The sequence below is a fragment of the Ovis canadensis genome, chromosome 5 (genome assembly GCF_042477335.2).
Source record: "Ovis canadensis isolate MfBH-ARS-UI-01 breed Bighorn chromosome 5, ARS-UI_OviCan_v2, whole genome shotgun sequence".
NCBI classification, from domain to species: Eukaryota; Metazoa; Chordata; class Mammalia; order Artiodactyla; family Bovidae; genus Ovis; species Ovis canadensis.
In genome coordinates this window covers 72202622-72274710 of record NC_091249.1, presented here as the reverse complement: position 1 = coordinate 72274710, position 72089 = coordinate 72202622, and the positions used below count along the sequence as shown (strand labels likewise).

Genomic DNA, 72089 nt, shown 5'->3' with positions numbered 1-72089 from the left:
TCTTTTTCAAACATTTTCTTTTGCAAAAACAATTTCTGATTTGAAAAGTGTATGTGTGTATGCTCAGTGGCTCGCTTGTGTCCAACTCTTTGTGGCCCCATGGACTGTAGCCCTCTAGGCCCCTCCTTCCATGGGATTTTCTAGGCAAGAATACTGGAATGTGTTGTGATTTCCTCTTCCAGGGGATCTTCCTGACCCAGGGAGCAAACTCATGTCTCCTGCATTGGCAGGCAGATTCTTTACCACTGAGCCACCTGGGAAGCCCCAGAAAGTTTATTTTGGTGTGAAAGAGGGTATGCTCTACCAGAAGTTAATTTCTAAAGATAGTGCATTCTCTTCTGTATTTTCTCTTGTTCAGCATGATTTAATTTTCATATTTAATTTTTTCCCTTTTTTGTTGCTTCAGTTCAGTTCAGTCACTCAGTCTGACTCTTTGCGACCCCATGAATCGCAGCACGCTAGGCCTCCCTGTCCATCACCAACTCCCGGAGTTCACTCAGACTCACATCCATCGAGTTGGTGATGCCATCCAGCCATCTCATCCTCTGTTGTCCCCTTCTCCTCCTGCCCCCAATCCCTCCCAGCATCAGAGTCTTTTCCAAAGAGTCAGCTCTTTGCATGAAGTGGCCAAAGTACTGGAATTTCAACTTCAGCATCATTCCTTCCAAAGAAAACCCAGGGCTGATCTCCTTTAGAATGCTTCCTTTATAATTCTCTTTTGTATGGTCCCATGAAGAAATCAATTTTATTTCTTTACTTTTTACTTGACAAATATTGAATACCTACTTTGTGCCAGTAACTTGAAATTCCAAAGTAGTCTTATCAAATTTCTAATTAAAATCTTACAACTGAATTTTGCTTCAAGAAAGTAGCTGTTGCTTAGAAAGAGTTGAAGAGAGACTGAGCAGACAAAAAACTATATGTGGTCTCAGATTAGATCCTACAACAAGAGAATGAGATATTTCTGAGACAGCTAGTGAAATTTGAACAGGATTTCAGGTTAACAAGTTAGGTAACATTTCTGTATCAGTGTTCATTTCCTGATTTTGATGACTGTACCGAAGTTATGTATTGTGAGCTGGATGAAAGATACATAGTATATAATATTTCTTTGGGCTACTTTTCAAAATGAAAATATTTTTTAAACATAAAAAAATGCAAAAGTTAATTTAGACCTCCATCTTCAACTAAATTTTTAGGTAAGATGTATAGATTATAAAGCCTTACCTCAAAATTCTTGTAGATGGCTAGTTTTCAGAAAGTAGAAATACTGTATATCACATCTGATATTATCTCGTACATTCTAACATTTGTTGAATCTTTCACTCATTCATAAATCCATCTCTTCAGCTATCGATCCATTGATTTATCCATTCAACCATCTATTCATTTATTAGGTGAGATTTTTATTGAAGCTGTGCCACATTTAAAGACCTAAGATCCGAACAAGAGAGAAAACACTTCCTCTGGCCTTAAGGAGCTTACTTCCTAAGAGAGAAGGCTATCTGTGATGGGTAGCATAATATGATAAATGTTGAATTTAGTATATCAGTAAAATCCAGGAAAAATACAGATGAGATCTTAGTAAATCATTCATAGGGGATGACAGAGCAAAATTGATTTTGTTCTTAGGAGATTTCTGCATGAGGGAGGATATGAAGGTCCTTCTAAATGAGAGCCTGAGCACACTTTTCACAATGGTGTGACTGGTAATTGTCTTTCAAAATTTAAGAACAGCCTTAACCAAGGCATAAGAGAGGCCTTGGTATGCTAGAAACAATAGGCTATTTAGTGTGGTCGAAGAATTGGGTCACAGGCTGGTAGAGAATGAATGAGGCTGAACAAGGAGACAGCCAATAGATTGATAAGGGACTTGAAAGCCAGGCTAAAGAATTTGGATATTATCTTCTTGGCATTTGAAAATTATCTATGACTTTGAATTAAGAGTGTCATGTGAATAAAGTTAAAATGTTAGAATTTTTTGGAATTAGCATGGAGGATGTTTGTGGAATGAATTAATTTTTTAATTCTAGAGTTTCTCTTTATATCTCTTTATAAATATTTCATTTAAAATATTTACTCTTTAGAAAACTGAAATTGGATAAATGTGACTGTTATTAGGATTAAATCATTAAAATAAAAATTTAATAATAGTTAATTTTTATTTAGTATTTACTCTGCACTGAACAGTTTTATGGACTGTATATAAATTAGCTCATGTAGTATTGAACTGAGTACTTTATTAGCTGAATTTTATAGATAAAGAAACTGGCACAGAAAGGTGAAGTAACTTACCAATAATCAGACATTTATTGAGTAATAGGGCTGGATTATAAACCTGAATATTCTTTCTCAGAATGCATATTTCAGAAAGGAAACTCTTGACTACATTTTTAACAATTTTAAGGTATACAATTATTTCTTTTTTTTTATTATGATTATAGACCCTATTATTACAAATTACTCTCTAGGCAGTATAGATTCTGTGATTACGAGTTGCCAGCCAAGCTACCTGTCCATATGTCCACAAAGAAGAGAAGGAAATGGAGAAGGAAATGGCAACCCACTCCAGTATTCTCGCCTGGAGAATCCCATGGATGGAGGAGCCTGGCAGGCTACAGTCCATGGAGTCACAAAGAGTGGGACACGACTGAGTGACTAACACACACACCAAGATACCAAAGGATTTAGTATCTGTGAGTCTGGCAAGTACTCTCTCTCTATAACCTTTTATTGAAACAAGTCTTAGAGCACAGAAGGGTCATAACTCTATTTTCATATGATGAGCAGTAGCCAGAGAAAAGGAGTAGGTTGCTCAATATTAAAGAAAAAGATAGCAGCACAATGAAGATTAGAGGCCAACTATCAAACCCTACTCCTGGGCTCTTCCACTCATCTCTATACCTCTTTTCTTTGCTTACCTAGAGGCTAATTAAGAATGCCTCAGTTTCCAGTAAAGTGGATGCATCTCAGGAACATTTCAGCAGCTGAAGCTCTTTGGATAAGAATTTCTTGAAGGTGACTTTATGTGAGAATTTCTATTATAATTTCAATATAAGCTGTTTCATTGAAGAATGAAACTTATTTATAATCTTATGCTCTTAATTATGATTTGCTAGTTTGTAACTGGCCTGGAACTTCTATTTTTTCCTTTTTTACCCCTTGACCTCACTGCTTGGCTTGTGGGATATTAGTTCCCTGACCAGGGATTATACCCAGGCCCTTGGCAGTGAGAGCACAGAGCCCTAACCACTGGCCTTCCAGGGAATTCCTGGACTGGAACTTTTAGATTAAGCATTTGAGGTGCATTTGATCTAGGACAGGCCATCTCATCCTATGAATTATGACATTGTTTTTGCAAGTAGATGACACTATCTCTTACATAGTATTATAGTGATAGTTCAAGTTGCTAATTTTGTAAGTTTCCTCTAAATACTATTATGGGCAGTCACCATTATTAACCATCCTTATCACCATCATCATCATCATAAACAATGACATCACATCTGACTGCTAACATTGACCAGAATTCCATTTTGTGTGTGTATATATATATATATATATATATATATATATATAGTACTAACCTGCCAAGATGAACAAATAGGCCACACAGAAGCAGAAGGGTGCTTGATTACTTCATGATTAATCAATCTGCCAAGTCTGCAGGTACTGTGTTAACAAGAGTTCACCACTGTGGATGTTCTACAGGCTGTATTTATAAGTAGACCCGTATGCATGCTTCTGTGTACCTACACATTTGGCAGCCAGCCAGATTCTCCACCCTGATTATATAATCTATGTCCCTAGTGATTAGAGACATCAGAAACCAAAGAAGCTTATTTCCTGCCTTTTTCAGACAGGAACAATGGTCTGAAATGTTGTTTAGGCAGAATAAAAATGAATTATATGTATTACACCCAGAATTTGCTCTCATCGGCATTCAGTAATAGTTGTGATCAAGTAATTTTCTAGCAATTTGCATATTTGAACCTGCTCCCAGCAGATCCTTGGGACAAGAAAGCTTCCATCAGGCAGTAACCTGTGTAATTTGTGCACAATGTTAATAATGCTTGGTGTCACAACTACTAGGAAAATAAAAATGCTAATGTGAGGGGTTTTAAGGTCGAGGAATTTATTGAACTAAGAGAGCATACTCCTAATGGTCATTGAATTAAAAACCCTTGATATTCCCTATGAATGTGAATTAGGGGCTATTTTCTTCAACCCCTTGCTTTTAGTCAAAACATACATGATGATTCTTACTTAACATTTTTATTTTAACAAGCATTTCACAGATGAATTTTAGTAATTGGGCATAAATACAATTCACACTTCTCTTGCTTCTCTCAAATACACCAAGTACTCTTCACCTTATGGCTCCTGCTCTTATTACTCATTATTTCCTCCAAATGGAAGACTCCTGGCCAAGAGCCTTAAATAGCTAGTTTCTTTCTTTTTTTAAGAAATATCAGTTCAAATACTACCTGCTCAGTGAAGATTTCCCTGTCAATTCAAAATATCTCCACCCAAACTCAGATCAGTGTGCTTTATTGCGTTCATAATGCTTTTCAACATCTAAAATTATCTTTCTTACATAATTATTTACTTGTATATTCCCAACTACCAAATACATACAGTCATATAGACAAATACACACACTAGGATATAAGCTCATGGATCTTTTTTCTCTCTAGTGTCTCCACACATAGAACAATGGCTTGCACACAGAAGCATATAAACATCTTTCTGATTTTACAAGTGCTAATTAGTAAAAATTGCTTCTTTCACTCTAACATAATAACTGAACACCAATTATTGCAAGTATTACTAAATGCTGAAAACAAAGTAACAACAAAGAGTCATACAGCTACATTCATCATTCTTTTCTCAGACACTTGCTGGGTGAAACCTATTGGTTCCAGGAACTTTGGTCCTAGAAATTTAAAGATGAGTTTGAGCAACTGAACTGAACTGAAGTTCACAACCAAAACAAGAAGAAAGCAACGTGACTAAAGTTACAGACAAATATGAGGGGAGCTCAGAAGAGAGCACATTCCACTGAGTAGGGCGAAGAAGGCATGGCAGAGAGGAGGTGGTCATGACCAGGCTTCCTAGAGTTATTAGAAAATCAGAGACACATAAAGTGATAGCCATTATTTCAAGAATAAGAAATCATATGGAAAAAAGAAAATAAGAGCTAAGGTATATGTTTAGAAATGAGAGCAATGGTTAGACTTAATGCAGGTCTTAAAATAACAGATTTCACAGACTATTCTAAGGATTGTCACACTTCTTGGAGTCTTTTAAGCTCTCTGGATCTGTGAGCTTCTTGTGTCATCAAATTTAGAAGTTATGTATTCAAATACACATTTTTATTCCCTCATCACCCTTCTCCCAAGCTTCTTGAAGAAGTTGTTCCCAAACTCATTAATCCTCTCTTCAGTACTTCTTTTTCTTTTTCCCTCTCTGTATTTTGTTTTTGTTCATTTCCAATGCTATATCCATTGTGGAAACAACAGAAGCAGTGAGAGACTTTATTTTGGGGGGCTCCAAAATCACTGCAAATGGTGACTGCAGCCATGAAATTAAGACACTTACTCTTTGGAGGAAAAGCTATGACCAACCTAGACAGCATATTAAAAAGCAGAGACATTACTTTGCCAACAAAGGTCTGTCTAGTCAAGGCTATGGTTTTTCCAGTAGTCATGTATGGATGTGAGAGTTGGACTATAAAGAAAGCTGAGCACTGAAGAATTGATGGCTTTTGAACTGTGGTGTTGGAGAAGGCTCTTGAGAGTCCCTCGGACTGCAAGGAGATCCAACCAGTCCATCTTAAAGGAGATCAGTCCTGAATATTCATTGGAAGGATTGATGCTAAAGCTGAAACTCCAATACTCTGGCCACATGATGTGAAAAACTGACTCATTGAAAAGACCCTGATGCTGGGAAAGATTGAAGGCAGGAGGAGAAGAGGATGACAGAGGATGAAATGGTTGGATGGTATCACTGACTTGGTGTACATGAGTTTGAGTAAGCTCTGGGAGTTGGTGATGGACAGGGAGGCCTGGTGTGCTGCAGTCCATGGGGTCACAAAGAGTTGGGCATGACTGAGTGACTGAACTAAACTGATCAAGTTCAGTTTACTAATCTCTTCTTCTGTACTAGCTAACCTGCTGTTAATATCACATGGTGTTATTTTTCTTCTCAAACATTGCACTTTTTCAATACACTGTTTCTTTATATCTATTTATTTATATATCCAGATACACCTTCTATCTGTTTACTTCACGTGCTCTATTTTTCTCCTACCTTCTTGAACATAAGGGATAACTAATTTAATGATCTCATCTATCAGTTATATAATTTGTGTCATTGCTGAATCTCTTTATTATGATTGATACTTTTCCAGAAAATGTACTGACAAACCAATGAAAGCACATATGTACCAAAAGCACAGACAGAGTGATTCCTGAAACAGATAGGGTTGATGGTGAAGTCTGTGGTTGCCAAGGCCCCTAGTGAAAAGATAACCTTTGAGCTCGGAAACCAAAGATAGAAATTCATGAAAAAGAATGTTTATTCCCTTATGCCATCGTTTTGTAGTACATGGTCTACTGGCTTACACATTTCTATCAAACAGAACTTCCCTTGTAGTGTGTCTCTGCAGTATTATATTTCTCACCCGGGGAAGCATGGTTCTACAGTTTCCTTCATACCAGGCATATAAAGAGCTAATTAGCAGGTAGACACAATCTCTTCCCAGATTTTAGAATTTGGGGAACAAAAAACTTGGGTTCCTGAGAATGATGGAGATGAAATGGTACAAGGGGACATGTTTATGAGATTGTGCCAGTTTCAGTTACGTAGAAGAGAATGATGGTTTTCAGGAAGTCCCACAAATTAGCTTATAGTTATGACATCTGTAGGAGGGACTCAATGCCTCTTTAAAGACTCAGGAAGAAAGTATTTAATGATGTCTGTTTACACTGTCTATAAAACAGTTTTCAAAGCATTGAACATCTAGCAAGATTATTACCACAACATGAGTGAGATTTTATTGGATGAGCAAATAGTTTTTTGTGTAATGGGAACTTAAGGATATTTATTAAGTAAAATTATTCTTATGAGAATTAATATAATTCAGGTAACTGCCATTGTTGCTCTGACCTGACAATGGCCTAGTTCCCTTCTCCCACTACTGCTTTCCTTTCTCAGGAGATCATTTTACACACTTCTTTCTTACATACTTTTTCAATACTGTATTATTAACTTTAGTCACCATGCTATACAATAGGGCTCCACCACTGATTCATCTTATAATTGAAAGCTTGTACCCATTCTCCACCTGCCCAACCCTAGGCAACCACCACTCTTCTCTCTGGTTCTGTGAGTTTGACCTTTTAGATTCCTTGAGTTTAAATGAGATTGTGCAATATTTATTATCCTGTGTCTGGGCACCATCAGTTCAGTTCAGTCGTTCAGTTGTGTCTGACTCTTTGTGACCCCATGAATCGCAGCACGCCAGGCCTCCCTGTCCATCACCAACACCCGGAGTTCACTCAGACTCACGTCCATCGAGTCAGTGATGCCATCCAGCCATCTCATCCTCTGTTGTCCCCTTCTCCTCCTGCCCCCAATCCCTCCCAGCATCAGAGTCTTTTCCAGTGAGTCAACTCTTCGCATGAGGTGGCCAAAGTACTGGAGTTTCAGCTTTAGCATCATTCCTTCCAAAGAACACCCAGGGCTGATCTCCTTCAGAATGGACTGGTTGGATCTCCTTGCAGTCCAAGGGACTCTCAAGAGTCTTCTCCAACACCACAGTTCAAAAGCATCAATTCTTCGGCACTCAGCCTTCTTCACAGGCCAACTCTCACATCCATACATGACCACTGGAAAAACCATAGCCTTAGTCAGCAAAGTAATGTCTCTGCTTTTGAATATGCTATCTAGGTTGGTCATAACTTTTCTTCCAAGGAGTAAGTGTCTTTTAATTTCATGGCTGCAGTCACCATCTGCAGTGATTTTGGAGCCCCCCAAAAATAAAGTCTGACACTGTTTCCACTGTTCCCCCATCTATTTCCCATCAAGTGCTGAGACCAGATGCCATGATCTTTGTTTTCTGAATGTTGAGCTTTAAGCTAACTTTTTCACTATCCACTTTCACCTTCATCAAGAGGCTTTTGAGTTCCTCTTCACTTTCTTCCATAAGGGTGGTGTTATCTGCATATCTGAGGTTATTGACATTTCTCCCAGCAATCTTGATTCCAGCTTGTGTTTCTTCCAGTCTAGCGTTTCTCATGATGTACTCTACATATAAGTTAAATAAGCAGGGTGACAGTATACAGCCTTGACGTACTCCTTTTCCTATTTGGAACCAGTCTGTTGTTTCATGGGTACTATAGTTGAGCAGAATGTTCATTCATTCTTCTTGTCACAAATGGCAGAATTTTTTTCTTTATTTTTTTTGGATGAATAATATTCAATTGTATATATTGTTGGGAGTAATTAAACAAGGAAGCCATTAGACTGAGGTGGCTCTAATGTCTTGGTAGCTACCTAGTAAGCAAACCCAAATTAAGCCAGAATCGATGCACTTGAATCCAAGAAAACAAAACTTAAGAATAACTAATCACTAATTGTCAACTTGGCTTTCTCAAATAAGATAACCACTTAATCCATGGCAAATCAAATAACTTCTTTGCTTTACTTCCACATCTTCTCTTTACCTTTTCCCTAGCTTGTCAGCAGAGCACTCCTAAACACTTTCAGTTTGGTATCTGCTGAGTTGAATGGATGTTTGCCCAAATAAACTCTTGTAGATTTTAATGTGTCAGTTTATTTTTTGACAGTATATACCAGCATTTCTTTATCTGGTTGTCTATCTATGGCCACTTAGATTGCTTCCGTATCTTGGCTATTGTGAAAAGCTGCAGTGAACATGGGAATACAGATAACTCCTGAGATCCGAATTCATTTCCTTAGAATATATACACAGAAGTGGGGTGGCTGAACAACATGGTAGTTCAGCCACCCCAACATTCTATTTTTAATTTTTTGATGAATTTCCTTGCTATTTTCCATAATGGTTGTACCAATTTATAATCTCATTGACGACGTATGAGAGTTTCTCTTTTTGCCAGTACTTGTTTCTTTATTAAATTTTTAAATTTTATATTAGACTATGGTTGATTTACAGTTTGTGTTAGTTTCGGATGTATAGCAAAGTTATTCAGTTATACATATAGTCTTTTTCAAATTCTTTTTCCATTTAGGTTATTACAGAATATTGAGCATAGTTCCCTGTGCTATATGCAGTAGGTCTTTGTTGATTATCTGTTTTAAATATAGATATGTATTTATATGCATATGTATCAATCCCAAATTCCCAATTTATTCAATATATATATATACACACACACACACATACACACACATATGTATATATGTGTGTGTATATGTATGTATATATATGTCAACCTTAAATTCCCAATTTATTGCTTCCCCCCTACCTTTCCCCTTTGGTAACCATATATTTGTCTAAGGCTGTGATTCTATTTCTGTCTTGTAAATAAGTTCATTTGTATCTTTTTTCTTTAGATTTGCCATATGAATGATACTATATGATATTTATCTTACTCTCTCTAATTTACTTCACTTATTATGATAATCTCCAGGTCCATCCATGTTGCTGTAAATGGGATTATTTCATTGTTTTTAATGGCTGAGTAATATTCTACTGTGTATATGTATACCACATCTCCACATCTCTATCCATTCATCAGTTTGTGGACATTTAAGTTGTTTCTATGGTTTGGCTATTGTGATTTTCATTTCTCTAATAATTGCAATATTGAACATGTTTTCCCGTGCTTCATTGCCATCTGTATGTCTTCTGTGGAGAAATGTTGATTTAGGTCTTTTGTCCATTTTTTTTTTTAATATTGAGCCATGTGACCTGTTTCTAAATTTTGGAGATTAATCCCTTTTGGTGGAATCATTTGTTAATATTTTCTCCCATTATGTGGGTTATCTTTTTGTTTTGTTTATGGTTTCCTTTGTTGTGCAAAAGTGTCAGAGTTTAATTAGGTTCCCTTTGCTTCAGTTCAGTTCAGTAGCTCAGTCGTGTCCAACTCTTTGCGACCCCATAAACCACAGCACAACGGGCTTCCTTGTCCAACACCAACTCCCAGAGTTTACTCAAACTAATGTCCATTGAGTCGGTGATGCCATCCAACCATCTCATCCTGTGTCATCCCCTTCTCTGCCCTCAATCTTTCCCGGCATCAGGGTCTTTTCCAGTGAGTCAGCTCTTCGCATCAGGTGGCCAAAGTATTGGAGTTTCAGCCTCAACATCAGTCCTTTCAGTGAACACCCAGGACTGATCTTTGTTGGCAAAGTAATGTCTCTGCTTTTTAATATGCTGTCTAGGTTGCTCATAACTTTTCTTGCAAGGAGTAAGTATCTTTTAATTTCACGGCTGCAATCACAATCTGCAGTGATTTTGGAAAAATCAAACAAAAAACAAAGTCAGCCACTATATTTTAACAGTTTCCACTGTTTCCCCATCTATTTTCCATGAAGTGATGGGACCAGATGCCATGATCTTAGTTTTCTGAATGTTGAGCTTTAAGCCAACTTTGTCACTCTTCTCTTTCACTTTCATCAGGAGGCTTTTTAGTTCTTCACTTTCTGGCATAGGGGTGGTGTCCTCTGCATATCTGAGGTTATTGATTTCTTCCAGAAATCTTGATTGCACCTGTGCTTCCTCCAGCCCAGTATTTCTCATGATGTACTCTGTATATAAGTTAAATAAGCAGGGTGACAATATACAGCCTTGACATACTCCTTTTCCTATTTGGAACTAGTCTGTTGTTCCATGTCCAGTTCTAACTGCTGCTTCCTGACCTGCATATAGGTTCCTCAAGAGGCAAGTAATGTGGTCTGGTATTCCCATCTCTTTCAGAATTTTCCACAGTTGATTGTGATCCACACAGTCAAAGGCTTTGGCATAGTAAATAAAGCAGAAATAGATGTTTTTCTGGAACTCTCTTGCTTTTTCCATGATCCAACAGATGTTGGCAATTTGATCTCTGGTTCCTCTGCCTTTCCTAAAACCAGCTTGAACATCTGGAAGTTCACGGTTCACGTATTGCTGAAGCCTGGCTTGGAGAATTTTGAGCATTACTTTACTAGTGTGTGAGATGAGTGCAATTATATGGTAGTCTGAGCATTCTTTGGCATTGCCTTTCTTAGGGATTGGAATGAAAACTGACCTTTTCCAGTCCTGTGGCCACTGCTGAGTTTTCCAAATTTGCTGGCATATTGAGTGCAGCACTTTCACAGCATCATCTTTCAGGATTTGAAGTAGCTCAACTGGAATTCCATCACCTCCACTAGCTTTGTTCCTAGTGATGCTTCCTAAGGCCCACTTGACTTCACATTCCAGGATGTCTGGCTCTAGGTGAGTGATCACACCATCATGATTCTCTGGGTCTTGAAGCTCTTTTTTGTATAGTTCTTCTGGGTATTCTTGCCACCTCTTAATATCTTCTGCTTCTGTTAGGTCCATACCATTTCTTTCCTTTATCAAGCCCATGTTTGCATGAAATGTTCCCTTGGTATCTCTAATTTTCTTGAAGAGATCTCTAGTCTTTCCCATTTTGTTGTTTTACTCTATTGCTTTGCACTGATTGCTGAGAAAGGCTTTATCTCTCCTTGCTATTCTTTGGAACTCTGCATTCAAATGGGGATATCTTTCCTTTTCTCCCTTGGTTTTCACTTCTCTTCTAGTCACAGCTATTTGTAAGGCCTCCCCAGACAGCCATTTTTATTTTTTGCATTTATTTTCTTGGAGATGGTCTTGATACATGTCTCCTGTACAATGTCACAAACCTCCATCCATAGTTCATCAGGCACTCTGTCTATCAGATCTAGTCCCTTAAATCTATTTTGTCACTTCCACTTTATAGTCATAAGGGATTGGACTTAGGTCGTACCTGAATGGTCCAATGGTTTTCCCAATTTCTTCAGTTTAAGTCTGAATTTGGCAATAAGGAGTTCATGATCTGAGCCACAGTCAGCTCCCGGTCTTGTTTTTGCTGACTGTATAGAGTTTCTTCATCTTTGGCTGCAAAGAATATAATCAATCTGATTTCGGTGTTGGCCATCTGGTGATATCCATGTGTAGAGTCTTCTCTTGTGTTGTTGGACGAGGGTGTTTGCTATGACCAGTGCATTCTCTTGGCAAAACTCTATTAGCCTTTGCCCTGCTTCATTCTGCACTCTATTTGCTTATTTTTGTTTTATTTCCATTGCTTTAGGAGATGGGTCAAAAAAGATATTGCTGTGATTTATGTCAAAGAGTGTTATTCCCTGTTGATTTTTTCATAATGGCCTCCCTAAAGATGTGAAGTGATAGCTTACTGTGGTTTCGATTTGCATTTTTCAAGATAGTTAGTTGAGCACCTTTTTGTGTATCTGTTGGCCATTTGTATGTCTTCCTTGGTGAAATTTCTGTTCATTTCCTTAACCCATTATTTTTAAAATTTATTTTAAATGGAGACTAATTGCTTTACAATATTGTATTGATTTCTGCCATGTATCAGTATGAATCAATCATAGATATACATGTGTCTCTTCCCTCTTCCCTCTTGCCACTCTAATTTGTCACAGAGCACCAGGATGAGCCTCCTGCATCTTAAAGCAAATTTCCACTGGGTCTTTATTTTACATATGCTCACCCATTATTTAATCTGATTTGTTTTAAGCTATATGAGTTCCTTATGTATTTTAGATATTAACCTCATATCAGATACAAAGTTTACAAATATTTTCTTCCATTCTATAGATTGCTTTTTCACTTTTGTTAACCTTTTTCTTTTTTTCTGTAATGTAGTCCTACTTGTTTAGTTTTTCTTTTGTTGCTTGTGCTTATGGTGTCATATCCAAAATATCGTTCTCAAGGCCAGTGTCAAAGATATTTCTCTCTCTTTCTTTTTTTTAAGGAGTTTTAAAACTTTGGGTACTGTTTTTAAATCTTTAATTCATGTCAGCTTGATTTTGTTTATGGTATTAGAATGGTGTCCAATTTCATTTTTTTGCGTGAATTATATACAGTTTTTTCAGTAACTTTTATTGAAGAGACTATTCTTTATCATTGTATATCTTGGTGTCTTTGTTGAAGGTCAGTTTACTGTATACATGTGAGTTCTGTTCCATTGGTCTGACTACTATAGCTTAATAAAACTTGAAATCAAGTAGTGTGTTGTCTATAGCTTTATTTTTCCTAAAGATTGATTTAACCCTTCAGGGTCTTTTGTGGGTCCATATAAATCTAAGGATTTTTCTATTTCTGTAAAAAGTGTCATTGGAATTTTTATAGAGATTGCATTGAATCTGTAGAATAGTTTGGGTAGTATGGACATTTTACAATATTAATTCTTCCAATCTGTGAATACAGGATATCTTTCCAGTTATTTGTGTCTTCTTCAGTTTCTTTCATTAAGGTTTTAATAAGAGGTAAAGATGGTTATTATTCAGTGATAAAGGTGTCAATTCATCAACAAGATATGGCAATTATAAACATATATGCACTCAACATGGGAACATCTAAATATATAAAGCAAATATTAACAGAACTGTAAGGAGAAATAGTGCAGTAATAGAGGACTTCATTATCCTATTTTCAGCAAAATGTCATCCAGATAGAAAATCAATAAGGAAACATTTAATTAGAATTACACTGTAGATCAGATTGACCGAAGAGATAGAGCAGATGAAACAGAACGTTCCATCCAGTAGCAGAAGCATATGAATTCTTCTCAAGTCACAGAGAACATTCTCCAGCATAGATCATAGGCCACAGGACAAGTTAACAAACTTAGAAAAGATGAAATCATATCAACCATCTTTTCTAATCACAATAGCACTGAACTGGAAATCAGTAGGAAAAAGACTGGAAAATTCACAAACGTGGAAGTTAAACAACGCTGTTCCAAAAACAAAACCAGTGGGTCAAAGGAAAGATCGAAAGAAGGCTAAAGCCTGAGTCAAATGGAAACAGAAACAATATACCCAAACTTATGGAGTTGATTTACTATGTACATTCCTTTAGTATGCATGTCTTATCAAGTCTAAACTATAGCTGTGGTGAGACAAACTGGCCCTACCTTATTTTTGTTCAGTTTAGTCCAGTCACTCAGTCACATCCGACTCTTTGAGACCCCATGGATGCAAAGTTAAAAAAGCAGGGTGACAGTCTTTTCAAACTAAAGAAAGAAAAACTTTTTTTCAGCTTATTTTCCTTTACGTCAAACTGCCAAACTGTAATGAACGAAAATTCTGTAAAGTCACAGATACCAGCACTGAGAAAGTAAAAACGAAAGTTATAGAAACAGAGGAAATATTTCACCAAATGCCTGTTTCATGGTTAGTAGCTTCTTTAACCGGTACTTCTCAGGCAAGTCTGTGCTGCTGCTGCTACTAAGTCGCTTCAGTCATATCTGACTCTTACAATCACAAAATTAACATAACTGTTCACATACTGGGCTTTCCTGGTGGCTCAGTTCAGTTGCTCAGTCGTATCCGACTCTTTGCGACCCTATGAATCGCAACGCGCCAGGACCCCCTGTCCATCACCAACTCCCGGAATTCACCCAAACTCATGTCCATCATGTTGGTGATGCCATCCATCCATCTCATCCTCCATCATCCCCTCCTCCTGCCCCCAATCCCTCCCAGCATCAGAGTCTTTTCCAATGAGTCAACTCTTCGCATGAGGTGGCCAAAGTATTGGAGTTTCAGCTTCAGCATCAGTCCATCCAGTGAACACCCAGGACTGATCTCTTTTAGGATGGACTGGTTGGATCTCCTTGCAGTCCAAGGGACTCTCAAGAGTCTTCTCCAACACCACAGTTCAAAAGCATCAATTCTTCGGCACTCAGCTTTCTACACAGTCCAACTCTTACATCGATACGTGACCACTGGAGAAACCATAGCCTTGACTAGACAGACCTTTGTTGGCAAAGAAATATCTCTGCTTTTCAATATGCTATCTAGGTTGGTCATAACTCTCCTTCCAAGGAGTAAGCATCTTTTAATTTCATGGCTGAAATCAACATCTGCAGTGATTTTGGAGCCCCAAAACATAAAGTCTGACACTGTTTCCACTGTTTTCCCATCTATTTCCCATGAAGTAATGGGACTAGATGCTATGATCTTCGTTTTCTAAATGTTGAGCTTTAAGCCAACTTTTTCACTCTCCACTTTCACTTTCATCAAAGGCTTTTTAGTTCCCCTTCACTTTCTGCCATAAGGGTGGTATCATCTGCATATCTGAGGTTATTGATATTTCTCCCGGCAATCTTGATTCCAGCTTGTGTTTCTTCCAGTCCAGCGTTTCTCATGATGTACTCTGCATATAAGTTAAATATACAGAATGACAATATACAGCCTTGACGTACTCCTTTCCCTATTTGGAACCAGTCTGTTGTTCCATGTCCAGTTTGAACTGTTGCTTCCTGACCTGCATATAGGTTTCTCAAGAGGCAGGTCAGGTGGTCCGGTATTCCCATCTCTTTCAGAATTTTCCACAGTTTACTGTGATCCACACAGTCTAAGACTTTGGCATAGCCAATAAAGCAGAAATAGATGTTTTTCTGGAACTCTCTTGCTGTTTCGATGATCCAGCGGATGTTGGCAGTTTGATCTCTGGTTCCTCTGCCTTTGCTAAAACCAGCTTGAACATCTGGAAGTTCACAGTTCATGTACTGGTGAAGCCTGGCTTGGAGAATTTTGAGCATTACTTTACTAGCATGTGAGATGAGTGCAACTGTGCAGTAATTTGAGCATTCTTTGGCATTACCTTCCTTTGGGATTGGAATGAAAACTGACCTTTTCCAGTCCTGTGGCCACTGCTGAGTTTTCCAAATTTGCTGACATATTGAGTGCAGCACTTTCACAGCATCACCTTCCAAGATTTGATATAACTCAACTGGAATTCCATTACCTCCACTAGCTTTGTTTATAGTGATGATTTCTAAGGCTCACTTGACTTCACATTCCAGGATGTCTGGCTCTAGGTGAGTGATCACACCATCATGATTATCAGGGTCATAAAGATCTTTTTTGTACAGTTCTTCTGTGTATTCTTGCCACCTCTTCTTAATATCTTCTGCTCCTGTTAGGTCCATACCATTTCTGTCCTTTAACAAGCCCATCTTTGCATGAAATGTTCCCTTGGTATCTCTAATTTCCTTGAAGAGATTCTAGTCTTTCCCATTTTGTTGTTTTCCTCTATTTCTTTGCATTCATACCTGAGGAAGGCTTTCTTATCTCTCCTTGCTATTCTTTGGAACTCTGCATTCAGATGCTTATATCTGTCCTTTTCTCCTTTGATTTTCACTTCTCTTCTTTTCACAGCTATTTGTAAGGCCTCCCCAGACAGCCATTTTGATTTTTTTCATTTCTTTTCCATGGGGATGGTCTTGATCCCTGTCTCTTGTACAATGTCATGAACCTCCATCCATAGTTCATCAGGCACTCTATCTATCAGATCTAGTCCCTTAAATCTATTTTTCATTTCCACTGTACAATCATAAGGGATTTGATTTAGGTCATACCTGAATGGTCTAGTGGTTTTCCCCACCTTCTTGAAGTTAAGTCTGAATTTGGCAATAAGGAGTTCATGATCTGAGCCACAGTCAGCTCCCAGTCTTGTTTTTGCTGACTGTATAGAGCTTCTCCATGTTTGGCTGCAAAGAATATAGTCAATCTGATTGCGGTGTTGACCATCTACTGATGTCCATGTGTAAAATCTCTTCTTGTGTTGTTGGGAGAGTGTTTGCCAGTGTGTTCTGTTGGCAAAACTCTATTAGCCTTTGCCCTGCTTCATTCCGCATTCCAAGGCCAAGTTTGCCTGTTACTCCAGGTGTTTCTTGACTTCCTACTTTTGCATTCCAGTCCCCTATAATGAAAAGGACATCTTTTTTGGGTGTTAGTTGTAACAGGTCTTGTAGGTCTTCATAGACCGTTCAACTTCAGCTTCTTCAGCGTTACTGGTTGGGGCATAGACTTGGATTACCATGTTATTGAATGGTTTGCCTTGGAAATGAACAGAGATCATTCTGTTGTTTTTGAGATTAAATCCAAGTACTGCTTTTTGGATTCTTTTGTTGACCATGATGGCTACTCCATTTCTTCTAATGGATTCCTGCCCACAGTAGTAGACATAATGGTCATCTAAGTTAAATTCACCCATTTCAATCCATTTTAGTTCACTGATTCCTAGAATGTCAACGTTCATTTTTGCCATCTCCTGTTTGACCAATTCCAATTTGCCTTGATTCATGGACCTAACATTCCAGGTTCCTATGCAATATTGCTGTTACAGCATCGGACCTTGCTTCTATCACCAGTCACATCCACAACTGGGTATTATTTTTGCTTTGGCTCCGTCACTTCATTCTTTCTGGAGTTATTTCTCCACTGATCTCCAGTAGCATATTGGGCACATACCGATCCAGGGAGTTCCCCTTTCAGTATTCTATCATTTTGCTTTTCATACTGTTCATGGGGTTCTCAAAGTGTTCCCTGGTGGCTCAGATGTTTAAAAATCTGCCAGCAATGTGGGAGACCCAGGTTCAATCCCTGGGTTGGGAAGATGCCCTGGAGAAGGATGGGAACCCACTCCAGTATTCTTCCCTAGAGAATCTCATGGACAGAGGAGACTGGAGGGCCACAGTCCATGGGGTCACAAAGAGTCAGACACATTCACATATTACGAGTTATGGTAGATGTATTTCACCCTGTTTACTTAAGCCTTTTGAATTATGAATATTTCTATTTCTGATGTCTCCAAGTACATTTGACAACCCCTCTAATTTAACACATATATCCAAGTCACTCAAATTGCTATGCTTACATGAAAGGTAGTTTATGAACATGAGGCTGGCGCAACCTTATTGAGTAAAGCCGGATTTTGAAACTCACTGGCTGTATGATCATGCCCTAATCATCTCTCTGTACGAAAGGCTTCTCTCTTATAAAATGGGACTATAACTTCACAGCTGTTACTAACTTTAAATGCGATAATGATTGTGTGCTTATTGCGGTGAACATGGGTAATAGTAAGTAGTTGATTAACCTTATTAGTGGTGAATTATTTCAGTCTTAGTTACTTTTTTCTCTGGCCTTTTCTTCCCTTTTGTTCCTCTTTTTATCTTAGAGTTCATGTGTCTGAGTTTGTGTGTCTACTTCAAGAAACCTTTACATTGGCACAGAAAAACCCCTATACCTGCCTCCTTCATTTAAGCCTAATTGTTGACAAAGAATGTCATATTTGCAAGGAATTTCACTTCAAAAGACCAGAAAAAAGAGAAAAGCTGAGGACATGACCTGGCAACAGTTGGCACGGAAAAAGAAAAAAAAAGAAACTTGCCTGAGGACAGTTAGTGGTTATGTTTATTATGACCCAGTTTTGACAAAGTTCCCATTTTTATGTGAAAGCATAATGATAGATATGGTTGTTCAGATCAAATGAATTGGTTTTTAATGCTTTGAAGAGTACAAACTATACTTGAAACATTGTGTTCTTTCCTGGATCACAACAAGGAGGAACATAAACAGAATTGTTATGAGTATCTACTCCTGTTGGCAGAGTGTCTGTGTTTTAAAAGATCACTAAAAACAAAACAAAAAACAAAACACCTTACAGAATAGTTTTAAACATAACAGCAATGTTAAAATAATTTTATGATGAACCCACCTTCTAGATTGAACCATCAGTATTCACTGCACTTGTTTCATCCTATATGGATCCATTTATTCATTAATCCACCTTTAATGCAATTCAAGGTAAATTGCAGATATCCATAGCCTTTGCTCTAAGAACTTCACTATGTATATTATAGCTTGCAGTGCATGTTTATACTTTTTGTTTTGATATAAAATTTGCAAACTGTAAATTTTATGTAATTTTAAGATATACGATATGCATAAAACTTTAGTGTGTATTCACTAGGCTTTAAAAAATGTATGCATCAACCAAACCCAGACTCCTATATTTTGAGTGTTTATTTTTATCTACATGGCTTGCTTCTTCTAAGAAACATTATTGACTGGTCTCCTCTGGTTTGCTTTTTACATGCTTCCCTTTCATACCCAAAGAATAGCTCAGAACTAGATGAGAGATGGTATTTTGCTCACTTATTCACTTATGGCACTGGAAATAAGCCTGGAAATAAATAATAGCCTTAAGATGTAGATAAGAATTTTGTATGAGGAATAAAGGGCAGGCAGAGTGACAGAAGAAGGCATAAGAAGTTTTTTAGGCAGGAGAAAGTGAAGTGGTGGAAATGTAATTTTTACGTGGACAGCCAACAGGAGTCTCAGCTGGCCGGAGGGGACAGTTCTAACAGGGGAAAGAAGGAGTGAGCTATATGGAAAGGTAGTACTTCGAAAAATGTGCAGTGATTCAGTTATCAAAATACACATAGCACTCTACATGTTGACATTAGAATAGCTAAATAACTTCAGGGATTAGAAACCAAAGAGGGCTTAATTTCTGTAATGAGCAGGGAATTTAGTATATGGATAAAAGTGACAGAAAAGAAAACCATGTGTATTTTCAAAAATGGTAAATGAATAGAAGATAGGCATTTTAAACTATTATTTATTTTAATTTGAGGATAATTACTTTATTGTGATGGTTTTTGCCATGCATCAATATGAATCAGCCACAGGAATTCATGTGTCCCCTGCATCCTGAACCTCCCTCCCACCTTCCACCCCACCCTATCCTTCCAGGTTGTCACAGAGCATGGGCTTTGGGTGCCCTACTTCGTACATCAAACTTGCAGTGTTTCTCTGTTTTACATATGTCATGTATATGTTTCAGTGCTGTCCTCTCAAATCATCCCACCCTCTCCTTCCACTGAGTCCAAGTCTGTTCTTTACGTCCATGTCTCCTTTGTGGTCCTGCACATAGGATCATTTGTACCATCTTTCTAGATTCCATATGTGTGTGTTAATATATGGTATTTTCTTGCTCTTTCTGACTTACTTCACTCTGTATAATAGGCCCTAGGTTCATTCACCTCATTAGAACTGCCTCAAATGTGTTCCTTTTTATAGCTGAGTAATATTCGCTTGTGGATATACACCACAACTTCCTTATCCATTCGTCTGTCAATGGACATCTAGGTTGCTTCCATGTCCTAGCTATTGTAAATAGTGCGGCAGTGAACACTGAGGTACATGTGTGTTTTTCAGTTATGAATTCCTCAGAGTATATGCCCAGGAGTGGGATTGCTGGGTCGTATGATAGTTTTCTTCCTAGTGTTTTTTAAGGAACCTCTATAGGCATTTTTAAAACTGTGTAAATACTGAGGAAAAGAGCAAAGATGCCCTGACCATGGTTTATAAAGTTAGTATAATGCTGAAATTGATGACAGAACATCAAAGTAGAAGCTACTGCGTCAGTCTTCACAGTACATTTGGGAGGTAAGGACTAGTATCATCGTTTTACAGATGAGTAAACCACAATCTCATTTGTAAAGACCCTGATGCTGGGAAAGATTGAAGGCAGGAGGAGAAAGGGATGACAGAGCATGAGATGGTTGGATGGCATCACCAACTCAATGGGCATGAGTTTGAGTAAACACTGGGAGTTGGTGATAGACAAGGAGGCCTAGCATTCTGTGGTCCATGGGGTCACAAAGAGTTGGACACGACTGAGCGACTGAACTGCACTGGACTGAAACCATGGTGCAAATAAGCCAGATGACTTGTTCAAAAGCACATAGCTTATGTCAGAGTCATGACTCATACTGTGGTCAGTATGATTCAAAGATCCCCCCTCTTACAATGGCCTTACTCTAATTTTGTATTATGTGGGTTTTTCCCCTTCCTCAAGAGGAATAATCTTTACCCATTGTTGTTTAGTCCCTAAGTTGTGTCCAACTCTTTGCAACTCCATGGACTACAGCACACCAGCCTCCCCTATCCTCCACTGTCTCCCAGAGTTTATCAAACTCATGTCCACTGAGTAGATGATGCCTTCTCATCTTTTGCCGTCCCCTTTTCCCGCCTTCAATCTTTCCTAGCATCAGGGTCTTTTCTAATGAGTTGGCTCATCGCATCAGCTGGCCAAAGTGTTGGAGCTTCAGCATCTGTCTTTCCAATGAATTTTCAGTGTTGATTTCCTTTAGAATTGACTGGTTTGATCTCCTCAGTCGCAGAAACTCTCAAGAATCTTCCCGAGCATCACAACTCAAAAGCACGAATTCTTCAGCACTCAGCCTTCTTTAAGGTCCAACTCTCACATCCATACGTGACTACTGGAAAAACCATAGCTTTGGTTGTAGTGACCTTTGTCAGGACAGTAATGTCTCTGCTTTTGAATATGCTCTCTAGGTTTGTCATAGTCTTTCTTCCAAAGAGAAAACATCTTTTATTTTCATGGCTATAGTCCACAATGATTTTGGAGCCCAAGAAAATAAAATTTGTCACTGTTTCCACTTTTTCCCTTTCTCTTTGCTGTGAAGTGATGGAACTGGATGCCATGGCCATAGCTTTTTGAATATTGAGTTTCAAGCTAGATTTTTCCTCTCTAACCCTCATCAAGAGGTCCTTTAAATCTTCTTCACTTCCTGCCATTAGAGTAGTATCATCTGAGATTGTTGATACTTCTCCTGGCAATCTTGATTCCAGCTTGTGATTCGTCCAACCTGGTATTTCACATAACGGACTCTGCATAGAAGTTAAATAAGCTGGGTGACAATATACAGCCTTGTCATACCCCTTTCCCAATTTTGAGCCAGTCGGTTGTTCAATTGTTGCTTCCTGACATACTTGCAGGTTTCTCAGGAAACAGGTAAGGTGGTCTGATGCTCCCATCTCTTCAAGAATTTTCCACAGTTTGTTGTGATCCACACAGTCAAAGGTTTTACTGTAGTCAGTGAAACAAAAGTAGATATTTTTTATGCAATTGCCTTGCTTTCCCCATGATCCAACAAATGTTGGCAATTTGATCTCTGGTTCCTCTGGCTCTTCTAAACCCAGTTTGTACATCTGAAAGTTCTTGGTTCATGTACTGTTGAAGACTAGCTTGAAAGTTTTGAACATAACCTTACTAACATGGGAGATATGCACAATTCTACAGTAGTTTGAACATTCTTTGGCATTGCCCTTTCTTTGGGATTGGAATGAAGACTGACTTTTTCTATTCCTGTGGCCACTGCTGAATTTTCCAAATTTGCTAACATATTTAGTGCAGCACTTAATAACATCATTTTTAAAGATTTTAAATAGCTCTCCACTAGCTTTGTTCATTATAATGCTTCCTAAGGCCCACTTGGCCTCACACTCCAGGGTGTCCAGCTCTAGGTGAGTGACCATACCACCATGGTTATCCAGATCTTTAAGACCTATTTTGTATAGTTCTTCTGTGTATTCTTGCCACCTCTTCTTAATCTCTTCTGTTTCTTTTAGGTCCTTACCATTTCTGTTCTTCATCATGCCCATCCTTGCATGACATGTTCCCTTGATAACTCTAATTTTCTTGAAGAGACTTGTAGTCTTTCCTATTTTATTGTTTTCCTCTGTTTCTCTGCATTGTTCTTTTAAGAAGACCTTCTTATTTCTTCTTGCTATTCTCTGGAATTCTGCATTCAGTTGAGTATATCTTTCCCTTTCTCCCTTGTCTTTTGCTCTCTTCTTTACTCAGCTGTTTGTAAAGCCCTCAGACAATCACTTTGCCTTCTTGCATTTCTTTTTCTTTGGGATAGTTTTGGTGACTGCCTGAGTTGGGAAGATCTCCTGGAGTAGGAAATGGAAACCCACTCCTGTATTCTTGCCTGGAAAATTCCATGGACAGAGGAGTCTGGTGGGCTATAGTCCATGGAGTCGCAAAGCATCTGACACCACTGAGCCACTAAGCACACAGCACAGCATCTTTATTCATGGAAGAGTGCAAATCCCACAGTATAAGGTGTTTCTTTTTCCTAATTTTTCCTCAACCTAATTCACCACCCTCCCCCTTAACCAGGCCTTTACCTAAATATCAGATGCATCCCCCATTTTGGTTAGACCCTCTTCAATTATATACATGAAGAGTAACATCTATGTGCATAAGATATAATTGAGATTTTACAAATAGAAAAAAAATGGTCTTAATGTTTTTAGTTAACATACTTTTATACATAAGAATAAAAGAAAAACATCCCTCTGCCCGCAAACATTTCCTGGGTACCTACTGTGACTCAGGCTCTGTTCTCCATGCTTGGAATACAGTTATAAATGGGGATGACAAAGGAAGAAAAAAATCTTGATTACAAAACTACATAGAGAAAACATTGACTATAAAGTCATGATTTAGGCTTATACCTCTCTGACCTTATCACCAGAAATTTGCCCTCTCACTCACCCCTCTTCCATCACTGTTGCTTCCTTGCTGAACCCCGAACAAATCAGGTGTCCTTCAGACTAAAGGACTGTGTTCTAGCTTTTCCTTTTGCTGTTCCACAAGATACTTGTTTGGCCAACTCCCTCATCTCCATTTCTTCTAGTTAGAACTCTTCTAATCATCTGACTTAGTATTGCAATTGGCTACTGTCTCTCCTTAAGTACTATTATGTTATTTATTTACTTATTATGATTATTTTTTGTCTGTTACCTCTTCCTGTGATATAAGCTTCATCAAGATAGGGGATTTTTGTTTGTTTGTTTGTATGTTTTCTCCTTTCTCATCCCTGTCCATAACTGTATTTTAAGCATGGAGACCAGAGCATCCTTCAAAGTAGGCACCCAGTAAATATTTGCTGGCAGAGGGATGACCATCTAGTAAATATATCTGGAGCGGTCTTCTGTGTGAGTTCACCAGGAAGATGTTATCTGTAAATACATGCGATATTGAATTGGAGTACTCAAAGGGTAGTTTTTCAGTACTTCCAACTGGATGGCTCAGAATGAGATATTTGTATATCTTGCTTGTCTTCCTAGGATTGAGCCAGCTACGTGGAGATGGAACTGGTTATCAAAAGAGCTATGTTTTAACCTTGGCTTTTCTACTAATTGGAGCTTTTTTCCTTTGGCAGTATAAGTAATCTTTCTCTGAGCTTTTAGATTTCTCACATTTCATCCAACCCTCTCATTCCATGATTAACATCAGTTACTTTCATTCCTTAATGTACAGTTTTAGAGACTTTGCATCTATTCATTATTTATTGAACATATATTCACTTCTTTCTTCTAGATCCTTTGATGTTGCTGGGAAGCCAAATAAAGTTGGTCTTTACGAAGTATCTATTATGTAGTAATACAATCCATCATTCCCTAGAGATGAGAAAACTATGGTCCAGAGAGGATAAATGTTTTATATAAAATATTTTTCCTGAAATTAGGAAGAAACTGTAATTTGTAATCTAAGACTTAAATCATAGATACTGTAAAATAATTATAGACATATGATCATCTCAGTAAAAGTTCCTTCATTATTTATACTGAAATTCCAAGAATAAAGAGAAAGAAGGACATGAATGTACCTATGGCTGATTCTTGTTGGTGTTTGACAGAAAACAACAAAATTCTGTAAAGCAATTATCCTTCAATTAAAAAATAAAGTGGAAAAAAAAAAGAGGAGGGAGGGGGTTTTCCTAGGTTCCCATGGTGACCACTGCATGGTTGATTTCCATCAGAAAAACAGGTCTTTTTATCCAAGTTTATGCCAGGTCAGTATCCTATATTGTATCTGTAGGTTTTGTTTTGTTTTGTTGATGACAAATTATAAAAAGAAAAAAAAACTGATTTTACAGAATTTACTTTATTGTCAAGCGAATCAAGGGAAATATATATGGAATACCCTAAGCTCAAGGTAGAGTAGAAGGTGTATCTTTATAAATTGAAGGGATTCGCTAGAGAAAAGTAAAGTAAAAGCAGAGGCAAGTAAAGAAATACGAGAGAGCTGGCAAGTCAGCTCTCTGATTCAGCATTTTCAGCATACTGGTTCTGATTCAGCATTTTCCACGGTGCTTTAGGTTGATTTTCCCACCACTTTTCCTACAAAAAAGGAAGACAAATATATGCTCAGTGCAATTGCATTACTATCCATCACATAGGTTGGAAAAAGGTTTAACTGTCATAGAAACAATTGATTCACAGGTATCCATGTCTATGATTAGGTATTAGTTAAATACACTTGGAGGTAACATCTGGCCTAATTGCAGAAAGTATGAATCTTAAACTTCAGAGTTTTACTAAGGTTTAGACCTTTTGGTTTTAACTGTTCATTATCTGAGAGTAAATATGTATACAGATGTAAAAGTGAATGGAGATATAATTGCAAAGAGACTATATGTCATAGTTCTAACCTGATAGAAGATGTAAGAAGTTGAACCAAATATTAAGGCCTTTGGCATTTTTTAGCAGACATGTTTTCAGGCCCTCTCAGAAATATGGGCCCATTAAATCAAATCTCATCTTACCCTACTGCCCTTTTCCTGGGAAAATTTTCATATTGATTTGTCAGATATATAGAAATATAGGCACATGTGTATTATTTATAGATTTAATATTTATTAATATCATTCTACATGCTTAGCCCTGTTATTGATAGGGGTTTATATATTCCCTGTGCCTAGGAATTTTATGGGTTAATTAAGGAAAGTTAAGGTATTCATAGAAGAAACTCTAATACAAGAAAATGATGACAGTGGTAGAAGACACTAGGAAGTGTGATCATTTTTATCTTGCTTAAATTCCCTGGCTTTTAGAGCAGTCAGACCAAAAGACTGATTAATTGATGGAGTAAATATTTATTAAATATAAATTACATTTCATCAGGAATCTAATAGTCAACTAAAATAATATAGACTAAAATCTATAGCACTTGTTCTGTTTCTTACAAACATGTAAACTCAATAAATATTTTTCTTTGGTAGAATCTTCCTAATATAATTGGTAAAATTTGTATAGTCTGGATAATAAAGGATAATCCTCTCTGTTGTTTATTGAAAGGCTATTTTCATCAGAATGAATGGAACTTATTGCCTTCAAAACGTATTATTTTTTATAAAATATCAGAAAATAATTTGGATAATATTTTTATTGATTAATTTTCTCCTAAGTTTTTCGTGTTTCTGATTTTGAGGAATTTTTTAACTTGACTACAATTCTAAAACTTTCTTTCATCTTTTCCAAAATTATAATAACAACAAACATAATTGTATGAAAATGATTGAAATTTTAATTAGAAATAAATGAAAAAATAACAAAATGTATCAAAATGCTTAAAGACATATAAAAATTTTTTTTAAAAATTACCTGAGTCAAACATACTAACAAATTGAAATACCTGAGATTATGTTTTTAGATAATTTAGAAACCTTCAGATAACTTTGGCGATGGTGGGGAGGGGTTGTTTTTGTTTCATTTGTTTTCAGCTCGTCTGCCTGAAGCTTATTACTTCAGTTCCTATGGATGGGTATGAGTAGAACTTTCTAGAATATCTCAAGGAAAGTGTCATAATCTTATTCTGGAAGTTTGTGTTTGCAAGGTAGATTTGATGAATATGATACTTACACCACTGCCTTACAGAAGGCACATTTATTGCCATATGTCTGGCCATCAGAACCACAGTGGGGATTAGATTCCCGAGTACAGAAGACCTTGGGGTCCTTGAACTCATCACAGTCAACCTAGCAAAGCAAACGCAGTGACATTGATATTAGTGCATTCTGTCTAAGGGACTGTCCCTCAGAACATAAGTTTTGGACAGTAAACTTAAAATTATACATATTATTGTATATAGTTGTGGTGTAAAGTTTTCTAAGTAAAAATAACTTTCTAACTAGAATATATTAAACATAATTAAGATTTTTTCTTTAAAGAACATATGTCTATAGTCACTGTATTCAGGGGTATGTTAATAATATAAGGCAGATGCTTATTTCTTACAGGATGAGTGAGACAAAGGCTATGGGTATGATTTTATCCTCCAATGCTAATTTGCACCAATTGAGAGTAGTTTTGGGTCTTTAAATGGGGAGAGGGGCGGGGAAACAACTGTATTGGGATTCCCTGGTTGTCCAGTGGTTAGGGCTCCACATTTCCCCTCCAGCAGACACAGGTTCGATTCCTGGTCTGGGAACTAAGATCCCACATGCTGTATGCTGCAGACAAAAAAATAAGAAAATTTTTATTAGTGTAACTCCAAAAGCACTCCTCCTGAATTGCTTTAAAGTTATGGATGGTCACTGCAAGATGCTCCCAGGTGTTATTTGATAACTGGTCAGTTTTCCTGTGGCTGCTAAATCGGTTTATTATCTCTTGAAAACAAAATTCTAATATCTTTACATTAACTTACTCTGTCCCAGAATCTGTAGAATTTGAACTTTTGTGCCTACTACAATAACTGAGTAATGACTGCCCTAAACTGTTCTGTTTTGAAGGACTCTGAGGTTGCATCTAGCTTTGGTGAGAAGACACGCTGTGACCAATTAATAATTATCATCATGGGCTCTATAGAAGGAATGATTATGCTACTAATGTATCTCCTTAGTTACAGTGATATCTTGGAATTAGTCTGGAGTTTTAAGATTTTTTTCAATTCACTGTCAACTGAGTCAGTATTTGGTGTGCAGATAACATATGAGCCATTTTATTCCAGAGAACAGGCAATGTGCAGTAGGTAAAACTGAACTCCTTCAGATGGGAGCTGTGTGGAATGAAGTGATATTTAAACATGAATAGAAGGACCATACTTTACCCCATCATAGTTTTATTAAAATAATACTCTTATGTTTATCAGTTGCTTCATAATCTCCAAACTCTTCTCACATGGATCAACTCCATTGTCTCACAGTAACGCTGAGATTCACATTGAACAATATAAAACATATTAGCCAATTTACAGACATGAATATCAATCCTTAGGAGATTAAGTGGCTTACCAGTGCCATACAACCAGAAGCACTGAGACCAGTGCTTGAACATACTTTGCATGGCTGACCCAGAATTTCTGGCAATATACAATTGTTGATTTCCAACAAATCTTCATTGAGAGAAATAAAGACCAACTGTCATGATATACCTTGACCTTGCTTATAGTCAGGCCATGTAGACTTTATTAAAGTAACTTATTAGGGGACTGTATGGGCACAGGTAAGATGAATCATTTGTTTAAAGTATTAGCAAACCATTATATACTGAGAAAGCCCCCTGAAACTTTGCACAAGGAGATGCCCAGCAAAAACGCCATACAACTGAGTTTTAAAAATATTATCACATATATCAGGTTTAACGTATCCAAAACTCTCAAATATAACTTTTTGTTGAAATTTGGCGTCTTGTACTATTAAGATTGGGTAGTGTGATACTAACCAGTGATTTTCTTAGGGCTGGGTCAGATAGAAGATACCCAGGCTTCTTATCGTCCTACATATAGGCCCACTTTCTCCTCTGCTCTTACAGATAACTCCATCTTCTCATACCACTTTCAGGAGAGTAATCTTTTCTTTAGGTCTCCAAATAGAAAGTAAAAGCTGGAAAATCTTTAGGATATTATAAACCACAGAATGTGTGTGTGTGTTACTCATTCAGTCATGTCTGACTCTGTGACTACATGGACTGTAGCCCGCTAGGCTTTTCTGTCCATGGGGTTTTCCAAGCAAGAATACTGGAGTGGTTGCCATTTCCTTCTCCAGGGGACCTTCCTGACCCAGGGATCGAACCTGCCACATTGCAGGGTGATTCTTTACTATCTGAGCCACCAGGGAAACCATAGAATATTAAACAAACAAAACAATGCATTTGTATTTATGTTACTAAAGTACACATTTGCAGTTGCGTGCGTGAGTCAAGAAAATTCTTTAAACCGCAGAATCATGTTTTCTTTTATTTCACATAGAGCTAATGGGTAACTAGTATTTAGAGAACACAGTGCTTGGTGCTGGTGATATAAGAAGGAAGCAGTTATAAATATATCAATAAGCTCACCATCTTATCTGCATTAGGGAATCAGAAAAGGGCAGATAATGACAGCACTGTGTGTCATAAAGGCCAAAATGGGACAAATACAGGCAATGTGGAAACTGAGAAAAAGGGCATCTCAGTCAGAGATATGTGTCTCCCTACAGGTTCTAAATATTTTCGTTGTCAACTTCTTTGCTGTAAACATCTTTGCCACAGACACTTTCATGGATAGCTAATCGACCATAAAGCAATTTTTCCATAAAAGATAAAATTACTAAAAATAAAAGAGAGACATTAATGACAATATAATGAAATTTATTTTCATAGCAAAGTTAAAAAGACTTTATTGCAAAATATAGCATATTTGACGGCACTTAAAATGTGTGCAGATTCATGGCCATATTGCACAAATACCTAATTTAATTTTATGGGTTGTTCCTAAGCACCTGCCTTCAACATCTTTAGTTCATAGTATTACACCTTTTTCTGCTAATTTGTTTCCTCATTTGGCATCACACTTTTTTACTAAAATTTCTGCCTTCATTAAGAGTGGTATTGTTTTCTAAATACTAGGATACATATTTGTAACTATTTGTTTTACTTTGTAAAGCTTTTACACTGTTGTTTGTTCCTGGTGTAGTGCCAAATAAGTATTACCACCATATTTTGTGCCAAGCCCATATGTGAAGTTTTTATTAGCCATCATTTTAAAACTGCCAGGGTGCTCCTCACTATCCAGGCCATTATATGGGCCAAGATTTATATAATATAAAAATGGGAATACTGTATCAATGGAGAAATGAAACCTAACTGCCAACCACTGAAAGCTGAAATAACAACCCAAGCCATCAACCGGTTTATCTTTTGTGGCAAAATTGCCTTACAGCTAATTAGTTACACAAGGACTGAAACACCTGTGGCAAAGATGTTTACAACAAAGCAGCATATGGGGAATATGCCGAACGTGGCCTCTCAGATCAGGTAAAGAGAAGAAAAAAGTCTCTTACTTGAAAGAGACGCCTCCTTAAGCCACCTTTTCTTGGCATCCAGCCCTCTGATCTTGTGTTGCAGCCTCTTTTGTCCTTCAGAAAGCAACATGGAAGTGGCACTTGGGGAGGTTCTTTGCTTTGAGAATTTCTAGATCCCTCCTCCCACCCTAAACCCACCTGACCCTTCCATCACCCCTGGGAATAGGAGTAGGAAAAGCAAAGGATTTCAGTGAATAAAACCAAATCAACTAACTGGTATATTACCAAGCCTCCTTAAATTAACATAGGTACACGAATCTACATACTTGTAAATTGCAGTGGCTTCCCATGATCCCTGAAGTAAGCTCAGGAATCACGTTATAGAGCTTTTTCTGCCACTTGCCATTGGGCAGTTGTGTTATCTTGGACAAAGTACTCAACATCTGTGCCTCAATTTTTTTAACCAAAATTTTAAAAACAAAACCCCAAAATACAGTTGCCATGCCTCATTCCCAGGGTTTTTATAACAATCAAATGTAGTCACCTTAAGAGTTGTAGAAAGTCAGTGTGGAATATTTGAAATAGTCCTGAAGGAGTAGTGTAGAAAATAAGCCTCTCATTGTGGGCCTGCACTAACTGTATCTCTCATCACATTCCGAAAGGCTCTGTAACTCATAAAGAATGCTAAGTGTCATGAGACTAGAAAGCCCCGAAGGATGCTCCAGCTTTGATAATCCAAATTGTAGCTGTGACTTCTTATGGTGGAATAGCATAGTAAAGCTGGGTCCTTAGTTCTTCAGTTTGATGGGAGAAATAACAACTATTGTTCAAATGCTTCCTCCTTCATGTCTAAAGGATACTCTTCACTCACTTGTAAAAATTGTAGCATGGTGACTAGGGACAGAAAAGAACCACCCTCAGAGAATTCCAGAGATTTGTTTTTTTTCAGTCACTCAGTTGTGTCTGACTCTTTGCGACCCCATGGACTGCAACACACCAGGCTTCCCTATCCTTCACCATCTCCTGGGGCTTGCTCAAATTCATGTCCATTGAGTCGGTGATGCCATCCAACCATCTCGTCCTCTGTTGTCCCCTTCTCCTCCTGCCTTCAATCTTTCCCAGCATCAATGTCTTTTCCAGTGAGCCAGCTGTTCACATCAGGTGGCCAACGGCTCAGAATGTGGCCTTACAGAGCCAGCCAGAAATCCCTGCTCTGAGGCAGAGAGCCAGGCTGGTTGCTGTTATTGTTCACTCACTGTCATGTCTGACTCTGCAACCCCATGGACTGTAGCATGCCAGGCTCCCCTGTCTTCCACTATCTCCTGGAGTTGGCTAGAATTCATCTCCATTGAGTCAATGATGCTATGTAACCATCTCATCCTCTGCTTTCCCATTTTCCTTTTGCCTTCAATCTTTCCCAGCTTCAGGGTCTTTTCAAGTGAGTCGGTTCTTTGCATCAGTATTGGAGCTTCAGAAACAGTTCTTCCAATGAGTATTCAGGGTTTATTTCCTTTCAGATTGACTGTTGTGATCTCCTTCCAGTCCAAAAGACTCTGAAGAGCCTTCTCCAGCACCATAACTTGAAATTGTCAGTTTTTCAGCACTCTGCCTTCTTTATGGTCTAACTCTCACATCCATACATGACTATTGGAAAAACCATAGTTTTGACTATATGGACCTTTGTCAGCAATGTGATGCCTCTGCTTTTTAACATGCTGTCTAGGTTTGTCATAGCTTTCTTTCCAAGGAGCAAGCATCTTTTAACTTCATGGGTGTAGTCACCATCTACAGTGATTTTGGAGCCCAAGAAAATAAAATCTGTCACTGCCTTCCCCTGTTTTCCCTTCTATTTGCCATGAAGTTGATGGAACTGGATGCCATGATCTTAGTTTTTGGAATGTTGAGTTTCAATATTTTAATTCTAAAAAAAATCCAGTGAAAATTTGCAGACGCACACACTCCCCTAGGATGTAAGACTTCATTTCTTCTCTTTACTGAAAAATACTACCTTTGTGGGTAAATTAGCCCCTTTCTTTCCCAGCCCCCTTAATACCAGTTTTCCTAACCCCTCTCCAACTTGACTTCTATTTCCCCTGTTTTAATAGTGCTTCCATATAACCAAAACTGCTCTACAAATGACATCTTTCAGGATCCATTGGATATTTATAAAATGCTCATGATTTCTTTATGATATGTGCTATTCTTGACTACCCCCACCTTTTCAAAACTCCTTTCTGATTCATATATGTCAGTACCCCCAGTTTTACAGCTATTTCTTCTCTTTTTTATTATCTTTTCTAGCTTCCTTCTGAATATTAATTATATACATTTTCAAGAAAACTTTATATACTTGATTTTCTCTGAGAACATGTTATTTCCTCAGATGATACTAATGAGTCCTAGACTTTTTTCTTGTCTTCAAAATTTCAGTGTCTAGTTTCCACTTGTCAGAAATATACAAGATACCTTTAGTCAACAGTTTGAGTCATACTTAATATTCATTTATGTCCAAAATAGAACTCTGTATTTTTCCGTCTAAATTAGTTTTGCATTCTAATTTTTCCACTCTCCATCACAGCTGCTGCTGCTGCTAAGTCACTTCAGTTGTGTCCAACTCTGTGCGACCCCATAGACGGCAGCCCGCCAGGCTCCCCCATCTCTGGGATTCTCCAGGCAAGGACACTGGAGTGGGTTGCCATTTCCTTCTCCAATACATGAAAGTGAAAAGTGAAAGTGAAGTCACTCAGTTGTGTCCGACCTTCAGCAACCCCATGGACTGCAGCCTTCCAGGCAGGAGTACTGGAGTCGGGTGCCATTGCCTTCTCCACTCCATCAGAGCACCATTCTTCAAATCCCTCAACCTACCCTCAGATTATAACATCATCATTTCTATCTCGCAGGGATAGGAAGGGAACAAGTGTCCCTTTCATGTATTTCTTTATCTTAAGATACCTCTTCACCAATTTCAGATTTACTATCTATACCCATCCTCAGCATTTCTGACCTGAAGCTTGTATAATGAATTTTTCTCTCTTTGCCTCCATTTGCTTCAAGTTTCCAAATCCCTTCAACACACAGAGACAAGTCGTCTTACTTGAAATACTGTTTCCATTACTTCTTTAGGACATGAGGCTAGTGAACACTATTCTGTATTTGTTAGATAATTACACTGCTCGAAGCACTTTCCCATGAACTGCGTAATTGCTTTCTGTTGCTGGTTAGAGGTAGCATGGAGCTATGGAAATATCCTGAGATGATGACTGCACAGCTTTACTGCTATTGGTAAACTTGACTCAGTGAGGTCCTCTTTCTGAGGCCTTGGTTTTCCTCTGTAGCTAAGTTGTTGAGGCTGACTAACATCTCCAAATTGTATTAATGTTTAAGTATTCTGTCAGTATAATAGTTATAAGTGAGTTCAAGGTTATTAGGAAGCATGAACAACACCATTTTCTAGTCAAGAGCATTGTTTTACTAACTGTATTAAAATTTGCCATGTGTTTATCTTGAAGTACAACAAAACTAAATTTAGATATTCCTAAGACTATTATAAAAGAAAACATTTGCCTATTGTTTTTGAGGGATTTGTTAATCCCAGTCATAAATATTCATTTAAACATGTCTTTAAGTATATGGTCCCAAATACACAGCCTGATAGAGAAAATAAGAAAAATAAAGATAGTGTAGGAAGTGATTCTAATAAAAATTTATCCAGGTTAAATGGACTATCTGTATTCTGAGATTATGACTTTCAAGCATTTGTTATTACACTACAATTTCTGAAATGAAGGGTGGTGATGGTAAATAATAGCTTTATCCTTAAGTTATTTTTATTTTACTATTTATGTTTTTTAATGTTCTTACTTGGCAGATTAAAGATTTGGTAGCATATTAGTCATTTACATTTACGGGGAAATTTTTACAGGACCATGAATTTCAAGCCTTAGAACATACTTTTTGTTTAGCTCAAATAATATTTTTGAAAGAATGAGAAACTTTTACAGATCTATAATTAAGACTGCTAGCTATAATCTCCCATCAGATGCTTCATAATGAAAAGACTTCTTCGCATGAAAAGAATGACTTGGGTGTTGGAAAAAAATTTTTCTTCCTTTGTCTTGGCTGGATCAAAGTTAGGCAGGCAACCTCCTAAGGTTAGCTTCAACTTCTTCTGCCTGGCTTTGGGACTGTCACCCTCTTTCCAGACTTGCAGAAGAGAAAGTGTAGCCTTGATACCATCTAAAAGGTGACAACTTCTTTGCCATTTATATTTGAATGGAAGAGAGATAGCAGTCTTGGCAAGGCATATTTAGTTCACACTGATTCAGATATCTCAGGCCAGAAGGGCTTTAGCGATCATTGAATCCAAGTCTTCATTTTAGAGATGTGGAAACAAAGGCAATGAGAAGGGAAAGAGACATCCTTCAAATTACACAGGCAGTAAATATTCAAACTGGGACTCATCTGTATTGTCTCCAGCATACTGGAGCACTCCAAAATCAGTGCATTCCGGTGCTAGATTCCTAGAATATAGATCCAAAGCCTCTTATCTGGGATTATTATTCAGTAAGTCTGGCCTGGTCTCTGAGGATCTACATGTTGAGTGAGCATCTGCAGGGATCCTAAAGCAAGCAGAATATAAGACGTAGACTCATCTAGAGGAATAGAATCAGTAGAATATTTTAAATGAACTTTAGAAACCACTAAAAATCTGTGAAACATTGAAGATCTGGGAAATAAGAGCCCAAAGAAGGGAAGTAACTTTTGTGTTAATGAGAAAACCAGGATTAAAGTCTATATTGTAAAATCCTATGTGTAATGGTCTTAATCATATACTACCTAATAAGGTATAAAATATATTGGCTGGATCTTATGTCTTATTCTTGTGTGCTTCTTTTGATATATAACATAGACAGTACTGACATAACTATTTAAATATAAGAAGAAATAAATTTTAAGATGTACAGTTATGTATATCAGTATAAACACACATATGCACACACAAGTGTGCATGCACACACATACACACACACAGGCAGTTAGTTATAAGGTGTCATTCATTTTAAGACACATCCCAATTTCTGAGATACTAAAATTTGGGAGGAAAATGTCTTATGCAATGTAGTAGATATATTAAGGTTGGAAAATATTTTTCAGCTTCTCTGCCAACTCCCGATTAGTTGGCAGTAGTGTCTGGAAACTTTTGATGCCAAGGGTTCTTGGGCACAGCAAGGCAAACAACAACCAATGCCAAGGTCAAGTGTTACTGTTCAGTATGGACATATGGGTGTGATTGGCAGGGCAAATACCTCTTGTTTGTGTTGTCTATTTGATAGCTAGGACAAAAAAAAACTGGTAAAAAGTTGGTGGATTAATTTGAAACATGCCAGTCCAAACAATAAAGATAATTTGTGCCTTTTCCACTTTTTAACCCAAACTGTATTTAAATTTGATTGAACCAGTCTGTGTCTACTCAATACAGAACACTAAACAAATTGTCTGCTCTTGGTTGCCTTACTTCTAAAAAGAAAATAGTAATCTCTGTTCTAGCTCTTTCAAAAGATCGTTATTAATCAATAACTAATCCTTTCATAGTTTATGTAACTACACATAGTTTACCAAATGATCCCACATAGTTTATGTAATTTAAATCTGATTCTGTGAGGTAAATGATAATATCCCTTTTCAATAGGTGCGGAAATTGTAGCTCAGAAAAGCTGAGTAACTTGCCCAAGATTACACAATGAAATCAGTGAAAGAGCATGAATGTTACCACAGATTCATTCTCTTTTTATTTGTATTCATTTAATTTTAACAAAATCTGAGAGTGGGTGTCTAGGCCCTTTTAAACTGAAACCAGTATTCTCATAACGAGATTATAGTGAGAAAAGTAAGAACTTCTGCTGTTTTCTGCATCTGTCCTACTTGTCCATTTCTTTGCTCTTTTACCCATAGACAGACCTCATTGGTCAGGGAGTACCAGCTAAGAGCCACCGAGGTCGGAAGAATAAATAAAATTATGTACACTGACCTGAGCTCCTTGACTGAAGACACCTGAAAAAAGAGAAAAAACGCATAAAATCCAAACACTGTAATTTTTGTGGGGATGGGATTTGCAATATTAGGTAATCCCAAAGCCTAAAATGTTACTTGTACTTGGTTCTTGGTCATCTCAACGAGTCATGGCTTGGTTACTTTACATTTTTATACCTGCTCTCCTCTTAGGGAGCAGTAGAAACTTGGAAAGTGATGTGTGGAGATGGACCATGATGGTGTAATATTTCTGGGAGGGTGGGGTGGAGTGAGAAAAATAGTTTAAGGATCTGGAGATTGATCTTGCTGTCCTGGCCCTGTCACTCACTCACTGTGGAAAGGATGTATCATCTCTGGCCTCGCTTTGGAGAAGTTGGGTTGGAAAGTTGACTCTAACTCTGCCATTCCCAAGTTTCCCAATGCTTCTGGTCCCTCCCCAAAGCACTTGTCTCGGGAAGTTGAAGGTAGGGATTGGGTTTGTTGTCTGTTCTTTGAGCCTGAAATTGTTCCTCTGCCTTCTGTGTTCAGCTGTAAAGACTCGGCTCAAATTTAGACTGACAAGAACAAACTCATTTTCTATGACTCATTTTTCCTGCTACATCTCTCTATATTCCTGAAAGATTGTATTTCAGAAATGCAATCTTGCTTCTCTCTCTTTCCTTCCATCTTTACAATTTAATATGTAATTTTAGGTTGTGACTAATTAGCACAGTGGTTTAAAAACACTGTAATAATAAAAGTCTTAAGTTCAGTCCTGGTATGAGCTGCTGAATTTTGATCTCTGGCCTTTTCTGTAGAACTCCTAATACTAGCAGTACCCCCTTACATGTAAGTCCACAGCCACCTCAAAGACAGGAAGTGTGGCCAGTGTTTATGGGAAGACAACTGGAAATACTTCAAAGTATATTCTCTGTTAAGAGAGAGAAGGAGAGAGTAAAGCTTTTAAATTTGAAAGAAAGTTAGTGATGAACTACTGTAGTGATTACCAACCACGCTGAAATGATATGACTGATTATTAAATATATAGACTCTCAGGACAACCACTTGAAAAATTCCATTATATGAGACCAAATAGGGTCTGGAAGTCAATAGTTTTTGTTAACTACTCACAAATAATTGTTTTGACCAGGGAAGACTCACTGTTAAAATTTTCAGCCATTTTCCCACTGTACAAATCACCATCTTACATGTAGGAAATGTCAAAGTGGAAGCTAGGTTAATATAAACAATGACTGAGCCAAACTAGTACTTGTATTTTTAAAATTTAGTGATGGCAATATTAATAGACATTTTTCAAGCACTTACTATGTTCTACTATGTTAAATGTTTTATATGCATTTTCTCATTTAACTCCGCAGGGCTAGTCCTTTTATATCCATATTTTACAGATGAGGAAAGTGAGACTCAGAAAGGTCACACAGCTATAAAATGGAAATGCCAGGACTGAAATTTATTCCTCTTGGTCTCAACATTAAAGCTCCTGGGCACTGTGCCTTCCCAAATGTCCTCATGTCTATCAGGGACCTTGTTCTAGTATTAGTATTTGTTTGTATTAGTCAACCAGATCCAATTAGCCTTTGTAAAAAACAAAGCAATAAGAAGTTATTAATTATTTAGACAGTCTTTGCAAGTAGATTTTAATATAGTCAAATCTGTTTGTACACCATCTCAGCAGTTAACTGATCCACTTACTTGAGTTACTTGGCTTTACTAGTCACAATTACTTCATAATATTACAGAAACCCTTTTTTCATTTTTTTATAATTCTGAATATATTTGCTTATGAACATATGATCAGTTCCCTGTGAACAACGACTTCTTCATCTGCTCAATTTCATTGAAAAACTGTTGTTTTTACACGTTTGGGCATCTACAATCTCTGATAGCAGGCAAATTCAACTACTTTTATCATAGAAAATGATACACCAGATCTGCAAATTCCTAGGACTCAGTCTCAAGTCCAGCATTCTAAGAATGAAAGATTCTCTCAGTGAATTGACCTATTTCTTTAGTTGACACAGGCTGTTGGTGGATGTAACGAACCTAGGTTTTGGGTCCAAAGACTCTAGTATGTATTTTGTCCACTACAAAGGCACAGAGTAGAATAATAAAGAAAGAAAAAAAATAGATACAGTGGCCTTGTTCGTTCACATGGATGATGATATGATGAAAGGCATCAGATTGAAGTACAGTTGTCCTTTGAATAATCAGAATTGATAGAATATATGACTGCGGCTCATTAATGTGGCCAAAGATACTCCCCTACTTCAAGAGTTGTTTAGTTCACCAATAACATATGTTTATGAATTCTAAGGTTCAGTGATTTTTTTTTTCTGAAGGATTCTCTGAGTTTCCTGTTTTCTGCTTGTTTCAGTTTCAATTATTTGAGTCCTAATTATAAGAATAATGAGGACTGAAAAGCTTAGCTTTGTCTTGGAAAGCCAAGCTAATATTTAAAATAGTTATCAATTCTCCATACTATTCCTTTGGAACACACACCTGTGATGTCTAGAAGACCTAGATTCAAATTCCAAATTCTGCTTACTAGTTCAGTTCAGTCACTCAGTTGTGTCTGACTCTTTGGGATGCCATGAACCACGGTATGACAGGCTTCCCTGTCCATTACTGACTCCGGGACCTTGCTCAAACTCAGTTACAAGTCCTTAAAATTTTCTTAACTGTTTTGTGCTACAGTTTTCTCATATACAGAATGTGTCTATGAATACCTTGTTATGTGTGTTGCAGATAATGCATAAAAGCCCTGAGTACCTGCCTAGAATATAGTGTATGCTCAACAGATGAAAGTTATTTCATTATTACCATCACCCATTTTCATTATTGCAGTCATTATGATAATCTCTCAGAATTGATCTTTTGTATTAAAATTATTAGGATTTTGAAATATGGTGGACAAATACACTTGTCGTTTCCAGTTCAATGTAAGTATTGGATTTTAACTTTAAGGAAAAAAAAAAACAAACAACTCACCTGAGAAAAAGCAGAAAAGAGCCAGGAAGAGGAGCAGAAAGACACCTGATGTTTTCATGGTGCCAGTTAGCTCTCTCAGATCAAGGCTGCTTTGTCCAGCTCAGGTTCTCTGTCAAGACACTTCCCAGAGCTCTGAAACACACACTAAGACATATATATAGACATGATAAAGGGAGCTGGGATCTCCACCTTCTTTATAAACTCACATTCTGAAACCATCTGCAGTCCTGTATAGGCATTTATTGGAACCTGTCACCAATTTAGAGAAATGCTTCATGCTCCCCATCAATCTTAAAAATTAGAACAATTATATGAGTCGTACCTTAGATCTTACCTTAGATCTTATTAATAGAGGATGTCATTTTCCACCAGTAATCTGTGTTTTCCTAACCGTCAATACATCCTCCCTACCCTTCCCTTTAAGGTTTCACTGTATGAAAGGGATGACTCACTGGTGGAGCCCCACTTGATGCTGTGTCTCTTTCAGACAGGTCCTGCATGTCTGTGATCCCAATGAGTCACCACCAGGGAATGGAATCTCGGGTGTAACTTGGATTTTCAGACTCCGCATCATCCAAGATGTACCTAAAAGAGGTGGGTCGTCTACATAGTCACCAGAGCTGCAAGAGAAAAATTATTTTCCAGGCTGAAATACAACTGTTATTTGAAAAAATCTTTATTTTAGTCCAATGCCAGTGATTTTCAGTTGTTGATTCAGAATGAGCAGGAAGTAACGTGTGTGTGTGTGTTTTATTTGTAAAGGATATTTTAAACAGTTACTATATCGAGGAATATTTGAAATTAGAAATATTTAATATTTCTCCTTTTTCTTAAAAGTAAACTGGTGCAGGCATCTTTTAATTTCATGGCTGCAGTCACTGTCCTCAGTGATTTTGGAGCCCGAGAAAATAGTCAGTCTCTGTCTCCATTGTTTCCCCTCTATGTGCCATGACGTGATGGGACCAGATACCAAGATCTTAGTTTTCTGAATATTGAGTTTTAAGCGAGCTTTTTCACTCTTCTCTTTCACCTTGATCAAGAGGATCTTTAATTCTTCTTTGCTTTCTGCCATTAAAATGGTATCATCTGTGTGTGTAAAGTTATTGATATTTCTCCTGGTAATCTTCATTCAGCCCGGCATTTTTGCATGATGTACTCTGTATAAATTAAATAAATAGGGTGACAGTATAGAGTCTTGATGTACTCCTTTCCCAATTTTAAAGCAGTCCATTATTACATGTCTGGTTCTAACTGTTGCTTCTTGACCAGCAAACAAGTTTCTGAGAAGGCAGGTAAGGTGGTTTGTTATTCTTGTCTCTTTCAGAATTTTCTAGTTTGTTATGATCCACACAGTCAAAGGCTTTAGTGTCATCAATGAAGCAGAAGTAGATTTTTTTTTTAAATTCCCTTGCTTTTTCTGTGATCCAGTGGATGTTGGCAATTTGATCTCTGGTTCCTCTCTCTTTTCTAAATCAATCTTGTACATCTGGAAGTTCTCAGATCACATACTGTTAAAGCCTAGCTTGAAGGATTTTGAGCATTACTTTGCTAGCATGTTAAATTAATGTAAATGTGTGGTAGTTTGAGCATTCTTTGGCATTGCCCTTCTTTGGGATTGGAATGAAAATGACCAGTGACCACTGTTGAGTTTTCCAAATTTTCTGGCATACTGAGTACAGCACTTTAACATTATCATCTTTTAGGATTTGAAACAGCTCAGCTAGAATTCCATCACTTCTACTGGCTTTGTCCATAGTAAGGCTTTCTAAGGCCCACTTGACTTCACACTCCAGGCTGTCTGGCTCTAGGTGAGTGGTCACACCATTGTGGTTATCCAGATCATTAAGACTTTTTTTTATATAATTCTTCTGTGTATTCCTGCCATGTCTTCTTAATATCTTCTGCGTCTGTTAGGTCCATACCGTTTCTGTCCTTTATTAAGCCTATCTTTGCATGAAATGTTCCCTTGGTATCTCTTAATTTTCTTAAAGAGATCTCTAGTCTTTCCCATTCTACTGTTTTCCTCTATTTCTTTGCATTGATCACTGAGAAAGGCTTTCTTATCTTTCCTTGCTATTCTTTGGAACTCTGCATTCAGGTGGGTATATATTTCCTTTTCTCTTTTGCCTTTCACTTCCCTTTTTTTTCTTAGCTGTTTGTAAGACCTCCTCAGACAACCACTCTGCCTTTTTGCATTTCCTTTTCTTGGTGCTAATTTTAATCACTGCCTCCTGTACAATGTTACAAACCTCTATCCATAGTTCTTCAGGAACTCTATCAGATCTAATTCCTTGAATCTATTTGTCACTTCCACTGTATAATCATAAGGGATTTGATTTAGGTCATATCTGAATGGCCTAGTGGTTTTCCCTACTTTCTTCAATTTAAGTCTGATTTTGTAATGAGTTCATGATCTATCTGAGACACATTCAGCTCCCAGTCTTGTTTTTGTTCTCTGTCTTCAGCTGCAAAGAATATAAACTATCTGATTTTGATATTGACCATTGGTGATGTCCATGTGTAGGGTCGTCTCTTTTGTTGTTGGAAGCTGGTGTTTGCTATGACCAGTGTGGTGTCTTGACAGAACTCTGTTAGCCTTTTCCCTGCTTCATTTTGTACTCCAAGGCCAAACTTCGCTCTTACTCCCTGTATCTCTTGACTTCCTACTTTTGCATTCCAGTCCACTATGATGAAAAAGACATCTATTTTGGATGTTAGTTCTAGAAGGTTTTGTAGGTCTCCAGAGAATCGTGCAACTTCAGTTTCTTCAGCATTAGTGGTAGGGGCATAGACTTGGATTGCTGTGATGTTGAATAGTTTACCTTGGATACAAAGGGAGATCATTCTGTGTTTTCTGAGATGGCACCCAAGTACTGCATGTTGGACTCTTTTGTTAACTATGAGGGCTATTCCATTTCTTTTAAGGTGTTCTTGCCCATAGTAGTATGTATAATGATCATCTGAATTAAATTGTCCCATTCCCATCCACTTTAGTTCCCTGATTCCTAAAATGTTGATGTTCACTCTTGCCATCTCCTGTTTGATCACATCCAGTTTACCTTGATTCATGGACCTAACTTTCCATTTTCCTATGCAATATATACCTCCTCCCAAATAAGCTCTCTATAGTTTCTCATTTATTTCCATCACATTCCTATTTTCCTGCCTTAACTCATGATATTGCCTTCACCTGGGATTTATTTTCTTTAATCACATGTCTAAATTCTAAAGATCAGACAATGGCAAGTCCAGATTACTGTATTCTTCACAGAACATTTCTTAGTCTTCTAAGGAATGTATCCTAAACTAGTCCATGAAGATCAATTCTGGCTTGTTGATGTGTTTTATTTGACCCACACAATGTTTTTTAAAATTTCTTAATAATAGTCCACAGTGGTAAAGAATCCGTCTGTCAAGCAGGAGACATGAGAGATGCTAATTCAGTATTTGGGTTAGGGAGATCCTCTGGAGTAGGAAATGGTGACGCAGTCCAGTATTCTTGCCTGGGAGATCCCATGGAAAGAGGAGTGTGGCGGGCCACAGTCCACATGGCCACAAAGAGTTGGGCATGACCGAGTACCACCACCACAAGAATCACAGTCCACAGTTTTTACATTTTGAATATTTAACGGAAATAAAAATAAACCACAAGTTTTTATGTGTGGTTCTTTTTTTTTTTTTTTAAAGTATTTGAGCCTTTCATTGTATGGCAACAGTCAGCTTAAATTTAGTGCCAACTGCCTCATTCAAATGTGACCTTTACTTGTTGCTGACACTAGAAGGCATTTGAGTTTGAGAATGTCGCTGTCTCACACTAATAATACTTAATTCTTCATAATTCTCATGACATGTGTCTCTGCTTTTCTTGTGAAACTGTTCTACTTTGTAAAATTATGGCCATCAAACATCTCCCGACTAGATGTTCCTTGTGAACAGAATCTATATCTAATCAATCTTTTATTTAAATTTTGGTCTTGTGTTTAGCAATTCCACATTTATTTTTAAAAAATAATTTGCCCCATGCATTAATCACAGGTCATTAATTATTATTCTAGCCAACATTTTTCAAAATCTGTCTTCTTAGTTTTACACACGTAGATATTTACTCATGTCTAGTTTTCTAGCATTCCTTTCATTTCTTTGATTTCCTGTAGTTGTATTTCAATAGGACTGTAATCTCACGTATAAACCCCTTTATCCTTAACAGCTTCCTAGTGAGACAGAAGGAATACATTCTAATACTCACTGACCCTTATTAAGGAGGACTTAGTTAACCACATCTTTCAGAGTCAAATTTTGCAATTTGTACATTTTTGAGTGGCAGTTTTCTCTCTTTGGTTCATGTAAACTGCACCATTGATCATCTCTGACCCACCTTCATATCCTGTTTCACTATGGTCAAGGCTATCTACATTTATTTATATTACTTTAGCCACAGTAGAAATCAAAGTAAATCATAAGTATACTTTTCTATAAAAATTCTTTTGGAAGTTAGCTGATGTTATAACTCTTAAAATTCATTCAGAGATTTTTCTATTCTTAATTTTCTTTCCTTTTTGTTTTTGTATATTTCTACTGAATTCATTTTCAAGATTTCATTTTGTATATGTATTTTATATTAAGCCTCCTCAAGTCTCTTATTTTTAAATTTAAGTGTTACAGCTTAGCGTTAATTTGGGTAAGATCTGAAAAAAGCTTATTATAGTATAGGTTTAGGAATGCTTTGAAAGGATGCCATTATCCTTATGTGTAAAAAAAAAAAAGATACGAAGAATTTTCTTCTCTTCTTTGATCTAGTAACTAGATTGGTAGATCTAAGGTATATAAGTAGACACAATCGATTGAACATCAGCAAGGCATTAGATAATGTCTTTCCTGCTATAATTGTGAAAGGATAAAGATATAGGAGTAGACTACTGTGACTGTTTGAACAACTGAACAAGAAGGTAATGATCAATGAACTAACATACCTAGGAGGAATAAGTGGAGAAGGCACTGGCGACCCACTCCAGTACTCTTGCCTGGAAACTCCCATGGATGGAGAAGCCTGGTGGGCTGCAGTCCCTGGGGTCGCAGGGTCGGACACAACTAATGTGACTTAGCAGCAGCAGCAGGAGGGGGAATACAATCCTGTCACAGTTGTTAATCTTGTAACTGCCTTAAAGGAAAATATAGAATGAGTGCTTTAAATGTGAGGTCACATCTCTGCCGTCCTCTCCTTTTATTTCTTTATTTTACTTTACAGGTGGCTCAGACGGTAAAGCTTCTGTCTATGATGCGGGAGACCCGGGTTTGAGCCCTGGGTTGGGAAGATCCCCTGGAGAAGGAAATGGCAATCCACTCCAGCACTATTGCCTGGAAAATCCCATGGACAGAGGAGCCTGGTAGGCTACAGTCTGTGGGGTCACAAAGAGTCGGACATGACTGAGCGACTTCATTCATTCATTCATTCATTCAACATGAATCTGCCACGGGTGTACACGTGTTCCCATCCTCTCCTTTTTAGGTTTATTTTCTTGACTTACATAGAGAGCATTGCATCTTTTCGGCCAGTCATCATTCCCCATATGAGAGATCTGTTTGATTCCTAACATAAAATCCCACCTTCAGTGGTTTCATCAAATTTATCAGTAAAAGACTTCAAGATAATAGGGTTGAATTCTATTCCTGGAGTCATTCTTTTCTTAGAATTTTTAGAAATTTGTTGCAAAGAGGTTGGTACTGAATTGCTGTGTTACATTATTTACCATTTATTGTTTGGTAGCTTTATCCACAATGTGAGATTATAATGATCTGGAGGGCAAGATGAGGGTTTTTCTTACTTTTCTTCTAAATTTTCCTGTTGATATGTTTCTAATGAAAGAATTCAAACTGTTTTCATATTAATTTACATATTTTTACTTATTAATCTTTTTGTCACCTTATCTAAACTGCCTCCTAATTTTCTATATCATTATTGAGTTTTGAGACTTTTGAATGGTTTCTATAGGTTTATTTGGCTTTGCTTCCTTTAGCTTCTCATATCAATTTGCATGTCTTCAATTTAGCACTTACAGTGTTATCTTTATACTCAAGGAGCTCACAATTTAGCAAGTGAAATATAGATGGTACAATTCAAATATAACATTCTAGAAAATATATTTTCAGTCTGTGAGTGCATAAAGATCCAATTAAAATAATAATTTTTAAGATTATATCTATCATACATCTTTTCTAATGATAGTATCATTAGAGAAGTTCTCAAAAAATATACTTGTACCACTGAATCTTGGAGGATAAATAAGAGTTCTGTAGCAAAATAACACTGGATGCTGAAGGAGGAGGGCGCATAGGTATAGATAAAAGTGAGCTGAAGTCTATGAGAATTGACATGAATATGGGAGAGGGCAATGGCACCCCACTCCAGTACTCTTGACTTGAGAGTCCCATGGATAGAGGAGCCTGGTGGGCTGCAGTCCATGGGGTCGCTAAGAGTCGGACACGACTGAGCGACTTCACTTTGACTTTACACTTTCAGGCATTGGAGAAGGAAATGGCAACCCACTCCAGTATTCTTGCCTGGAGAATCCCAGGGATGGGGGAGCCTGCTGGGCTGCCATCTATGGGGTCACACAGAGTTGGACATGACTGAAGCGACTTAGCAGCAGCAGCAGCAGCAGCAGCAGACATGAATATGTGAAGACTATCAACTGTATGAACACAAAATCGTTCAGTAGGTGGAAGCGTAGGATACCTGCTAAGGATACTTGCAAAGGAGCCTGAAAATAGGCCAGCGCTCAAAAGTCCCTGGAGTGTCATGCTGTTTACAGGGTTGTACAGTGGGTCAGCATGACTCAGCTAGCTCTGAATTGGATGGCAATAAAAATTCTTGCTGGCATATGGATTTTCCTACCATCCTAAATTGAAACATTTATTCACTCTCTGGAAAATGTGATGGAAGGCAAGCTAGGGTAAATTGCATATTGGTAACAATGGGGAAAAGGGAATAGTTTCAGCTCCACTCAGTGTGTGACTTTGCCTGTTCCCTTTGAAGCTTAATTATAGCCATTAGTGGAAGCCTGTTAAATGTTTGCTAACACACTCTACAATGTGGAGAGAAAGTTTGCCAAAGTCTTTTAAAATCATGAGAAAGCAGTATTTCACAGATCAAGTGATTTAGTTCCAACAAGTCATTATTATGTTTGCCCTGAACTCTGGAGAAAAGCCTCTGCAAGAATTTTTAAGTTCAATAATACCATTATTTCTGCTATACAAATCTCTCCCATATCTGTCAACTCTGGTCCAGACAAATTACCCCAGGGAAACAGCAACTGGGAGTGCCACCCCATTGCTTACAAAGCTTAGCCAGTAGAGTTAAAGAGCTTTGGCTTAGGGATCATTCTGTGAACTGGCATACCTTCTGTCTCAATTTCATCTCCTGGTTGCCTTCGCAAACACCAGAAGCGCATACCACTAGACTAGACTCTGAGTAATCTCTATTTTCTGTTCCTCTACTTTTGTCCATTAATATTTTTTCTCAAACAATTGTTGCTACCTCTACCTATCAGAATCTGATTCAATAGCCTATGTGAAATGTTTTCCCCAGCTGCTCAAGAAGGAATCACTCCCTTTCTTCAGACTTAGAAAAAACATAATGTTTTACTTTTTCTTTTTTGGCCACACCATGCAGCATGAGAGATCTTAGTTCCCCAACTAGGAATTGAATCTGGGCCCTCTGCAGTAGAAGTGTGACATCCTAACCACTGGACTACCAGGGAATTCCCTATAAATTTTTTTATGTAGAATAATCTCAGTTAATATAAAAATTATCCCAATGCATTATGACTTACACAGGAGGAAGTCTGTTTTTTTAAAATTTTTTTCCAGTTTTGTAAAGTTCAGGTGATTATCCCTAATTTACAGGCAGCTTTTCTCCAACCTGTGATGAAGAGACCCAGTCTCCTTTCATTTCTGGCTTCAACACATGGCTCAGGTTTACTGTGTCCATTTTCATCAAGGTCATGGGAAGAAGAGTATCATTATGTGAAGGAGTCACATAGGATTTTTTTACTAACTTGGCTTTAAAGTAAAACACAACACACTCATCATTGCTGAGAACTAGTCACACAGTCACAGTTAATGGAATTTGGGATAGAAAACTCAGTTCCCCCACCTCGGGAGGCTCCAGGAGAGGCTTTAAATCAAAATGAGAAAAAATGTTACAAGAAGCTGGGGGAAAGGGGACTTTTTAAAAAACTTATTGATGAAAAGTTTAGCAAATGTGGAAAATACCATCCAGCAAACTGATAGATCTTGCTAAGGAGATTTCTAGGTTAAATGTTGAAAATATCAACTGATTTCATCCCAAGGTACAGAAAAAATAGAGCTGAGCTAAAGAAGGAATTGTTCATTTTTCAGCTCCTCTAGAGGGAGTATAAAACCTAGGGCTTTCTGGATTTTAAACAGTAGTTGTCTTTCATCCTGAGTCTCCCTCAGAAAGAGACTCAGGACAAAAATAAAAGTGTGGCTGCTGCCAGTAAAACATCACAGGGTATATACAAGTATGAAACTATCAAACCCTCTTAAACCTCAGATAGTTTTCAGATGATCCTTCATAAGACCATTGTACTAGTCAGTAAACTTTCTAAGGCTCTTAAGGATCTATCTCATCAACTCTGTGAAACAATGAAGCGCCTACATGGCATTGTCTAACAGTCACTATACAGCAGGGGCCTTCCCAGGTGGTGCTAGTGATAAAGAACCCGCCTGCCAATGCAGGAGACATAAGAGATGTATGTTCAATCCCTGGGTCAGGAAGATCCCCTGGAGGAGGGTATGGTGACCCACTCTAGTATTCTTGCCTGGAGAATTGCATGGACAGAGGAGCCTGGCGGGCTACAGTCCATAGGGCCACAGAGTTGGACACGACTGAAGCCACTTAGCACACATTCACGCAACTATACAGGGAGCAAAGGTTGAGAAGGGCTTCTTTTGAATAGATTTGAAGTGTGCCTTTTGTCCAGTAAAGTGTAATGCAAAATGGTATGTAAAGAACCTAAACCATTTTTGAAGAAACTCAGCAAGCCTAGATTAAAAGCGACAGACAGTGAAAAAAAAAAAAATAAAGAGGCTTTGTTATGTGAAATATGATACAAAATATTTATGGGCAGAAAGTAGGTTAAGAAAATTAGTTAGCTGTAAACCCAGGCCATTTTTTTGTGGGGGGTTTTCTAGTGGAGGGGAGGTGACTCAGAGGGAATAACCAAGAGGCCAGAGGACAAAATCTAAAACAACAGAAAATTGCTCCCAGGTAGCATTGTGGGGGCTTTATCAAAGAAATAGCCTGGCTGTTAGAGATTTATGATGAAGGAAGTGGCAAGATTAAAATTCTGTTTAGATAGAATTATTCTTGCTGAATGTGTTGTGTTGATGTATAATGTTAATGCATATGGAAGGAGAGGTAGGATGGTAATTAGAAGATTATTATAATAATTCAAGTTAAACAAGACAGTGACTGCCTGAGAATTAACAAGTGGAGGTGATGAAAAGTGCTTTAGGACATATTTTGAAGATAAAGCCAAAAGAATTTGCTGATGGATCACATGTTGGGTGTGAGAAAAAGACTGGAGTTAGGATGATTATAAGGTTTTTGGCTTAGCAACTAGAAAAACTGGAGTTGACATTTTATGAGTTGGGGAGCAATGAGAAAGAAATAATTGTTGGGGGGAAGAATGTTAAGACTCAGTTTGGTACAGAATAATTTAGATATTCTGATATTCAAATAAAAATGAGGAATGAGCTGTTGTGTACAAGAATCTAGATTATTGAAAAGAAATGTGTGTGCACCTGTGCACACTCACTCAGTTCAGTTCAGTCACTCAGTTGTGTCTGACTGTTTACCACCCCATGAATTGTAGCACAGCAAGCCTCCCTGTCCATCACCAACTCCCAGAGTTCACCCAAACCCATGTGCATCAAGTCGGTGATGCCATCCAGCCATCTCATCCTCTGTCATCCCCTTCTCCTCCTGCCCCCAATCCCTCCCAGCATCAGGGTCTTTTCCAACGAGTCAACTCTTCGCATGAGGTGGCCAAAGTATTGGAGTTTCAGCAGCATCAGTCAGCTGTGTTCAACTCTTTGTGACCCCGTGGACTGTAGCCTGCCAGGGTCCTTGGCCCATGGAATTTTCCAGACAAGAATTACTGGAGCAGGTTGCCATTTCCTTTGCTAGGGGATCTTCCCAACCCAGGGGCTGAACTTCTGTCTCTTGCGTCTCCTTCAGGGGATTCTTTACCAGCTGAACCACCAGGGAAGCCCAGAGGATAGAGATCACCAAGAGAATAAGTATAGATAAAATCCAGATTTGGTCCAAGGCTGAAACACTGCAGCACCCCAGTGTGTTTTGATCAGTTGATGGATAGGAATTTGCAGAGACTAAGATGAAATGTCCAAGAGAAAGTTGTGTTGGGAGCCTAATAGGGGAGAAAACATATGAAATGTTGTTGATTTGTAAAATGAAATGAGAATTAAAGCCGTTGGCTTTTTGCAACATAGAGGTATCTCTGGTCTTGATGCTAACAGTTTTATTGTTCTCTTGAGAGTAGACGTTGGAGCAGGAAATGGCAACCCACTCCAGTATTCTTGCCTAGAGAATCCCATGGACAGAAGAACCTGGCGGGCTACAGTCCATGGGGTTGCAAAGAGTTGTACACAACTGAAGCAACTTAGCACACACACACACACACACACACACACACACACAGTAGACTTTAGGGAAAATAGAAGGGAGTAAACTAGAGTCAGTCTCTGTAGTCTACCCTTTAGAAATATTTTGGTCTAATAGGAAGAAGTTAATGAAGAAAAATGAAGGAAAATGAGGAGTCCAGGAATTATTTCTTTTCCTTTTTTTTGCCTCTTTCTCTGTATATATTTTTATGAGAGAAAGAACAGGAAGTATATAAACTATTGGAAAAGGTCCAGAAGAAAGAGTAAATTGATAAAAATTGATTTTATCAGTACACTGATAAAATTGCTAAAATAATATTATTGAGAAGACAACAGTGGAGGAGATAGTGTACATAAATGGAGGAACTGGCCTTTTTTAAACAAAAATTTTTGCTTACTATAATACAGCCTGATGACTTGATATGAATATAGAGCAAAATGATTTCTATGTTCAAGCTAAGTAATACAGTTAATTAGCACACAGTTAACATTTTTTTAAAGATGAGAGCACCTGAAATCTATTTTATTAGCAAATTTCCAGTGTTCAATATGGTATTATTACCTGTAGACATCAAACTGTTCTTAATTTCTAGACTTATTCATCCTACATAATTGCAGTGTTGAGCTCTTTGACCAGTATCTCTGCATTTTCCCCACCTCCCTCCCCCTATAACTGCCTTTCTAATCTCTGAATCTATGTATTTAACATTTTTACATTTCACATATAAGGGTGATCATACAGTATATATCTTTCTGTGTTGGTTTATTTCACTTAGCATTATATTCTCCAGGTTCATTCCTGTGGTTGCAAATGACAAGAGTTCCTTTTTAAGGCTGAATAATATTCCATTGTAGGTATATATATGTGTGTGTATATATATTCTACAATTTCTTTATCCACTCATCTGTCAGTGAACACTTGGATGGTTTCCATATCTTGACCACTATGAGTAATGCTGCAATGAATATGGTAGATTCAGACAACTCTTTGAGGTGCTGATCTCATTTCCTTTGGGTATACATTCAGAAAAGGGACTGATGGATCATACGTTAGTTCTGTTTTTAGTTTTTTGAGGAACTTCAGTACATTTTTCAGTGACGGTTATACCAGTTTGCATTTCCGCCAACAGTATACAAGAGTTCCCATTTCTACACATCTTCACCAACACTTACCATCTTTTTTAGATAGCCATCATAACAGGAGAAATAGGTGTAAGTTGATATCTCATTGTGTTTTTATATTTACATGATGAGAAGGGGTGGTCTTTTAATCATTTTCTTAAATGTTTTATTGAGGTAAAATTGACCTGTAATAAATCACACACATGTAAAGTGTGCAATTTGATATTTTGACCTTTGTATATATGCATAAAATCAAGCATCATGATAATAAATGTACCCTCTGTCATCCCCAAAGTTTCTTCGTGTCTTACCAACCCTAGACATTGATGTGCTTTCTCTGGTTGTAAATTAGTTAGCAGTTTTTTAAAAGAAGTGACTTAATGGAATCATATGAGCTGTATTCTTTTGGGGGGCAGGGAGGAGTCTGGCTTCTTTCACATACCTCAGTGTTTTAGATCTGCCCCTTTGATTTCCAAATGTATGGTTTTGGTTGGCTTGTTTACTATCTGTATATGTTCTTTTTGTGTCAGTTCAAATCTTCTGCCCATATATATTTGGTTGTTTCCTTGTTATTAAGTTTTGAGGGTTTTATATGTGCTAAATTCCATTCTTTCATCAGATACGTGCATTTTAAATATTTTTTTTGTCTTATCTTTCTAGAGTTTTTTTAAAGATTTCAATTTTCATGAAGTCCATGTTACAAATAGTTATTTTATGGATAATGCTTTAGGTGTTGTGTCTAAGATTTTTAGCTAACCCAAAGTCACATAATATTTTCTTCTAAAATTTTTATACTTTTAAAGTTTAGTTCTTGCATCCATTTTGAATTAGCATTTGTATATGATGTGGGTTGAAGTTCATTGTTTTTGCTTAATACATCTAATCATTCTAGCCCCATTGTTGAAAATTATCATTCTCCACTGAATTGCCTTTGCATCTTTGTAAAAAAGAAAGTTACCTATATGTGTATGACTTTATTTTTGAATTCTCTATTCTGTTCCTCTTATCTGTTTGTCTCTTCTTACTTTAATACCACACTGTCTCAGTTATTGTAACTTTATAATAGTTCTTGAAGCCAATTAGCTTTCAAATGTTCTTTTCAATACTGATTTGACTTTTCTGGGACTTTTATATTTTTCTCAAGAAACTGTTTTTTCAATGAATAGTATATGAAAACTGTTAATCACATTTTCTTAATAGTTCCTATTTTGATGCTGTAGAAATGGTATTATTTTTCATTTAAATGGCTGATAATTTCCTCTTAGTATATTGAAATATAATTTATTCTGTATTTTGTTCTTATATCCTCTAACCTTGCTTAAATTCATTAGTTCTAATAGCTTGTTTTATAGATTCCATCATTATTTCCTACTAGGTGATTGTGTTGTCTGCAAATAAAGACAACTTTTTCTGTTTTTTGTATTTTCAAATTTTCTTTTATGTTTTTTTATTTAAATTTTGTAGTGGGGTATAGACAACGAACAATGTTGTGATAGTTTCAGGTGTACAGCGAAGGGACTCAGCTATATTTTATTAGTTGCTTTCCTATCTGGATGTTTTATTCTTTCCTTTCTTTTGGCTGTTTTTTACCTTATAATACTGACTAGAATCTCCAATACTATATTGAGTTGAAGTGTTGGGAGCTGAAACCCTTGTTTTGTTTCTGTTTTTAGGGGGGAAACATTAGGTTTCTTATAATTTAAGTATGATGTTAGCTATAGATTTTTCACACATGCCCTTTATCTGAGTAAGGAAATTTCATTCCATACTGAGTTTGCAAAGAGTTTTTATTTTATCCAGAAATATATATTATTAAATTTGCTAATATTTTATGGAAAATATCCATATATTGATTTTTTTTCTTATAATATCTTTGATATCTGGGTAATTCTGGCCTCCATAAAATGAGTTAGAAAGTGGTCTTTCCTCTTCTGTTTCGTGGAAGAGAGTGTGTATATTTGGATTAAGTCTTCATTAAATGTTTAGTAGTATTTATCTTTGATCCATCTGGGCCTGGAAGTTTCTTTACTGAAAAAAATTTTAACTAGATAGAACTGTTTACATTATTTGCTGCTTTTGGAGTGAGTTTAATAATTTGTGACTTTCAGTACATGGTCTATTTCATATAAGCTCTTGCATTCATGTGCATGGAGTACATTCATCATATTTTCTTATTATCCAGCTAGTGTCTGTTAATTTCCCCCACTGTTTCTGATACTGGTTATTTTTTACTCCCCTTCTGCCCCCAACCTCCCCCTCCCCCTTTTTATTGGCAACTATTTTAAAGAAATGGCTTTGGTTTCACTGATTTTTTTTTGTTGTTTTTCTTCTTTCAGTTTCACTGATTTTTGCCCTATCTTTATTATTCCCTTCCTTCTACTTGCATTTGATTTTATTTACTTTTCTGTTTCCTGTTTCTTTAAATGGGAAACCTAGATTATTGATTGATATATTTCTTTACTGAAACCATTAAATGCTATACATTTCCCTCTAAGAATTACTTTAGATTCAACCCATAGATTTTGATAGATTGTGTTCATATTTCATTCTGTTAAAAACAGTTTGGTTCGTCTTCTATAACTCATGGGTTATTTAGAAACCATATACTGTTCAACCTTCAAATAACTGGGGATTTGTGGGCTATTTTCAGCTATAGATTTCTAATTTAATTTCTTCTAGAGTGAGTTTAATAATTTGTGAAACAAATCATACATTGTATGATTAGTTTTTTAAACTTTTTGTTTATTTTTAATATAAATTTATTTATTTTAATTGGAGGCTAATTACTTTACAATATCGTATTGGTTTTGCTATACATTGACATGAATCTGCCACAGGTGTACATGTGTTCCCCATCCTGAACCCCCCTCCCACCTCCCTCCCCATACCATCCCTCTGGGTCATCCCAGTGCACCAGCATCCTGTATCAAGCATCAAACCTGGACTGGCGATTCATTTCACATATGATAATATACATGTTTCAATGCCATTCTCCCAAATCATCCCACCCTTGCCCTCTGCCACAGAGTCCAAAAGACTGTTCTATACATCTGTGTCTCTTTTGCTGTCTCGTATACAGGGTTATTGTTATCATCTTTCTAAATTCTATATATATGCGTTATTATACTGTACTGGTGTTTTTCTTTTATATCCCATGATATGGTCTGTCTTGGTGAATGTTTATATGCAATTGAAAAAAACTGATATAATCTGCTATTGTTCAGTAAGTGCTCTATAAATATCAGTTATGACAGTCTGTTGTTCAGGTCTTCTATATTTTTAAAAAATTTTTTTATTGGAATATAGCTGCTTTACAATGTTTTGTTAGTTTTTGCCATATAGCAGAGTAAATCAGCTATATGTATACATATATCCCCTCTTTTATGATGACCATTTAGGTCATCACAGAGCACTGAGTAGAGTTCCCTGTGCTATATAGTAGGTTCTCACTAGTTATCTATTTTATAAATAAATAAAAGATAGCGCTAAGCCATGTCTGACTGTTGTGATCCCATGAACAGTATCCTGCCAGTCTTCTCTGTACGTGGGATTCTCCAGGCAAGAATATTGGAATGGGTTGCCATTTCCTTTTCCAGGGGAACTTCCTGACCCAGGAATTGAACCCAGGTCTCTCTCATTGCAGGCAGATGCATTACTGACTGAGCTACGCAGGAAGCCTTTTATATGTAGTAGAATGTATATGTCAATTCCAGTCTCCCAGTTCATCCCACTTCCTCTTCCGCTTTGGTGTCCATACATTTGTTCTCTACATCTGTGTCTCAGGTATTCTGTACTCTTCATGATTTTCAGTACACTTGTCTGATCAATGACTGAGAGTAATGTTGACATATCCAGTTATATTTGATAATTTTAAAAATTCTTACTTAGTTCTGTTGATTATTGCTTAATATAGTTTAGATGTACACACATCTAGGATTGTTATTAGGTGAAAACACATCTATAATTGCTTCGTTTTTGTTGTTGCTCAGCCACTCAGTTGTGTCAGACTCTTTGCAACCCCATGGACTGCAGCATGCCAGGCTTCCCTGTCCTTCCCCATCTCTTGGAGCATACTCAAACTCATGTCCATGGAGTCAGTGATGCCATCCAACCATCTCATCCTCTGTCATCCCCTTCTGCTGCCTTCAATCTTTGCCAGCATCAAGGTCTTTTCCAGTGAGTCAGCTCTTTGCATTAGGTAGCCAGAGTATTGGAGTTTCATCTCCAGCATGTCTTTCCAATGAATATTCAGGACTGATTTCCTTTAGGATTGACTGGCTTCATCTCCTTGCAGTTCAAGGGACTCTGAAGAGTTTTCTCCAACAACACAGAGAGCAAAAGCACCAATTCTTTGGCTCTCAGCCTTTTTTATGGTATAATTCTCACATCCATACATTACTATTGGAAAAACCATAGCTTTGACTATATGGACCTTTGTTGGCAAAATAATGTCTCTACTTTTTAATATGCTGTCTAGGTTAGTCATAGCTTTTCTTCCAAATAGTAAGTGTCTTTTAATTTCATGGCTGCAGCCACTGTCCTCAGTGATGTTGGAGCCCAAGAAAATTAAGTCTGTCACTGTTTCCACTTTCCCCATCTGTTTGCCATAAAGTGATGGGACCAGATGCCATGATCTTTGTTTTTTGAATGTTGAGTTTTAAGCCAGCTTTTTCACTCTCCTCTTTCACCTTCATCAAGAGGCTCTTTAGTTCCTCTTTGCTTTTTGCCATAAGGATGATGTCATCTGCATATCTGAGGTTATTGATATTTCTCCCAGCAATCTTTGATTCCAGATTGTGCTTCATCTGAGCTCCTGGTGGCTCAGATGGTAAAGAGTCTGCCTACAGTACAGGAGACCCAGGTTCGACCCCTGGGTCGGGAAGATCCCCTGGAGAAGGAAATGGCAATCCACTCCAGTATTCTTGCCTGGGGAATCCCACAGATGGAGGAGTGTGGCAGTCTACAGTCCATGGAGTCACAGAGTCGAACATGACTGAGTGACTTCACTTTCACTTTCTACAGGAGCCCCAGGTAATTTTGGCAGTGGGGAACAAGTTGATTGGCTCTGTAGTAGATATTACTCTCCTTTGTAAACTAAATGCTCAAATAACATTTGGATTCCCTGATGGCTCAGATGGTAAAGAGTCTGCCTGCACTGTGGGAGACCTGGGTTCAATTCCTGGGTCAGGAAGATTCCCTGGAGAAGGAAATGGTAACCCACTCCAATACTCTTGCTTAGAAAATGCCCTGGATGGAGGAGCCTGGTAGGCTAGAGTCCATGGGGTCACAAAGAGTTGGACACGACTGAGTGACTTCTTTTTCTTTCTTTCTTTGTGCTTTACCAGCCCAGCATTTTGCATGATGTACTCTTCATATAAATCAAATAAGCAATGGTGAATGGAATTGTTTCCTTAATTTCTCTTTCTGTTTTCTCATTGTTAGTGTATATGAATGCAAGGGATTTCTGTGTGTTAATTTTATATCCTTCAACTTTACTATATTCATTGATTAGGTCTAATATTTTTCTAGTGGTGTCTTTAGGGTTTCATATGTAGAGGATCATGTCATCTGCAAACAGTGAGAGTTTTACTTCTTCTTTTCCAGTCTGGATTCCACTTATTTCTTTTTCTTCTCTGATTTCTGTGGCTAAAACTTCCAAAACTATGTTGAATAGTAGTGGTGAGAGTGGGAACCCTTGTCTTGTTCCTGACTTTAGGGGGAATGCTTTCCATTTTTCACCATTGAGGATAATGTTTGCTGTGGGTTTGTCATACATGGCTTTCATTATGTTGAGATATGTTGCACAAGCAGAATCAAAATGTCATATTTTTTTAGTTAGGAAAAAATTTACCAGTTTTCTAAAATATGTATTGTACATATGTATGTCTATAAAGCTTTTCTACTTTATGATAAAGAACATCAAGAAAAATGAAGAGATGGAGAAACTGGAGAACATAAACTAAGTGAAATGGGAGCACTGAATATGGAAGAGAAAAAGTGAAACAAGCTAGGTAAAAGCAAAAGATTATCATATAATTCAGTTGTTATTAAACATGACTGCTAAAAATAAGTAAATAAATAAACATGATTGCTCATTAGGAACATATCTGGAGCTCTGAAGGAAAAAAGCACTACCGGTGCATTTGTATTATTCAAAAAAATTCAAGATAATTCTGATATGCATGTGGATTTTAAAAAGTGACTACAGGTTTTTCTGTTAGATCCTTGTTGTGATGACATAGAGTTCTATTATTTTTCTTTTGACCAGTCATGATACAATGGTATTGAGTAACAGTTATATAATCACAATAGTAAAAGATGTGTATTACTTTCCACAATCAGTAGTCAGACAAAAAAATAAAAGATAATTGCAGGTCATAATGAGAACATGATTAACTTAACAATATAAAATAATTGCATACAATTTGGTTGGGGGGGAGGGTCACGAAGAATGATGTGGTATGTTAAAGTGCATATAGGCACATGTTTCATACACCCAGCTAGTCTGTGTCTTTTGGTTGGTGCGTTTAATCTGTTTACATTTAAAGTAATTATTCAAGCTGGTTTTAGAAAAGGCAGAGGAACCAGAGGGCAAATTGCCAGTCCACTGGATCATCAAAAAGGCAAGATAGTTCCAGAAAAATATCTATTTCTGCTTTATTGACTCTGCCAAAGCCTTTGACTGTGTGGATCACTACAAACTGGAATATTCTGAAAGAGATGAGAATACCAGACCCCCTGACCTGCCTCTTGAAAGATCTGTATGCAGGTCAGGAAGCAACAGTTAGAACTGGACATGGAACAACAGACCAGTTCCAGATAGGGAAAGGAGTATGTCAAGGCTGTTTATTGTCACCCTGCATATTTAACTTATATGCAGAGTACATCATGAGAAAAGCTGGGCTGGATGAAGCACAAACTGGAGTCAAGATTGCTGGGAGAAATATCAATCACCTCAGATAAGCAGATGACACCACCCTTATGCCAGAAAGTGAAAAAGAACTAAAAATCCTCTTGACGAAACTGAAAGAGGAGACTGAAAATGTTGGCTTAAAGCTTAACATTCAGAAAACTAAGATCATGGCATCTGGTCCCATCACTTCATGACAAATAGATGGGGAAACAGTGGAAACAGTGACAGACTTTATTTGAGGGGGCCGGGGGCAGGGGGAGGCTCCAAAATCACTGTAGAAGGTGACTACAGCCATGAAATTAAAAGATACTTACTCCTTGGAAGGAAAGTTTTGACCAACCTAGATAGCATATTGAAAAGCAGAGACATTACTTTGTCAACAAAGGCCCGTCTAGTCAAGGCTATGGTTTTTCCTGTGGTTATGTATGGATGTGAGAGTTGGACTATATAGAAAGCTGAGCGCAGAAGAATTGATGCTTTTGAACTGTGGTATTGGAGAAGACTCTGGAGAGTCCCTTGAACTGCAAGGAGATCCAACCAGTCTGTCCTAAGGAGATCAGTCCTGAGTGTTCTTTGGAAGGACTGATGTTGAAGCTGGAAACTCTAGTACTTTGGCCACCTGATGTGAATAACTGACTCATTGGGAAAGACCCTGATGCTGGGAAAGACTGAAGGTGGGAGGAGAAGGGGTTGACAGAGAATTAGGTGGTTGGATGGCATCACCAATGACATGAGTTTGGGTAAATTCCAGGAGTTGGTGACGGACAGCAAGGCCTGGTGTGCTGCAGTCCACACGGTCACAAAGAGTCGGACACGACCAAGTGACTGAACTGAACTGATGATCCTAGTATAATTTTCTTAATTGTTTTGGGTTTATTTTCTGTAAGTCTTTTCCTTCTCTTGTGTTTCCTGCCTAGAGAAGTTCCTTTAGCATTTGTTGTAAAGCTGGTTTGGTAGTGCTGAATTCTCTTAATTTTTGCTTGTCTGGAAAACTTTTGATTTCTCCATCAAATCTGAAGGAGAGTCTTGCTGGCTAGAGTATTCTTGGTTATAGGTTCTCTCTTTTTATCACTTTAAATATATCATACCATTCTCTTCTGGCTGGTAGAATTTCTGTTGAGAAATCAGCTGATAGCCTGATGGGAGTTACCTGGTGTGTTATTTGTCATTTTTCCCTTGTTGCTTTTACTATTTTATCACTGTCTTTAATTTTTCTGTTTGGTTACTGTGTGTCTTGGTGCATTCCTCCTTGGGTTTATTCTTCCTGGGACTGTCTCTGCTTCCTGGACTTGGTGACTATTTCCTTTCCCATGTTCAGGAAGTTTTCAGCTAATATCTCTCCAAATATTTTCTCAGGTCCTTTCTCTCTCTCTCCTCCTTCTGGGACCCCTATAATGTGAATAGATCCCAGAGGTCTCTTAGGCTGTCTTCATTTCTTTTCACTCTTTTTTCTGTATTCTGTTTTGTGGCAGTGATTTCCACCATTCTGTCCTCCAGGTCATTTATCCATTCCTCTGCCTCAGTTATTCAGCTATTGATTCCTTCTAGTTGTATTACTCATCTCTGTTTGTTTGTTCTTTAGTTCTTGTAGGTGTTTGGTAAACATTTCTCGCATCTTCTCAGTCTTTGCCTCCATTCTTTTCCTGAGATCCTGGATCATCTTCACTATCATGAATTCTTTTCCTGGCAGGTTGCCTATCTCCACTTCATTTAATGAATGAAGATTTTCTGGGATTTTATCTTGTCCCTTCATCTGGGACGTAACTTTCTGCTTTTCCCTCGTGGTTAACTTTCAGTAAAATGGTTTTTGTTTTAGCAGTGGTGTGACTGTGCCTCTTGCTTCTTCTGTCTGCTCTCTGATGAATGAGGCTAAGAGCTTGTGTAAGCTTCTTGATGGGAGGAACTGGCAATGGGAAAAACTGGGTCTTGCTCTTGTGGGCAGGGCCTTGCTCAGTAAAGCTTTAATCCAATTATCTGCTGATGGGTGAGTTTGCACTTCCTCCCTGTTAGTTGCTTGGCCTTAGGCTACCCAGCCTTGGGGTCTACAAGGTCTATGACAGGTTAATGGTGAGCTCCAAAGGGGTGTACACCAAGGGGGACCTTTCAGTGCCCCTGTCCCTATGGTGAGCCCTTGCCAACCTGTGCCTCTAGAGAAGGCCCTCCAACATTAGCAGGTAATTTTGGTTCTGTCTCCTGTGGGATCACTGCTCCTCTTCTCTGAGTCTCAGTTCAGTTCAGTTCAGTTGCTCAGTCATGTCCAACTCTGCGACCCCATGAATTGCATCACACCAGGCCTCTCTGTCCATCACCAACTCCCGGAGTTCACTCAGACTCACGCCCATCGAGTCGGTGATGCCATCCAGCCATCTCATCCTCTGTCGTCCCCTTCTCCTCCTGCCCCCAATCCCTCCCAGCATCAGAGTCTTCTCCAATGAGTCAACTCTGTGCACGAGGTGGCCAAAGTACTGGAGTTTCAGCTTTAGCATCATGCGTTCCAAAGAACACCCAGGACTGATCTCCCTTAGAATGGACTGGTTGGATCTCCTTTCAGTCCAAGGGACTCTCAAGAGTCTTCTCCAAAACCACAGTTCAAAAGCATCAATTCTTCAGCACTCAGCCTTCTTCACAGTCCAACTTTCACATCCATACATGACCACTGGAAAAACCACAGCCTTGACTAGACGGACCTTTGTTGACAAAGTAATATCTCTGCTTTTGAATATGCTGTCTAGGTTGGTCATAACTTTCCTTCCAACGAGTAAGTGTACCTCTGAGTCTGAAAGTGAAAGTGAAGTCGCTCAGTCGTGCCCAACTCTTTGCGATCCCATGGATAGTAGTCTGCACCAAGCTCCTCCATTCATGGGATTTTCAAGGCAAGAATACTGGAGTGGGTTGCCATTTCCTTTTCCAGGGAATCTTCCCAACCCAGGGATCGAACCTAGGTCTCTCACATTGTAGACAGATGCTTTACCGTCTGAGCCACCAGTACGTGCAAAATTTTGTTTATGCCCTCCAAGACTGGAGTCTCTGTTTCCCACAGTCCTCTGGAAGGCCTATAATCAAATCCTGCTGGCCCTCAAGGCCAGATTCCATGGGGATTACCAGTCCCTTGTCAGATCCCTAAGCTGGGAAGGCTCATGTGGGGTTCAGAATCTTCACAATAGTGCAAGAACTTCTTTGATATTATTGTTCTCCAGTCTGTGGATCACCCCTCCAGTGGGTGTGGGATTTGATTTTATTGTGATTGTGCCCCTCTTACCATCTCACTGTGGCTTCGTCTTAGTCTTTGGATCTGGGATATCTTTTTTTGCTGGGTTCAAGCATCCTCCTGTTGATGGCTGTTCAATAACTAGTTGCAATTTTGGTGTTCTTGCTGGAGGAGATGAGCACACATCCTTCTAATCCGCCATCTTGGAAGGGAAGCCCTTGACTTTTTTGAAAAAAAATCTGTTTACTAGCTTATTTGGGTGATTACTTTACAATTTTGATTTTTCCATAGATTCTTCTTTTCTATTTAGAGAAGACCTTTTGATATTTATTGTATTAATAAAATTGACATAGTATTGTATTCTTTTAGGTTTTGCTTGTATGGGAAATTCTTTATTTCTCCATGTTTTCTGAATGATAATCTTGCTGGGTAGAGTATCCGAGGTTGCAGATTTTTCTCTTTTAGTACCTTAACTATATCTCACCACTCCCTTCTGGCCTTCATAATCTTATAGGGATTCCGTTGTAATTAACTCTTTGTTTTTCACTTTGTAGCCTTTAGAATCCTCTTTGTTTTTAACTTTTGCTATTTTTATTATAGGATGTCTTGTGTAGATCTGTTTGGGTTTATCTTGCTTGGGACCCTCTATGCTTCCTGTACATGGATATCTGTTTCCTTCTTTAGGTTTGGAAAGTATTTGGCCGTAATTTCTTCAAACACATTTTCAACCCCCTCTTCTCTTCTCCTCCTGGAATCCCTATTCTGCATAGATTGGCATACTTTAAATTATCCCATAGGTCTCTCATACTGCTTTCATTTCTTTTTTTTTTTTAATTTGACTTTATGTCTTCTGATTGGATAATTTCCATCATTCTGTCTTGTGTGTATGTGTGTGTGTGTGTGTGCATGCACACACACACATGCCTGTGTGCACTCGGTTGCTTCAGTCATGTCTGATTCTTTGCAACTCCATGGACTGTTGCCTGCTAGGCTTCTCTGTTCATGGAATTCTCCAGGAAAGAATACTGGAGTGGTTGTCACATTCTCCTTCAGGGGATCTTCCTGACCCAGGGATCAAACCTGTGTCTCCTGCACTGCAGGTGTGTTCTTTACCCACTGAGCCACTTGGGAAGTCCATTCTGTCTTGCAAATCACGCATTTATTCTTCTGCATTATTCAGTCTGCTGTTCTTTGCATTTAGCTCAGCTTTTATCTCTGAGAATGAACACTCTAATTTTTCTGGTTCCTTTTTATAGTAATCTGCATCTCTATCAATAGTCCTTTATTCCATCAGTATTTTCAGTATCTCCTCTTTGACCTCAGCGTCTGTTAGAGGTGTTTCATTTTATATTCTTTTAGGAAAGTTCTCTTGATATTTTAATTGGGAGTGGTTCCTCTTCTTCTTCATTTTACTTACATATCTCTTGCTGTATGAGTTTGAGAGAAACTATTATGTCCTGTGGTCTTGGAGGGCTATTTTTATGTAGGAGTATTCCTGTGTGGATTTAATATTTTTTAATGCAAGGACTACTTTCAGTGTGGATGCCTACCACCTCTTTCCTCTGTGTCTGCTGGCTGTGATCCCCTTGATAGGAGATGTGACTGGTGTGGTGCTGACCAGACCCTGCACAGGATATCTAGCAGGGCCTCCTCTTTGTTCTGTGGTTGTCACTGCCCTGTCAGGGGCTGGGTCTATTCCCTAGCTGTTGGAGTAGAGGCCCCCAGATCTGTTTCTGAGCTGCATTTCTTAGCTGTGGTGTGAGGTAGGTGGGATTGGAGTGCTCCCACTGGGAAATGAGCCACTGAGTATTCCTCTGCCAGAGCTGTTCACTGATGAGTGTGCTCTGTGGTGAAACCTGTCATGCGTTGTGCAGGCTCACAAAGTACTGTTGGCACTGCCACTGGCCCTGGCCTCAGCCATGGGAGTGCCAGCATTTGGCCCTGGTGTCCCTTAGGCGTTGTTTCACAAGGCCCCAGTGCAGATCCACTGAAGTCTGGTCCCAGGACTATAGCAGTCATGCGTGTGAACCCGCTGTGGCCCACAGCTGCTAACGCCAGCCCCGTACCAGCTACTGGAGCACCTGCTGTCCACTTGGATGTCTTGCAGGTGCTGCATTTACAAAGCCAGTGGTGGAGGTGTAAATCTGAGGCTTACATAGTCAGAGAGACATTTTGGCCTTGCTTCCTAGATTGTGCAGCCCCTTGGACTCAGCCATGGTTTTAACCCTTCCTTTGTGCTTGTGTGACCCACCAACATTTGCTCCCAGGAGACATTTGGGATGTGGGAGCCTGCTGAGGTGGGAGTGCTTAAGGCAGTGGCTGGGGCTTGCTGTCCCAGAGCCCATGGAGGCAGGGCTGACATGTGGAGAAAGAAGCTGCTGAGGCAGCCCCACCTCGCTTTTTGCATGCCACTTTACAATGGTGCTTTGCTTCTGTGGCAGTCAGGTGCTGTTTCCACCCAGACTCCTGGTTGCAGACATACCACACTCCAGCCCCTTCAGGCTGTCTTCACACAGCCAACAGCAGTCCTCCCTGGGTCTGTCCTCTCAACCCCAATTTCAACACCCAGTCTCCACCTGTACCAGCAGATATATGTCTCAGGTTCGGGTGCACAAGGCAGTGGCATGAATGTGTAGGTCTCTCTCTGTTCTACCTGCCATACACTAGTTGTGCTCTCTGAGCCTCTGAAGCTCTCTTTCTGTCCTGGCTGATCTCCCTGCAGGTGAGGGGTCTTCCTGAGGTGCAGGGAACTTTCTTCTTTTTAAGCTCCCTCCCAGAGGTTCAGGTCTTGTCCTGCTTCCTGTCTCTCTCTCTCTCTTTTTTTTTTTTTTCATTCATCCTTCTTGGTTACATGGAGCTCTTTCTTGTCCTTTCAAGTGTTTGGGATCTGCTAGTGTTCAGTAGGTGTTCAGCAGTAAGAACTGTTCCATTTGTAGATATATTTTTTGATGTATTTGTGAGAGGAGGTGAGTTCCACCTCCTTCTAGTCCAGTATCCTGACTGGAGCTCTGTATTATCATCATTTGAAGTGGCGAGAAGTATGTAGCTCATTGAGCATTAGTAACTTGCCACTAAATCACGTTATTGGTAGTCTATGCGTTGGCCATGAAGTGAAGCGAAGTCACTCAGTCATGTCTGACTCTTTGCGACCCTGTGGACTGCAGCCTACGAGGCTCCTCCATCCATGGGATTTTCCAAGCAAGAGTACTGGAGTGGGTTGCCATTTCCTTCTCCAGGGGATCTTCCCTACCCATGGATCGAACCCAGGTCCCCCGCATTGTAGGCAGATGCTTTACTGTCTGAGCCATTACGGAAGTCCAGGTCTCATCAGTTATTGATTGAAACAGCAGTGTTTTACTGCCACCTTATGGGCAAATAAGGTGCCACCGGGGCTTCCCTGGTGGCTCAGAGGTTAAAGCGTCTGAGACCTGGGTTCGATCCCTGGGTTGAGAAGAGTCCCCTGGAGAAGGAAATGACACCCCACTCCAGTATTCTTGCCTGGAGAATCCCATGGATGGAGGAGCCTTGTAGGCTGCAGTCCGTGGGGTTGCAAAGAGTCGGACACAACTGAGCGACTTCACTTTATGGGCAAATAGAGTTTGTTAACAAAGTCCTCCAAGTTGGGTATACAGTGCCTTTAGCAGGTGAAAAAAGTCTTATAAGTCATACTAAGATGTTTGTATTATAAATCACAAAAATAGTGCTTTTTAAAACAGGTCATGTTTAAATCATTATAAAATGAAGGCAGGACTATGGATAGGAGAAGAGAATGGAGGCTGAGGTAATAGTTATAAGAATATAAAAGTAACTCATGAAATATTTTGAATACTTGGACTAAATATATGCATTTAGTTTATGGGTTTAACTTTACTTAATATGAAATAAGGACTAAACAAATTATATATTAAAATTGAGTTCGAGTGAGAAAGGGCTCAAGAGTAATAGCATTAACTTTCAATGACTCAAAGCATATAGAATATCACTTTCAGAAAGAAAAAAGATAGCACTTATATTAGATAGACTGATTAAAAAAATTCTGAGCCAGTGAAATTAAGATGTTAGTATATGATACCAAGAAAATGGGTACAGTCTCATGGTATGAATATGTGAGCAATAATTATATAGGCAGTGGAGATCATCAAACAGAGGAAGTGGGGATAGGTAAAGAGAAGATAGCAAGGACTGACCAACAATTAGAGGATAAAAAATAAGGGAACCATATAGAAGAAAGTCAAAATTCAAAACACCTTCCAGAGGTGGCGAGCAAAATGACACAGGCAGTGGTTGTCAATGCAAGGAAGACCGTTTCATGTTGACAATGGTAGAGTATTTATGGAAATCATCATCTTTTAGGGATTTCCCTGAAAGTAAGGAAGTCTTATATTTAGATAAATATGATGAGCTTCTTTAATTTTTTTTGAAAACGTCTACTATCAAATGACAGAAAAAATACTGTTATGAAAGTTCTTTTTGCTGTTGTATGTAGCAAATTTAAGTAAATGTATTATTCACTGGGGTGTGGGGGAAATTGTATTATTACAGAGGACAAACTTATGCTTCAGAGTCCTTAGAAAAAGTAAAATAATGACATTGTATTCTAGGTTTTAGATGCTTTCCGAGTAAAACATGAAGATAAAAATACACCTGACTTTACTTTCAGGTAATATAGAGTAAGAGAAACCAGTTACACGGTCTACCTGAAAAGACAAAAATTAGACAGAATATATGAAGCAATGACACTGTCTAGTCAGGCAAAGAAGAGTGCTGAAACCTGAGAGATGGGAACCAAATACGGCAAGCTCTGTGGTTGGCCTCGGTTTCTGCATTGTGCGAGATCTTAGGAAGAGGAAAGAGGAACTCTGGTAGGGCAGGTGGATTACCTGACTTGGGAAGATAGAGCAGAGAGGAGAGAGACCAAATTGGCTGTAGCCTGTGGGACCACAGCCCTGGAGAGTTGGACAGAAAGCACATCAGATTACTGATGTGTGCTTGTGTGTGAGGAAACTACCCAGGGCCAAGAAATAACTGCTAGAGAGGATTAGTGATAACAGAGCCTGGTCGCATACAGGGCTGGTAATGGTGCTTGCTCCTATTAGCCAGACCAGAAAGCCTTATAATCCACGGTGCCTTGAGTAGAGTCCTCCACAGTGTCTTGCCTCAGTAATGAGAAGTAATGAGCCCACTTAATGAATACTGCACTGACCCCATCTAACTCTAAAAAGCAAAATTTCAGAGGATCATAGTATTTCCAAGTAACTGAGCTATATCTCAAACAAAGCTCAAGAATAATTCAGAAAATACCAAAGTATTTAGAACCAAGCAATGTAAAATTCATAATGTCTAATATCCTATTACCTATAACGAGAAGTAGCCAACTCAGAATGGACACAGATAATAGAATTAGAAGATAAAGTCATAAAAATAGTTATTGTAACTGCATACCAGATATTTTAAAAGTTATAAACATGGAAGATATAAATCAAACTTGTGGAGATAAAAATTAAAATGAGATGAAAAAGCTACAGAATGGTATTAATTACAGATCGGTGACTACAGAAGAAAAGATTTATGAACATGAAATCAAAGCAAGTGTTGGAAAATAATCCTGCCTGGAGTTCTTGGTGTTCCTGTATAGCCCAGGAGTCAGAGCAGTAGAAACTGATACTCTGTAAAGGTAGAGACTCTCTGATTTTCCCCAGAGCTATTTGCTTTTCCTATTTAAAAGATGACAGACCTAAGGTGATTGGTTCCTTTTTACTGGGCCCACGTGTCCCCATGTAATCAGCATGGTAGTTAAGGTCAGAGAGCCAACAGACATATAAATAATCTGGTAATAATCTTATAGGATATTCAGAGTCAAAAGAGATACTGTTTTCCAGGCCAATAGGGAGCAAGCTGCTGAGGGAAAGAGAGTGTATATTAGTCTTTTTTCTGTATTAAGTGTGCATGTGTGTCTGTGTGAAAGAGAGAGAGGCAGATAGAGAGAAAGGATTGAAACCAAAGAACAATGTCCCCATATGTTTCAGAGGTTAAAATGTGTCAAGAGGACTTAAGAAAAGACCAATGATCAATGGGACATTCATGGATACTATTAATGTAGACCTCCTTCTATGAAGAAAAGAGAGGGGTGGTGAAATTATAGGGCCCTGCCTACCTAAGCCAGACGTGCATGAATGACTCTGCTTCAAGGCTGAGTCTGAAAGTGAGATTGTTTAATGTGGAAAGGAGGCAACAGGAATGGCCATGAAGAGCACAACACCCCATTTTTCGTATTAATTATTTTTTTAATGCCAAAGAAATATGGAAGAAATTTCTGTTGTGTTCTTGGGAAACAACCAGGAGCCTTCACATAGATTACCCCATGGTTTACAGTATCAGAGATCTGATTACGCTCCATGTTTGTTATTGACCTTTGGCTCAAATGTTCATTGTGTTCTGCTTCTGAGACTTGAGACACAGATCTGGCACCCAAGTTAAATGAGACTTTCAGAAATGTTTATTTATTATGGTGAATATGGAAGGCAATGAATCAATGAGGGGAGAGGTCTAAAGAAGGACTCTAACTATCTGATATAAGCTCAGTGGGAGCAGTTTTCTGTCACTAAGAACACACGCAAGGAGGGGGTGAGTTGCAGGAGAAGGATTTTCTCAATGGAAAGAAAATGAAAGTTCTTCTTTTCACTTCCAAGTCCACTCAACTAGCATTGCCCATCATGTAGAAATCTAATTTTCCCCCGAGATTTCCTAAAGAAAGAATCAGAATAAGTATTTTATTAATAGAATTTTCAGAACTATAAAAATACTTATAAAATTATCTGTCACCCTTATTTTGTATTTGAGGAAACTAAAAGCATAAAGGATATTGACTACAGACAAAATCCAGGTTATTGGATTCCCTACTCTGTTATCTTCCCATCATGCTAAGATGCCACTGAAGACATTATGCCCTATACTATAATTTCTCTGAAAATAAGTGATTTAATCAGGCCTGAGCTTGTGATATATGAGGCGTATCAGTCTTCAACTTATTCTATCAATACTCTTACACTTGGGCTGAATTCCTCATTAGTGGGGATGGCCTAGAGTTTACATATTCCTGCCATTGCCCTTTGTGAAAATTGCAAAATTAGTATTGAACAGAAGCCTCCAGTCTGATGCCGTGGGAAGAGTTTTTCTCCCTGAAAACTGGACTATCTTACACAGAGATCAGTTCTGAAGCCCCACGTTTTATGAGAACTCAGAGTCTAATCACTGCTAATCATGTCCCATAAATCCAAAGACTGAACACTGACTCTTTACCAAAGGACCCAAACTTTATGGTCACCTTATCCTAGCTCAGAATTTCAGACACATGAGATTGAAGATATGTGAAAGAAGGAAACTACAACTTATCTTAAAACCAAAGTATTTCAAGGACTCAAAGGGATATTTGAAGCTTCAAGTGAAAATAAATCTATCAGTTGGCTTATGGGAATGTGAGGGCTGAGAGAAGAGCCCAGCAAACACTCCTGAGTACAGCGAGTCTGCTTTCTACTCAAGTGGGCTTTGTGTTACCACATGTTCTCCTGAGTGGGGGCTGATTATTATCTGAGCATACTGGAGCAAATTCCTGGCTTCATAGCTGTTGTAATTCGTAGAAGAGGTTGATAGTAATTGCCTTGGACTAAGCTTTTTGTTCTTTTCTCCCAGTAGTACTCACATACTCTCAACACACAAGATGCATGGGTTGTCATAGGTTATCAAATTGTTGCCACAGATGGGTTGATATAAACCAGGACAGGGGTTCACTGTTTCCTGGAACCAACTGAAGTCTACTTTCTTATATGGACATGTCACCTGAAATTGAGTTGAAAAGAATGATACAATTAGAATCATACTCATAGAGACCTCTGGACTTTACTAGGAAAATTTAAACGTGGGATCGTAACCCAGTCTGACAGCAGCTCTCCAGCTCCACTTTCACAAAGCAAGCAGACGAAAACCTAGGTATGTCCTTTCAGCTAACAACGTGATCCCCTCCTTGTCAGGATCTTCTGAAAGGAACAGAGAAAGGAGGCCTGCTATATATGGGAAATGAGAGTGTGTGTAAACAGGACAGATTTGGGAAATTTAGCTTCTCAGTTCAGTTACTCGGTCATGTCTGACTCTTTGCAACCCTATGGACTGCAGCATGCCAGGCTTCCCTGTCCATTACCAACTTCTGCAACTTGCTCAAACTCATGTCCTTCGAATTTGGTGATGCCATCCAACCATCTCATCCTCTGTCATCCCCTTCTCCTTTTGCCTTCAATCTTACCCAGTATCAGGGTCTTTTCTAATGAGTCAGTTCTTCATATCAGGTGGCCAAAGTATTGGAGTTTCAGCTTCAGCATCAGTCCTTCCAGTGAATATTCAGGACTGATTTCCTTTAGGATGGACTGGTTTGATCTCCTTGCAGTCCAAGGGACTCTCAAGAGTCTTCTCCAACACCAGAGTTCAAAAGCATCAGTTCTTTGGTACTCAGCTTTCTTTATGGTGCAACTCTCACATCCATACATGACTACTAGAAAAACCATAGCCTTGACGAGACAGACCTTTGTTGACAAAGTAATATCTCTGCTTTTCAATATGCTGTCTAGGTTGGGCAAAACTTTCCTTCCAAGGAGCAAGTGTCTTTTCATTTCATGACTACAGTCACCATCTGCAGTGATTTTGGAGCCCCCCAAAATAAAGTCTATTACTTTTTCCATTGTTTTCCCATCTATTTGCCATGAAGTGATGGGACCAGATGCCATGATCTTCATTTTCTGAATGTTGAGTTTAAAGCCAACTTTTTCACTCTCCTCTTTCACTTTCATCAAGAGGCTTTTTAGTTCTTTCCTTTCTGCCATCAGGTGGTGTCATCTGCATAACTGAGATTATTGATATTTCTCCCAGAAATCTTGATTCCAGCTTGTGCTTCATCCAGCCCAGCATTATGCATGATGTATTCTGCATACAAGTTAAATAAGCAGGGTGACAATATACAGCCTTGACATACTCTTTTTCCAATTTGGAACCAGTCTGTTGTTCCATGTCCAGTTCTAACTGTTGCTTCTTGACCTGCACACAGAATCCTGTCATTCAGTTCAGTTCAGTCGCTCAGTCGTGTCTGACTCTCTGCGACTCCATGAACAGCAGCACGCCAGGCCTCCCTGTCCATCACCAACTCCCGGAGTTCACTCAGACTCACATCCATCGAGTCGGTGATGCCATCCAGCCATCTCATCCTCTGTCGTCCCCTTCTCCTCCTGCCCCCAATCCCTCCCAGCATCAGAGTCTTTTCCAATGAGTCAACTCTTCACATGAGGTGGCCAAAGTACTAGAGCTTCAGCTTTAGCATCATTCCCTCCAAAGAAATCCCAGGGCTGATCTCCTTCAGAATGGACTGGTTGGATCTCCTTGCAGTCCAAGGGACTCGCAAGAGTCTTCTCCAACACTACAGTTCAAAAGCATCAATTCTTCGGTTCTCAGCCTTCTTCACAGTCCAACTCTCACATCCATACATGACTACTGGGAAAACCACAGCCTTGACTAGACGGACCTTAGTCGGCAAAGTAATGTCTCTGCTTTTGAATATGCTATCTAGGTTGATCATAACTTTTCTTCCAAGGAGTAAGCGTCTTTTAATTTCATGGCTGCAGTCACCATCTGCAGTGATTTTGGAGCCCCAAAAAATAAAGTCTGATACTGTTTCCACTGTTTCATTAAGCTCTTTTAATTGCATTTTGCTGCACATAAAGAATTTCTTCTTAGTATGGGCTGAAAGACCCTATGGATCTGTCACCTCCTGACTTTTCCAACATTGCCTTGTACCACCTTGCTCTTTGCCATTCCCCTGTTTTTTTTTTTTTTTTGTTTTTTTTTGCTTCAAATGCTCCATCACCCCTCCATCTCAGAGTCTTGTGGTTTGTCACAACCACCCCATCAAATGTATTCTCTTTTTCCTTAAACCTAAACTGATTCTAGGGCTTCCCACTTGGCTCATTGGTAAGGAATTTGCCCACCAGTTCAGGAGATGCAGGTTAGATCCCTGGGTTGGGAAGATCCCCCAGAGAAGGAAATGGCAACCGACTCCAGTATTTTTACTTAGGGAAATCCCATCAACAAAGGAGCCTGGCAGGCTATAGTCCATGGGGTTTCAAACAGTCAGACACAACCAAACAAGAACAAACTCATTCTACCTTCAGAGCTCAGATTATGACCTAGTTTCTCAGAGATATTTCTCAAAATACAATTCCAACTTTCCATTTTCCTTAATACCTCTAATCAGTGTACAATAAAGCATTTGTATAATTGACTAACTGCACACCGCAAAGAACTCTAAGCCCATAACGGTTAAGTCTGTGTCTCATTAGACTAATCTTTATGTAAGCAGCACATATATTGGCACTTAATCATTGCCCTTAAATATGTGCAAAGTAAATAAGATATAAAATAGTTCAAACAGAATGAATATAATCAAATAATAGCAAGAGTAGCTAGTACCATCTGTAAATACAGCTTTTTTTCCCCCTCTTTACAGTAGGATGTGTATGTTCCTCCTATTCTAAAGAGAATATGAGCCTGTTCATGGTGCGTGGACTATGCACTCATCTGTTGTGCAGTGGTGAAGCTGCTCCTTCACTCTGTTCCAACCTCACAAGTCGCCAGTGACTCAAGGAGGTAAATCCTCCTCACTGCTCTCTGCCTGGGTGACTCCTTTTCTGCGTTCACATCTGATATCCCCGTGCCCAAGAAGCCTTCACTGATCACATTGCTGACTGTAGTATCTCTGCTTTCAATAGATATTCTCTGTTGTACCATCCTATTTTATTTACAAAATTTACTACAAATAACAGTCCTTCTCTTTCTGTTTTCTGGCTATTTGTAAGCTTCATGAGAGAAGAGAATATGCCTTTTTCCCCTCAGTATTGTATCCTAGGGCACAGCACAGATGATAAATATTTCTTGAAGAAACTGAGAAAGAATGAGTAAGTTTATTTTTGTTTGTAAATTAATGGACAAGTGAAGGACTATTCTTACCAGCAACCTTCAGAAGAGGAAAACTCTAGGACTGAACTCTGTGAGACTAAAGTGTAAATCCTGGACTGATTCTACAGACTCTTTGGCTGGAGTTATAGCTCCTGACAGGTTCAGCACTCTGGTCTATGAGTCCCCTGAAGGCTAA

At 38.3% G+C, this 72089-nt stretch overlaps 2 protein-coding genes across 2 annotated transcripts in view; both read right to left on the bottom strand.

The window, feature by feature from the left end:
• Positions 1–25010: 25010 nt before the first annotated feature.
• On the bottom strand, positions 25011–44511 carry SPINK6 (serine peptidase inhibitor Kazal type 6). Its single transcript, XM_069592729.1, has 5 exons — positions 44480–44511; positions 35965–36022; positions 29976–30050; positions 26578–26693; positions 25011–25056 (listed from the first exon to the last, which is right to left on the bottom strand). The coding sequence occupies exons 1-5, from the start codon at positions 44509–44511 to the stop codon at positions 25011–25013; spliced, it is 327 nt and encodes a 108-aa protein (XP_069448830.1).
• A 23088-nt stretch (positions 44512–67599) lies between these two features.
• SPINK14 (serine peptidase inhibitor Kazal type 14 (putative)) overlaps positions 67600–72089 on the bottom strand; it is a 5282-nt gene continuing 792 nt past the window's right edge. The window contains exons 2-3 of the mRNA XM_069592727.1: positions 68601–68737; positions 67600–67645 (exon numbers count right to left, since the gene is read on the bottom strand). Coding sequence (XP_069448828.1) covers positions 67600–67645; positions 68601–68737 — 183 coding nt within the window. The remainder of the gene's footprint in view (positions 67646–68600; positions 68738–72089) is intronic.

Bases quoted from the DNA above. Each gene is read 5' to 3' on its own strand.
- SPINK6 (XM_069592729.1), bottom strand. From the start codon at position 44,511: ATGACTGGCCGAAAAGATGCAATGCTCTCTAT. The intron at 26,694-29,975 runs GTAAGAGACTTT...TTGCTTTGCTAG, and splicing joins TAAGGAGGCGTCTCTTTCAA to GTTGACTGTGATGAGTTCAA. The intron at 25,057-26,577 runs GTAAGTATCATA...CCTTTTTTGTAG, and splicing joins GCCTTCTGTAAGGCAGTGGT to GAAAAGTGGTGGGAAAATCA.